Raw genomic sequence first — 67,215 nt, forward strand, 5'->3', positions numbered from 1 at the left:
AAGCCATACTAAGCAGTTCGAACTCTCAGGAGACGATGACCAACCGGTCGAGTTAGATCAATGCGCGACGGCTCTTAACAAGTATTTTTCATCAGTGTTTTCTTCCACTAACGCTATTGTTCCTTCCATGCATGACTTTCCAGTGACTTCAATGCCAGAAATAGAAATTAATGCCGATGGAATAGCCAACTTAATTAACTCCCTCAAACTATCGTCGTCAGCTGGATGTGACCAAATTAGCACCAAAATGTTAAAGAATACTACCGCAATATCAAGTAAAATACTATACCTGTTGTTCTCACAGTCCCTAAGTACCGGCGAAGTTCCTCACGATTGGAAAAAAGCAAAAATAATTCCTATTTACAAATCAGGAGATCGGTCAAAACCAAACAACTATCGACCAATTTCGCTCACCAGCATCCCGTCCAAACTCCTTGAGCACGTAATAGCATCAAATTTAATCGCTCATCTTGAATCACTAAAATACTTTTACCCGCACCAACATGGCTTTCGAAAACTACTATCATGCGAAACACAGCTCGCCGAATTCACTCACGACATCCTTCAGTACATGGACAATCGCCTACAAATTGATGCCACCTTCCTCGACTTTTCCAAGGCATTCGACCGTGTTTCGCATAATCATCTGCTAGCTAAACTTGCTTTACTTGGAATCCCGCAAACATTACTTATCTGGCTCGAGCACTTTCTTAAAGGGCGCGTGCAATTTACATTCGCCAACTGTTGCAGCTCACCGCATACTGACGTCACATCAGGTGTCCCTCAGGACGCAGGGTTATCACCGTTGTTATTCTTAATCTACATAAATGATCTCCCATCTAACACAATAACCAAACTTCGACTTTTTGCGGATGACTGCGTCGTTTATAACATCATCCATGCCCCTGAAGACACGATTAAGCTACAAAATGATATAGACACAATTGCATCATGGTGTGAAAAATGGCACATGCCACTTAACCTAGACAAATGCCAACTCATGTCCTTTTCTCGTAAAAAAACCTCTATTAACTGCACATACCATATTAATTCAACTCCCATTGCCCGAACTCCCTCTTACAAATACCTTGGCGTTCACCTGACATCATCCTTATCATGGGTCACTCATATTAATTCAATATGCTCCCAGGCCTCACGCACTCTTGGTTATCTGCGACGGAACCTAACATCAGCACCACCTGAAATCAGACAACTAGCTTATCAGACATACATACGCCCAAAGCTTGAATACGCCTCATCCATCTGGAACCCTTCACAAGCATACCTTACAAATGAATTAGAAGCCGTTCAAAATCGAGCTGCACGGTTCATCATGTCACAGTACTCGCGTGATAGTAGTGTCACTGCACTAAAACGAGCCCTTTCCCTCCCAAGGCTCCAATCACGTCGCATCGTATCACGCCTATGCCTCCTTCATTCCTTTTTCTACCGCCCTATTAACAGGCATCCTTTGCTGCAGCCGCCATCAAGAATATCCCCTCGCCTAAACCACACTCATCCCATAGCTCCCATTAAAGGCCGCACATCAGCTATGAATGTTTCATTCTTCCCAGATGCAATAGCCCGATGGAATGCCCTGCCTGATAATATTGCTTCTTGCACAGATCGAGCAATTTTCCGCACTGAATTAGCGAATCACCTGTGTCTTACGTGATGTATTCGGCTTCATCAAATAATCTGATCCTGTGTTACTATCTCCTTTAATGTTTTTAATTTTAATGTTTTAATTTTAATGTTTTGCTTTGTTTCGTTTCATTGCTTTTTGTTTTTGTTTTTGTTGAGCTGGTACCATATGTTGTACACACTGTTCTTGCCCCCGCCTTATGTAATGCCCACGGGCCCTTAAGGCTTCAATAAATGAAATGAAATGAAAAAAAAAGCGATAAAGTTAATGGCTCCCTTCCACAGCTTCTCTTCACACACAGTCACTGTTCTTTGTTAACATTGACACATTTGTCGCAATTATCACAACACAGTTTCCATATACACATAAACTAATTGGTACGCCGGGGGTTTTGCGGTGGCCGCTACTTGCCGGCGCCACTGTGCCACGTCAAGCAAATAGGATACGACGTGGGTTTCTCGACACAACGTCGACGCCGCCTCTGCCCCTGAACGGCAGCCTCTTTAATATGTTCTGGGTGAAGGAAGTTATCTATACGTGTCTGAACGGTTCATCTCCATAATATATAATCTGCATGTCAAGGTAAAAAAATACGTACGGTATTGATATTTCTGCGAAGTGTTGCTTCCTTTGTTGTTCTTCGCTTATTTTCTTTATTCATTGTCGAGCACGTGCACGTGCCCTTATCACTTTACTTGCCGCGCTGGACGCGATCACATTCTTTTGGGAAGTAGTGCGCATGCGCAAAAATTTCTACGATGTTCTAGATAGTCATCAGTGTTTGCCTCTCCCTGTCGCGAAAGCTGTACGTCATAATAAAATTCAGCGCGGCTAGAGGCGACGGCGGTTCAGATTTTTGCCGACCGCCGAGCTGTTTCAGTTTGCGGGCAAAAGATCGCCCAGGAAACAGCTTCTGAGTTTGACGCCAGTCTTCCTGTCTTCTTTCTGAACTGCCTTCCGTCCTCACAGGATGGCAATATATTATTTCTTGTAGCTTTTTGAACACAAAAATAAAAAGGAAGACTGATTTATTGTGAAATTCTTTGGGGCGAGAGGCATCGTCGTCCTTAGGCTCCATCCGCGACCGTATGCACGCGCAGGAATTCAACCCCTAAACAGTCCTGCCAGCTGATTTTAGATATACATTTTGTGTTCTGGACATTGGGAAAAAAGTAAAGCAGTATGTGTTCCAGTTAAGGCTCAATGCATGCAAATATTACGAATAAACTGAAACGTACTTGTCGCTATTTCAAATAAATTTGTCGTGTTATCGCGTGCGTGCGTGCGTGTGTGTGTGTGTGTGTGTGTGTGTGTGTGTGTGTGTGTGTGTGTGTGTGTGTGTGTGTGTGTGTGTGTGTGTGTGTGTGTGTGTGTGTGTGCGTGCGCGCGTGCGTGCTTTTAGTGCAAAAGCACTAAATCACGGCATCAAACCCAGCCAAGAATCTTGCGGCGCCCCCTACCTTGAGGGTGCAGAAAAGAAAGGATATCGCCGCGACTGGGTTTCGAACCCGCGGCTGCGCGAACAGATCAGCTTCGCTAGCCACTGCACGAGGGCACTATGCTATCGCCGTAGTTTATTTTCTTTACTGCATGGAAGCAGTTCCGAACAGAAAAATCTAAGCATGCTTACGCTACAAAACATGGTTTATGAAGGTTTAACGTCCCAAAGCAACTCAGGCTATAAGAGACGCCGTAGTGAAGGGCTCCGGAAATTTTGACGACCTGGGGTTCTTTAACGTGCACTGGCATCGCACAGTACACGGGCCTCTAAAATTTCGCCTCCATCGAAATTCGACCGCCACGGCCGGGATCGAACCCGCGTCTTTCGGGACAGCAGCCGAGCGCCATAACCACTCAGCCACCGCGGCGGCTACAAAACATGGAATGGCTAGACCAAGGCATTTCAAATGCGAAAACAAGGCCGGTATACTTGTATTGCAACGGAATGTGGCGGAGGGTAAAATCCAGCAACTGACGTCGAAAGTTGATAGTCTAATAGAATCCTTGACTCCGATATCAGCAGTTGGGGTGAGAGAATTAGAATCGCAGAGTAATCAATTAGCAGTTGCAATGCGTAATGTACTAGTTAATCAAGGTGAACTGGAGAACCGTTCGCGCAGGAGCAATTTACTTTTTTATGGTATCCCTAACACTGCTAAAGAAACGTGGGATGAATCAGAGGTTAACGTTCTCAGTATCTGCGAAAAACACCTGGGCATAACCATCAGCCCGGCTGCAATAGAAAGAGCCCACAGAATTGGCAAAGAATCCAGTGAAAAGAGAAGGCTGATAATTGTAAAATTTAGTCACTTTAAGGACAAGCAGTGCCTTTTGTCTGCGCTTCAAAATTTAAGGACACTGGTTTTTCTTTAAGTGAAGGTTATTCTAAGAATATCCGCCAAGCGAGGAATAAGCTTCTTGCCTATGCAAAGCAGCACAATTTCAAATACACTCTTAAACTCGACCCACTAACAATGCAGGGAAAAACCTATGTGTATGATGAGGCTACAGGTTCAATTCGGGAACTTGTGCAATAGCAACCAAGCCATGCCGCTCCGAGGCATTGCTCAGATACTTATGATCAACTGTCCGTCATTATTGTTAACTGCAGAAGTATAAAGGATAAGACTGTGGAATTTTTTGGCCTAGTTCACATTTCGCAGCCTGATGTTGTCATTGGCACAGAGTCCTGGCTCGACTGCGATATTTCAAGCTCTGAAGTTTTCCCGTCTGGGTACACAGCTTATCGCAAGGACCGTAATGCACATTGCGGGGGCGTCTTTGTTCTCATGCATAACCGAATACAGAGTGTGCCTCTGGACTGTGGTGATGACCTATCAGAATCTGTATGGTGCAAATTAATCCTTTCAGCCGGAAACAGTCTTACCGTGGGCTCATTCTACAGGCCGCCTACTTCCACTAGCAAAGATCATTTACTCAGCCTCTCCCGCTCGCTGTTCATTCTAGCTTATGAACCTATCCTGTTAGGGGGCGACTTTAACTTGCCAGACATCACATGGAACAACAATTATCCTGAAGGGAGTCGATCTGCACATCATTGTGCACTGTATGAAATTGTAAGTGTTTACTGCCTGCGTCAATTTGTGGACTTTCCTACGCGTGTTGGATCGAACGGTGGCAATACCTTAGATTTGCTCTTTTATAATCGAAGTGATCTTGTAAAAAACGTAGTAGCCACACCTGGAATTAGTGATCATGAAGTGGTAGCGGCAACAGTCGTATGCAAACGAATATAAGTGCCGAAGCAATGTCATAGGAAAGTTTACATGTATGAAAAAGGTAACTATGAAGCCATAATTAGGCAACTTGAGCATTTTTTACGGTTTTCAGAGATAGTTCTATTTCCTGTGATGTAGACGAACTGTGGACAACATTCAGGAATAAGCTGTTGTTTCTCGTTGATCAGTGTATTCCCAGATGCCTGATGTCGCTTTATAAACGAGCGGATAAACCATGGGTCAATAACAGAATGCGTGCATCAATTAGAAAGAAAGCTCAGGTTTATAAAAGGTTTTGTAAAACAAAAAACTCATCTGTGTACGTACGACTGACCATCCTGACTGCAAACCTTAAGAGCGAATTAAAGACAGCAAAGCGCTTGTACCTATCCTCATTGGCAGACAAATTAAAAACGAACCCAAAAGAAGTGTGGCGCTTCATCAAATGCAACTAAAAGGATGTTGTTGGCATTCCGGCCATCAAGGATGGCGAAAGTTTATTGAAAGACGACATAGCACGAGCAGAGTGTTTCAATGTATATTTTCATTCCGTCTTCTAAGCTTGGTCCTCAGACACAATTACGGAAAAGCAGGAACAGCTGAATGCAATGCCAGATATGGTTATAACCGAGCAAGGTGTCAAATCACTGCTACAAAACCTAAATGAGTATTCCGCACAAGGTCCTGACGGCATTCCTAACTTTATTCTAAAGCACTGCGCAGAGAGTATTAGTCCGTTTTTGGTTACTTTATTCAACAAGTCACTACAGACCGCGAAATTACCTAATGATTGGAAAATAGCCAATGTCACGCCAGTTCACAAAAAAAGCTGACCGCAGCCAGGTCTTCAATTACCGCCCCATTTCTTTGACGTCTGTTTGCTGCAAAACCCTGCAGCACATAATCTATTCTGGACTTGTAAAACACCTTCAAGATAACAGTTTTTTTACACCAGCGCAGCACGGCTTCCGATCAGGGCTGTCATGTGCAACGCAGCTGAGTTCATTCATGACATTGCAACCGGGATAAACAACTGTTTTCAGATAGACGCCATTTTTCTAGATTTTAAGAAGGCTTTTGATGTTGTGCCGCACCACCTTCTTTTCCAAAAAATATCATGCCTTGGCCTTCCTGACTACCTGTTCGGTTGGCTGAAAGATTACATAAGCGCACGCCAGCAGCAGGTGGTAATAAATGGTGCGTCATCATCGCCTGTGGATGTTTTATCTGGAGTGCCACAGGGTTCTGTGCTCGGACCGTTACTGTTCCTCATATTCATCAATGACATACCTGTCGGCCTCAGATCCACTGTCAGACTGTATGCGGACGATTGCGTTTTGTATTCCCCAGTCCCGTGCCTTGATGACTTGTGCGTCTTACAGGCTGACCTTGACAAAATTTGTGACTGGTGCTTGAAGTGGGGCATGGCACTGAATGTATCTAAGTGTTTCCATGTGCAATTTACAAACAAAAAAAGAAAATTTTAGGATCGTACCTCTTAAACCATGACACTATCCAAACTATAGATAAGGTTAAGTATCATGGTGTTATACTCACAGCATCCCCAGATTGGACAGCCCACGTTGACATGATAACTGCCAAAGCTTCTCGTCTTCTGTATTTTTTCCAACGTAATTTCAAAAGCTCTCCCCAGGTACTAAAAGAAACATTATGTTTAACAAATGTCAGGCCAGTATTAGAATACGCTTGTGTAGCATGGGACCCTTTCACGGGTACACTCATTGACAAGTTAGAAAGGGTACAAAAAAGTGCTGCAAGGTTTGTGACTGGGAATTATAATTTTCATATAAAGAGCTCAGAACTTCGCGACCGTATTGGGTGGAAGACTTTGGCAACCCGAAGAAAAATTTTCAGGCTGAAGTTCTTGCATAGCATTTACAATGATTGTACCGGTATTAATAAAAACACTTATTTAAAGCAGCCATCTTACATTTCGGAGAGACTAGACAACACGAAAAAGATTAAGAGTTATCATTGCCGCATTAATGTATTTAAGTATTCGTTTTTCCCTAACACAATTCTGGACTGGAATAAGCTTCCGAATGATCTGGTTTGTGCACCTTATTTCCAATGTGCTGTTGAAATGGTGATCTGATGTATTTCTTCCAGGTCTCGTACGTTTTAGCAGCGCTGTGCCGATCTATGTTACGCTTTTTTTTGTCTACTTATAGTATTGTTGTTACCTTGCTGACATGTTTCCCAATTTCTTTGCATGTATTATTGTATGTAGTGTAATAAGAACACAGCACACTACTAATACAGCACACACAGCACAGCACAGCACAGCACAGCACAGTAATAAGCACACCGTCACGAACAACCAGCGGAACCGTCCAGGCACAGATCAGAGACCGCGTTCAGTCCAGTGCACGCACGAGCGACCGAGCGTTCGGCGCTCGAGCTTCGGAGTGCTCGGCGCTCGAGCTTCGCAGTGTTCGGCGCTTCTCGTCGTCTTCTTCGTTGAGCGCCAGCCTCTGAAGATTCTAAAGCCCGTGTCCAGTCTTACAGTAGCTATATCCCCCCTACAATAATGCCTCATGGGTGCTGTAGGTACTTGCAATAAATAAATAAAAATAAATTCAGGCACATGCTGCGAGAAATTAAGAACCTTCAAAATAATAATTAAAAGGATGAAGAAACATTAAAACTGGGACCAGCCATTGCAGTACGACCAAATAACCCCTCGAGTCACGAATAATTATGTGGGGGGTGGGGGGATTTTTCACATTTTCAGATTTTTGCAAGGTATATTCGAAGATTGCACAGAAAAAAAAAAAACTTCCACCCATGTACACGTTTGATTATATGCGCTTTCTATCGGGTGTCATGACATGGTCACTCAAGATTAGTGCCAGGGTCTCATTTAAACTTATTTTTAGTCATCCTTGTCTTAAAAAGTTGTTACGTAAACAAATTAGCATATTAATATAGGCCGTTAGAGGGCTCGTGTTTGCAAAACAAGCACCCACCCTCACCCACTCTGCCCACTTCCGGTCTCTCAACGTTACACCTATCATTTTTCTTTCCATGGCTCGCAGCGTTGTTCTTAATTTAAGCTGAAACCTTTTCGTTAGCCTCCACTTTTCTGCCCCGTAGGTGAGTACCGGTAAGATACAGCTGTTGTACACTTTTCTCTTGAGGGATATTGGTAACCTGCTATTCATGATCTGAGAGAAGCTGCCATATGTTCTCCACCCCATTCTTATCCTTCTAGTTATTTCCTTCTTGTTATCCGGATCAGCTGTCACTACCTGCCCTAAGTAGACGTATTCCTTTACCACTTCCAGCACCTCGCTGCCAATTGTGAACTGCTGTTTCCTTGCTAGACTGTTGAACATTACTTTGGTTTTCTGCATGTTAATTTTTAGACCCACTGTTCTGCTCTATCTGTCTAACTCATTGATCATGATTTGCAATTCATCTTCTGAGTGAGTCAGCAAGGCAATGTCATAAGCTAATCGCAGATTATTTAGGTATTCTCCATTACCTCTTATCCACAACTGTTTCCAATTCAATATATGGACGGCTTTTGCGCACCCTCCTCGCGCAGTTTGTCGATTCCGAGTCGTGCACAGTAAATCCAAGATGGTTCTTTGCGTTTCTTCGGAGGGGCACAGGACCTCTCCGACCGTGAATTCGACGGTGTTGAAGGAGCAGACGATAATTGAGGCCAGATGATGGAGACAAAGAGATATTATATTTACAGGATGTACATTGGCAAACTGCGTTACAAGTTGAGTCACACAGGCAGTCAAACTGTAGCTTAAAATAAAAGATCTCACAAAGAGAAACTCGACAAGACCTTACTCACCGACCCAAGGTTAAAGTCTAGGTCTGTAGAATTACGTGCCACTGCACGGAGCCTCTATGGGCTCCGGGCACTGCAGTTTGGCGCGCGCGAGTGGCGCCACCTGGTTAACAGCGGTGGCGAAAGGCGGACGCAGCCAACGCAGCTCTCTGGTTCAGTTTGCAGTGAGCGAGGCGAGCGGTGAGGTGCTTCGTCCGAAGGCGAAAACAAACTTGGATAATTACGGATGCTCTAACTACTGCTGTGTTTACCCAATGTCATAACAGCTATAAAAACACTGCAGTCAAGGTACCGAATATATTTAAACGCTTTTCTTGGACATCGTGCATGCTAGCTCATGCACAGAGGGTATGCTGGAAAGGAGTGCACTGTGGAATTAAATTCATGAGAGTGAACTGGGAAAGGGTTTACATTGACTGGAGTGTTTCGAACGTGACATCATTGGTAGGAGCTGCTTTATGTCTTTATGTAGAGCAAAGGAATGCGTTCAGTCAGTCACAGGAAATGGTCTACGGTGAAGTTCTTGGAGCTAGCATCTGAAGTTTAAGTCTTCGTTTGTTATGCTCATCTGTGGTTCAGCGTGTCAATTTTGTTTCTAATTTTTTTTTTTCGTGCGTGTGTGTATGCAGTGGGAGCGACGTCGTTCTTCTGAGAGTGCTTATGTCGTTTTCACATTGTTTCACGTAAGTTTTTGTGTATTTATTTGCATCATTTTATTTCCTTCAGTGGTTTAATATTTTGTATCTTTATGTGTTGCATTTATGAGATCTCAAATCCGGTTCTAGACGAATAAAAAGATAAAAAGAGAGTGGTTCAAATTTCTTTCTATATATATATTTCTTGGATTTCACAACATCACTAAACCCTTAATTTCGGGAATTAATCTCTTGATTTTAATTAGGTTTATCGTCCCAATGCAACGAAGACTATAAGGGACGCCATAGTAGGAGGTTCCAGATAATTGCAACCACTTGGAGTTCTTTAACGTGCACTGACATCGCGCAGTACGCGGGCCTCTAGAATTTTGCCTTCATCGAAATGCGACCGCCGCAACCAGGATCGAACACGAGTCATTTGGGTCAGCAGCTGAGCACCATAACCACTGAGCCACCGCGGCGGCCTTTCTATAGTTAAGTATTTACGAGAAGAGAAATACGACCAAAATAATTCATGTAATTGGTGTCTTCATGAAATTCCTGAAATGAAAGTCCTGTGGAAGATACTTAGGAAGAAACCCATCGTCTTTTTGTATGCTTAGAGCTATGCTTCTCTGAGAGGAATACACAAAGTAAAGAAGTGTCGATCCTGCAGGATGTAGAGCACTATCATCTGATATATATATATGTGTAGTAAGTTTGCGTTTTTCGCATTTCTAGCCGACCATTGACATAGTCGATGTCACAGTGGATGTAGATTACATAGCTGCTCCCCCCCCCCCCCCCCCCCGCAAGCAGTGGCAAAGGCGGCACTGGCTGCTTGACAGCACTGCTGTGACGGCCGAAGACACGTGGCTTTGTTAAGCGCACCAAGAAAGCATGCCAGGCGCACACAACGAGCACGTGGTGCCCCTTTGTAAGAGGGGAGCTCGGAGCTTCACTGAGAGCTCTCCACGTAGACCGGAGGCCGCAGTGACCGCAAGCTAAGGGAATAAAAAAAAATTACGCGTTGATGAAGCGCGGCCTTACATGCACTAAGAAAATCGGCGGTGGGCCGGAGAGCAGTGCCGGTAGCTATCGCTAGCGTAGCAGACGGCGGGCGCAAAATATGGCCACTTCTTGCACTTTAAATAAGCACTTTGCGTAGGTCATTTTTTTTCGTCTAGTCAACGGTTAATAAAATGAAGCACGCTGACAGCTGCCCGGGTCATCGCTGCTGCCGGAATGTGCCGAAAACGTGAACCGGCACCTAAAATTTCATCTGTACTAGTTAATAAAGGAATTTCTGGCATAATTACAATTTGTTGACACCTAAGTCTGGAAGCTACAGAGACAGCATTTCAAGACTCGAATCGGCAGAATGATTCGTGGATGGCTCGCGCCCCCTGTTTAACACGTCTTCCAATACCGTTTTATTGTAAGCTGCTGATTTCCTGGTTTCAACCACAGCATCGAAAACTAAACATTTTGACACATTTGCCTGTCTTGTTGGGTTTGAGTATGGAAGGGGGGGAGGGGGGGGGGTGAAAAGAACGACAGCTGTGTCGCGAAAGGCGCGGGGGAGGGGGGTTTAGGCTGTTAGTCACGCTGGCGCACTGCAGGGAGGTGCTGAATGGCGACCTTTTTTCGTTGCATTGAAGAGCAAAGTCCCTGGGCATATACTGGGGGCAGGTTTCCTTTTGTGTGGTTGATATCGTTCGGGGTGGTTTGGATATGCCAGGATTCCAGAAGGAGCCTCTTGTGGTAATTTGTTTCGGTTCCGAGGATGCGGGTTCCTTCAAAGTTGATTCTATGGTCGGAGTCCTCGGAATGTTCGGCTACTGGATTGCGCTCTCTTGCGAATTTGCGGACATCGTTCTTATGTTGCCGAATTCTTTCTTTGAAATTTTTGGATTCGCCGATGTAGCTTGCGTCGCAGTCGGCGCATGGTATTTGGTAGACAATGCCTTGAGATCTTTCTCTCGGCGGCCGGTATTGAACAGGTAGGCAAGACGCAACAGTGTTTGTGGGCTTGTGCGCAACCTGGACACCCGATTTTTGCAGGATTCGGGCGATCGTTTCGTTGACATCTTTGACATAAGGTAAAGTGACGTATTTTGGTGGCGGCGTTGGTCTTTGTGCGTTGATTTCTTGACGAATGTTGTGTTTTTGACGTCGAATGGTTTTTTTTAATAAAGTCTTTTGGGTAGCCGTTCATGACGAGTTCTTTGAATATCGTGCGTTGTTCTTTTTTTCTGTCAAGTTCTGTGCTGCAGTGTGTCTCAACTCTTCTGAACAGCGTCTTCACCACTGATCCCAGGGACTTCGCTCTTCAACGGAACGAAAAAAAGTCGCCATTCAGCACCTCCGTGCAGTGCGCCAGCGTGACTAACAGCCTAAACCCCCTCCCCCGCGCCTTTCGCGACACAGCTGTCGTTCTTATCACCTCCCCCCCCTTTCCCTTCCATACTTAAAAGACGCTATCTACTGCCCTCAGCCACCCCTGATGAAGTAGCCGAGTGGGCTTCGAAATGTTGGGTTAAAGTTAAAATTTTGGTTGGAGATGTGCAGTTTATTATAAGCCGTAGCATCCCCACCATTTCCAGTTGACTGAAACAAGAGTAAAAAATTCACAGACACACCTAATTTCATTGTGTTAGCAATGCGATAGCATTAGCAGCTGTCTATGTACTTTGCCGGAAGTGAAGTGACTTCCGGCCTGGTGACGTCCCAGCCACTGGGATGCTGCGGTGCGGCAACGTCAGCTCTTTCGAACCAATAAACGAATTACATGAACGACGACGAATTTCGGCCCCATGGGGCTCCTAGCCAATTAATACGCCAACCACGTACTTCTTAGAATGCTTGATAAAATGTAGGGCAACATTACATTATGCAGGCTTACCAGGCTTTACAAGAAGTGAAAATAGATGGTTTGGTTTATGGGGGTTTAACGTCCCAAAGCGACTCAGGCTATGAGAGACGCCGTAGTGGAGGGCTCCGGAAGTATCGACCACCTGGCGTTATTTAGCGTGCCCTGACATCGCACAGTGCACGAGCCTCTAGAATTTCGCCTCCATCGAAATTCGACCACTGCGGCCGGGATCGAACCGGCGTCTTTCGGGCCAGCAGCCGAGCGCCATAACTTAGCCACCACGACAACTGAAGTGCAAACAGAGAGCAGGATTGCCGACACCTTAGCAGGATTACCTACACCCAATGGCACGTCACCATGTTTATATAACTGCCACTGGCGTCGGCAAATCAGCAGATGAAACCTGAAAGTTGCTCGAGCTTTGAAAAATTACATGATTGGCGGAGGTCCTGCCTATGTACGCTCAGCCATAATTATTGCCAAAGTCACGGGTGCGATGTTCCGCAAACGTTAAGATGCTTTGAGAACAAAATTTAAATTGCGGTGTTTAACATCCTGAAAAGCGACACTTGGGCTATGAGGGACACCGTAAAGGAGGGCTGCAGATTAATTTAGCCAACCTGGGGTTCTTTGACGTGCGCTAACATCATACAGTACATAGGCATTTTTGCATTTAGCCTCCAGGAAAATACGGCCTCCAAGATCAAACCCGCGACCTTGGGATCAGCAGCCGAACTCCGAAGCTACAGAGCCAAAGCGGCGGGCAGGCGCTTTGAGAATTCAAGGCCAATAATTTGCTCACGCTAGCTGTACTTTGTTAATGAATTGTAATTCAGATTGTAGTTGCAATTTAAATTCCTCCTCCACCTGTCGTCAAGGCTACTTGCCCGTGCTGGCAGCTGAAGACTAGAAGCAACTGTTAGCGATTACAAGTGCTACTCTAAAGCCATTTCCAGGGACTTCCACGGCATGTTTTTATTCAGGCGGAAAATTTGCTGCATCAGAGAGACACAGAACTATATGACAATCAATTTACAATTACAAGCTCATCGGCACCCACACGTTTGTACTGTACCCATCTCACACACGATGCACCCTGCCATTTAGTGGCCAGTTCTTTTTATTTTTGCAGAAAGTTGGCCTCTCCGCTGCAACTGGTGCAATGAGATCGTTGCAGCATGACCATCTCCGGGAAGTTAAAAACGAGACAGTGCTCACAAGTCACTACCATAAACATTTTGCACATATCACTCTTGCCATATGTAATGGCTATGTTTGCAGCTTAACAAGCTCAGAGAATATCAGACGCCGTGGTGTCTACAGGGAATGAGCCCGACTCCCGTCATTACTGTGCTGCTCTGTACCGTCAAAAGCAAGAACGTTAGAGATCACTGCGGCGACCCGCATTGGGAGAATGCGAAAGCATTGACGCCTCTTCCGCAGTCGTCGCCTCTCGTCGCCGGATGACGCGAAGCTTTTTTTGCATTCCTTATCATTTTTTTTTAACTTTTGCAATAATGAACCCTTTTTTAACCTGGTTTGCTCTTTTTCACCTCTTTTTTTTGTTTTATAGTATTTTGACGCCCCCCCCCCCTATGTCGACGTCCGTGGCTATTTCGACGGCATGTTGACCTTTTTTACTCTAATTAACTAATTACTCCACATCAACCAAATATGGAGCGCAGTGACCTTACGTCATCCTCTACCCCTAACTTTTTTTACCCCTAACTCTTCCTCGAACGACGCAAGGGCTGCGGACATGTTTTGCGTCCACTTTCAGCTGACACGAAACCGCGAACACAGCGAAGTAATGCGCACGGTGGACGCTGATGTGCAAGGTCAGTGCCAACTAGGACACTTGGAACAGTATTCCGCTTCAGGCGTAGTAGCTCCGCGGTTTCAGGAGAGTGCTCTACGCCAAGACCTGAGAATAGCTGGTGGCGCTGGCGGACTTGTCTTTTGGTATGAAATACTTTCTTGATTAACTTTGATAGTTCTGCAAGTTCTGTCTGTGGGGTTTGATACTTCCATGCTTTGGCGTTTCATAACCAGATATTTCGTCTCCTGAGACAGCTTGCCGGTATTCCGTCAAACCATCCTACCGCCTACCTCTGCTGCACATAACGTACTGTGAGATTATCGTTCATAGCTCGAGCATTAAGGTCGTCGTCCTCAGTTAAAGACGAATATCTGTTCTGCAACGATATCCTGAATTTCTCTATATCGCTAACTCAATGGGCTTCCGCTTCATTAATTTCTCCCGTTCCCTCTTCAAGCCTAAACTAATTCAATGCACCTTTCAGGGGGCCTACAAATCCTGCCCGATGCCATAGTGAGCGCATAGTATGAAGTCTATTTCATTAGTCTCACCATTGGGGTTCTTCCACATCCACTTCCTGCTCTCGTTTGCGGAAGGTGTTCATGATCCGTAAATTATTTCTCTCTGCGAATCTGCGAACTCTGCGAATAACTCCCCCCCTGCTATTCCTAAGCTCATATGCCATATTCGTCTACTGCCTGGTCTCCAGCGTGCTTATTTCATACCTTGGCATTGAAGTCACCCATCGTTTTTTACTTTTCTTACTGCCGATTCCACGTCTTCATAGAAGCTTTCGACGATTTGGTCATCAAGGCTGGATGAAGGCGCATAAGCCTGTACCACCTTGTTTGTACCTCTTATTAAGCCATGTTGCCAACTATTTCCCAATAGATAAGGAATCCCACACCTATTTGGCGTCTGTACGCTAATCCACGATAGCATAGTGCGTGCCCACACATAGCAATGTATACGCTTTATCTGTCCTCCTAACCGCACTAAGCCCTATGACGTTCCATTTAATACCCGCTTATTCCTCTAACAGCACCGCTATGCTGTAGAAGGTAACGGACATAAGGAAGCTTAACATGGATAGAATATGGATAATATGGATAGAATATGGATATCCTAAAAGCGATGAAGAGAAAACTAGGCATAGACAAAAATAAAATGTATGCGTTAAGAGACAAAGAGGTCAATGTCATTACCAATAAGGCTAAGATAGTTAATGTAGCCGAACAGTTATACAAAAACCTATACAGTAGCCAATGTAATCAGGAACTAAATGAGAGAGACAGTAGCGCACAGAAATCGGACATCCCGCCAGTAACGAAAGAGGAAGTAAAGAAAGCCTAGGATCAATGCAAAGGAGGAAAGCAGCTGGTGAGTATCAGGTAACAGCACATCTGTTGAAGGATGGAGGGGAGATTGTGCCAACGTTTTATAGTAACGGACCATCGGCATTTCACATTTCAAACGAGGCGCAGCCATTTTAACCCAACGCTGGGCAGCGGGGCGGGTCTAGTTCTCAGAGCGCCAAGAGATGGCGCTGCGAATTTTCCATATTTCACATGCTTTATATGATAAATATGGAACGAATGCTACAAGGAAGTAATTTAGGTTATAATATGTCGTACAGGTTAGGGGGAAGGGTCGTTGAACGACGACTACCGTGCTTAATGTATGCGGACGATATATTGTACTGTTAGCAGATAGCCAGGAAGGTTTGCAAACCCTGGTTAATTGCTGTGGAGACGAAGGATACACTCTAGGTTTCAGTTTAAAAAAAAGGTAAAAAAGCAAGATGCTGAAACGGTTACCGCACGCATTGTAGTGTCCTCGCAGAGTGAGCAACGTAGCGCAACAGTCCATCGGAAAAAGCACCTTTCTTTTTTACCTTTTTTTAAACTCTGTGCCAACGTTTTAGTAGCACCAAATGCCACAGCAGTGGAATGGAGCGCGCGCTTTTGTGGCCTCCGACCTCTGCTTCGTTAGGGTGATTAGCCACGTTCGCTGCGCCCGCGACGCTTGTCAGCATGGCACCTCGGCGCACTGCTGACATTCTCGTCCCAGCAGGGTGCGCACTGGCGTGGTTGATCGAGAATGCTATTTCATTTTTTATCCACGATTTACAGACTGCTCCTAGGGGTCTCCTCGATTTGGCTGCACTTTCTGCACTAGTTCACAAAAGTGCCGTGTCAGTGTAGTGCCAGTTCTTGCGGCGCGAGTGTAGCCCGACACTACTGCTTTCGGTGCAGCGGCCAAATCGAGTGCAAAAGTGCAGAAACTTTCGTCTGCTGCTGATGTTTGTCGCGTGTTTCCACATATGCGCGAGATTGTGCTAGCTGCACTGAACGCTGTGAATTTGCTCCAAGTGGCACATCTCGTGGAGCGGCTATGAAATTTGTTAGTTCCAAAAGTGGTGAAGCATTTGACACCGTTCTTTCCGTTGCGTTGTGCAAAGTGGCGCAGGCCGGTCGACCGTCACTGATTCAACGGGTACTTGAAAGAGGCAACAATTAATTAGACAGGTTATTCAGACTGCCGCTCGAGACGATCTTTTACAGTCCATACACGCGATTCAGGCTGCTTCCGTTCTATCGAAAAGTGACTGCGGTTGTCCGCCAAGAGTTGCCTAATCTATATTTGAACTCAATCGCGTTCACGTTCGGCGGACGGTGACGGCGACGTGACTGTCAGAGGCTAACTGGCAGGCGAAGGTGTGGGCTGACGGCGACCTCAAGCCCAGTCGCTGTCGTAAGCGGAGGTACTGAGCGAGTCACGAACGTTACGATCGCCCACGTGTTGTCAAACATCTCACAATTTTCCTCTTATGGAAGCGCTCCATCGTGGTGCGTCTATAATAATAATTGCACACAAAATAGAAATTGTGTAAGCAACGTGCGAGGCTGGACAGAAAGACGAGAACCCGTACGCAGTGCGTACTTACGTACGTGCACCATGCCAGCCAGTCGCTTACGCGCGTACACAGACACGCGCACACACTCGCAAACACTCGCGCATACACACACGTAGGGCACGGCGCAGATGCCGCGTCTTTCACGGGTACGCGGCCGTCTCAACGATGCTCTCAACGCCGCTCACAAAACAAGCGGCCGTGGAGCCGTCTGCTACGGAGCGCGCCAAGCACCTTGCACTACTTGCACGAGAAGAGAACTCGCCGGGAGGCTAGTGCAGCAGTACAGAAGAACTCGTGCAGAACGAGGCCAAATCGAGTGCCGAAGTGCAGGTGGCACTAGCTGCACTGTCAAATCGAGTGCGAGAGCGCCGCACTTCCTGAACTGGTGCAGAAAGTGCAGCCAAATCGAAGAGACCTCGCCGGGAGGCTAGTGCAGCAGTGCAGAACTCGTGCAGCACGAGGCCAAATCGACTGCCGAAGTGCAGGTGGCACTAGCGGCACTTTCAAATCGAGTGCGAGAGTGCCGCACTTCCTGAACTGGTGCAGAAAGTGCAGCCAAATCGAGACCTCCTATTACCATATGCAAGCCTTCGGATCACTTCGGAGTCTGTACCTTCCCCGTACCACCTAGCTACAAGTTACGAAGTCCGAAATTGAGCATATATCCGAATACATGGAGGAAGGAAAACTCAGGAGGGGCCCCCGCTGTCCGAGCTGCACGTCAAAAATTGTGCCATAAGTCATGTGTTTTCGCAAAGACTACTGGGGGTTTTTGGCTGACGGCGCAGCCAATAGTAACACTGGGCGCAGTGGCGCCGTCTGCTACACTGTCTGCTGCGCATGCGCAAGCTCGCTGAGACGGCGGCCAAGTAGGGGGTACGGAGGTGGGAGACGGCTTCAAAAAATGCGATGTAACCGCCTCTCCTCTTTTAAGGCGAAAACCGCAGCGGTGGCCAAGTGGTTGAGCATCCGCCTCATATGCGGGAGGTGCGGGGTTCGATCCCCAGTGCCGCCGGGTACCCACCGGTGATACAATGGGTACAAGCTTTCCCCTGGTCTGGCGCTCGGCTTATTTAGGGTGAAATGCTTGGGAAATGGGTCTCTGACCCCACCTTGAGAAAAAGACAAAATACCTTGTGACATGGCGCTCTTTGGCCATAGCTGCCCTTGCGCCATAAAAATCCATAATCATCAATCTTTTAAGGCGAAAACCTTTAATGGCTCATACTCGCGGCCATGGATCTATCCGGCGTCCGTTACATGCAGCAACTAACGAAAGCCTTTCCCCTCCATTACGGCGCGGTTCGGGTGTCCACCAAGATATGTGAGACAGGCGTCATTTCCTTTCCATTAAACTAATTTTCATTTCATTTTCCTTCCCTTAAGGTGCGATTCGGGTGTCCACCGAGATATGTGAGACAGGCGTAATTTTCTTTCTTTAAATTGTCCAACGGGAAAGGCGTCGCGCCGAACAGGCGGTAGCGTTCCGTGGACCCCTTGGCAAAGCTGCAACACGCTGTCGCGCCCCAATCCAGACGCCGCCTGAACGCCGATCTGGAAGGATGCCGCCTAAACGCTTTTTTTGTAGTCAGTCTTTAATCAACATCTTCACCGCACATCTGCGACACAAGCAGCAACACCGCGCTGAAGGCTTTCTCCTTACCGCACTTTCGGTCAACAAAGTGCCCCCCTGAATTTTTCTTTCCTTCCTCCATGTCCGACTACGATGCGAAACAAAACCCGCTTACATGGATAACTCTTCCATCCGTAACCTCCGAAGATGGTTTGTAGGTTAGTAGATAGTGGCACCGCTTATGAGGTGATTTCCCATTTATGGACCTCCGAAGCCGCGTTCGCCGCGGTGGCTCAGTGGTTAGGGCGCTTGCATACTGATCCGAAGTACCCGGATTCGAACCCGACCGCAACGGCCGCGTTTCGATCGAGGCGAATCGCTAATGCACCCGAGTGTTGGGCGATGCAAGTGCACGTTAAAGATCCCCAGGTGGTCGAAATTATTCCGGAGCCCTCCACTACGGCACCTCTTTCTTCCTTTCTTCTCTTAATCAAACCTTTATCCCTTCCCTTGCGGCGCGGTTCAGGTGTCCGCTGATATGTGGGACATATACTGCGCCATTTCCTTTCCACCAAAAAAACAATTTTCAATTTTTTTCTGGAACAACCTCGGGAAGTTCATCTTAAATAGCGCGTCAAAATAGTAATCTTTAGCAATCTCCAAATTTTCATACAATAAATTTTGTTTATATCACTGGGTCAAATTTTAGTTCATGGGCTAAATGAAATTTTGCAACTGGTGCGATCAAAGATCTTTGGTCGGAACTGCTCGTACGGCGGTTCTACGGCCAATGCTACATCTTCAAATGGCTCTATGCAGCCATCTGTAGATTGTTTTCCTCCAGTTTTTTTCTGAGATGCCGTTTCTCATAGCACATGTTAGCCGCAAGACGTTCTGTACGCCCCCATTCGTGGAGTCCGACGGCCAAGCTCACAGGAAACCGTACAATGGGTGCAGTCACCATTATAGAGCACATTGCTTGCATTATTAAATTGTAAAGCATGTAAAGAGTTAGCTTGTGATGAAATTCATACTGATTTATTCACAGACAACAATAATAAAAATGCGTACGCACATACACGAAACAGAAACTGAAACCGAAACTGGTTTAAAAGCCGGAACTGCGTCAAGAACTTGTTTGGTCATGCGCACTGCATTCTCATCAACTTCCTTTTTTTATCCACTAAGACTCGGCGAGGCCGCCAGCGGCAGGCTAAATTTTACGACCCGATTCATTCAAAAACGTTGCTTTTCTTTGGATTTGTGGCACCCAAAGGAGAGCTCGGCGCCTTAAGACTCTCGTAACAATTAGTGAAGTTCAACGAGTGGTACAGAACGCTTGAAATGAAAATCTGGACATCAGAACACACATTCAAGTAAGTGCGCGCTAGCTTCGACCTTGGCGCCTGATGCAACTTGTTTTTCCCGACAAATACTGTGTTCGTTCTTCATCATAACCTGCACTCTTCATGAGTAGTGGCATGGCATCAGCTTAGTGTCCAGCGTTAAAACCATGTGTTCTTTGCCTGTTAGCAATAGTTGCTGCCATCGATTAGCAGCCCATTCAAACTTCCGTGCGGAGACAGTGCCGTTTTCATTAGATTTGGGGTTACTCTTTTACTTTGTAAAGATGAGTTCTGATATACGTGTTCAGAATTATGGCTCCGGAGCTAGTTTTGATAGTATGAAACGCTGAACATGGAAGATGGCAGTTCCGACGGTGGATGCTTGTAAATGCATATATTGCGCGGTGGCTATTCGGTTGCCTGTTGACACGAGTGTTTTTGATAGTCCTGCTGGATAGGTTCGCTCAAGGTGGACTTCAGTGTATGTTTCTTTGCGCTGGGGTTAAGATTTGTTATCACGGTGGCCTGCTTGTGCCTCTCCGAAGGGTAGGGGGCCTTTTCACTGTAGTCAGTACTTTCCGCCATAGCGTGACGTCACGGTCTTGTTGATAACGCTGGAAATGTTCCGCTTGCTCGACTATGCAGCTTTTGGTTTGACGACAGCAGCCTGAGAGCTTGTAATCGCGCGCTTTGGTAACCCCCGCTGCGTGTCTACGCTGTGACTTAGTTTTGTGATGGTGGTTTTTGCCTTATATATTAATTGCAGTAACTTCCTCAGTTGATTAATTTTCGTGCATATTGCAGGGCTTGCTCAAAGTTCAGCCGTGTAACGTGTTCTTTAGCTAAGCGCTAATTGCGGTTGAGATGATGATGGGTAAAAGGCAGAATGCGGTATTTTGAGTGTGGTCATGGAGGATATTTGTTTTTACCTTGAAATTAGCTGTTACCCTAATCACTGAAAAAACTTCCCCACCAGGAATAGTAAAATATGGAAGCAAACTAGCAGTAATATGACTTAGAATTTAGCATTACATTAGATATGTTTTATTATATGACACTAGGTGCAAAAATGTTTTCGGAACTTGTGTGCCTTTCTTTTTTTCCTTTTTCCAAGTGTTCTTACATCCCCAACCTGCACAATGTGCCTTGTGTCAATGGATGTGTGAAAGCAATGTGTCAATGGAAGCCTCTGAGGGAAATTTTACCGCTGGAAATAACTAAGAGCAGATGGGCATTTTCACTTCTTGCCCTAAATTGGATGTGACTTCCATTTCCCATTATCAAACCCTCAGCCTTGTACTCAGCACCAGGAACATCTTAGTTATGGAGCCATTGCAGCATATGACAGTATACGAAGGCCGTGTGAAGGTGAAACACTGCATAGTTGTTACTTCAATCTACTCATATAACTTTATCATCTGTGTGATATTGAAGTGTTCAGTTTTAAAGTGTCCATGTTTGTGTCATGGCTATTTGTTCATTGCATGCCAACACATTGTTGCGTTTTATTTCCGACCCAGGAGAAAGCTGCAAGTAAAAAGATCCTTTTTTATGTCCAAGCGAGTATTATGTGCTATTATTGTTTTAGTTTTGTTGTTAATACTCTTAATTACAACAGATTCTTTAACAGCTGCTTCTGAAGTCATCTGGGAAAGGCGTTATTGTTTTCATGGGGATTTTCTGATGCATTACACAGCCATCCATGGGAGACTGTGGCCCAAGCTGCATGGCGGAAGTACCCCAACCCAATGAACCCTGCTGTTGTCGGCATTGATGTGGTGGACAGAAAGGTGCACAACGGTGTCCTCAAGAGCCATCGTCTGATCAGCACTGCATGGGGACTTCCAACATGGGCGCAGAGAGTAAGCACTCATTAATGTGTGTGCCACTGCTGCAGATATATTTGAATTTGTCAGTTTAGCTGCAACTGCACGAAAGTCGAGCCAGACCCTGTAGCAGTAATGCATGCAGTGGCGTGAGGCTTATTCTGAAAAGTGCCGAAGGTAACCATGGATTTTGTCTGTGTCGCTATTGTGTCGTATCTATTTGCTGTTTTATGTAGGCTAGTATAAACACACTGGCTCAGCAGCATACCTTAATAACGTTTTTTTTTTTTTTGGCCGGGCTCAAAGTTGTCTCGGCTGCGATTAAATTTCTGCACCGAATGCACCAATTTGTTACAAGGGCTAACTTCTGCACTTCCTCATGCCATTTTTGGAGAAAACTTTGTGGGGGCATGAAAAAAAAAATATAGCAAAGTTGGCACTTCCTCTATGTTCCAAGAGATAGTTCACTCACAGCTGACAGGGCATGAATGGAAGGTGGTGCAAGAGTTAACAGCACCAGGCATGACGTGCACACCCACCACTGCTCCTTTGCTGCGAACATGGAACAAGAACATGTATGAGAGGAAACTGCTATAGGCACGCTCAGGCTGCTGGGTAAAGTCTACAAAAATGTAGGTGCCGACATGTGTGGTTGTAATGGCAGTGCCTTGACTTATATTGTGCAGGTGGTAAGCACTAAGCGAACAAGAAAAATTGAGCACAGGATGCTTGCTTCATCAGTAATTTTGTGAGGAGATCACCTACGCGCTCATTTCAGTGGCTGTCCTTCCCCTTGGCAATTTTGAGCAGGTGAAACAAAGTCATGGTGCCCTCCTCGTTGGTACTTTCGAGCCACCACCAAAGTGGTCATCTGTGTACAACACACCGATGAGGATGGTGACATTAGTTCACATGGTTGCCTTGCAAGCCCGTGGCGTAACCACGGGAAGGAAGCATGTGCCCATTTGGAGGAGCAGCCATAGGAATAGCATGTTTTCCTCTCTTGCTGGCGTTTTCTTCTCTGGCTGCCAAATGCTACCAGCATGCTACTAGGCATGTGACACTATCTGGGTGTTGGTAAGAGTGGAATTATCTGTTTTTAATGTTGCTGCTTTGTGGCTGCCGTGTCCTTTTTGTCAGATCCTTTTCCGTTACGTGTCCTTTTAATCAGCATCTGCAATCTGCCGGTGTTTTAAGTCTGTGAGGGTTAGAAGAAGGCAGCTCACCGCTCAAACACAAGTATGAAGTGCTTTGCAGCAGGGAGCACAGTTGATGAACAGAGGCAATCATACAGCCATGAAGTGTTGTGACAGGAGGGGCTCTGTGTATGTGCGAGTGCTTGGAAGTTGGCATGCCCCACTGGTAAATGCACATCGCTTGTAAACAAAGCAATGTGAGCCCCTTCCTTGTGTTACTGAAACAAGGAGAGGAAAATGAGTGAATGTAGTTTGCAGTGAACCATACACAACAGGCAGAGCATATTGTTTTGCGGTAGCAGTGGTAGCAGAGATTATAGCAGCAGTCGTGTGGCATAAGAATAATCATAATAGCTGAGGCGGCACTTTCTATAGAGTAGTCATTGTAGCAGCACTCTAGCACATGTTCATGTCTTGTAGGCTAAAGTGTACAAGAAGTTTTTTGTTTGTGTGTGGTTGGCAGACAGACTATAGCACCCAGCTTTAGCATTTCATGTGCAACTTTAGTTTTCGGGATTACTACGTTGTGCATTATGTTATGGGTGTTGCTTACTCAACAGTCAAAGGCATATTTAGTGCTCGCTGAACATTCCCAAGACAGCTTACAGCCACTGAGCTGCACAGGTCTCAGCTCAACAAATGCTGCTTGTCATCAGATAGACCTGCATTCTGTAACGAGTTGTTTGCAGATGCAGGTTGTTCTGAAACTTGGATGAGTGAAACAGGCACTGCTTTTTGCTGTAGTGCGGTCACATATTATTTTTTCACAATTTGGTACAAGCTTGCATCAGATTGCTCTTGTTCATTCTTCATTATTGTATTTTCTGGTGGGATCAGGAGGTCGAGCCATGAATATGTTTGAGTTCCATGCTGGCAAATGCTAGAGATGCAACAGTGTAGACCGTTTATAAGGAATGTCGCAGGGGCCGCAAAAACCCGCACTATAAGCGATACTGTACTATAACTAAAACATTGTTTTTTTTCATGTCAAAGTGCACGCCACGTGGGTAGCTTCCCTTGCAAACATGCTTTATTTATCACTGAACAAAAACCAACGCACTAACTTCACTGCATGCTTGGATTAGGCATGGTATACTGTGCACAGTGTGACCGCCTTCATAGAACTGGGCCTGTACTCAGAACACCGTTTTTTGAGGCACCATCAACCACCATGTAATTTTTTGTTGTTTGTTTAGCGGAGCAAGTGGCAGCATGCCTCAGAAGCCAGGTGCCGCGCAGGGAACCACACTCGCTGTTCTCCGAGGTCACTGAGTGGATTTCAGAACCCCATTATAACGGGTATTTCACTTTGCGCTACCGCATATTAAGCGCTCTGACTTTACATTGAGTCCTTTGGGAGGCAAACTAGTGGCCGGCAAGAACCGCATTATATCCGGTCCTGCACTATAAGCAGTTGCGTTATAAATGGTCTCCGCTGTATAAAGAAGATATAGGGTGTTTTACTAGTGTCATTCCTTTCAGTTGCTTGACAGATTTCCTTGGGTGGTGCAGCTGTTCAGTAAAAATAGGACAACCAAAAGAAACTTTGTATTCACGCTGTGTTAAATATTAGGAAATTACATATATAAAGGGACAGGTTTTTCCGACATGGATTCTTACATGCAGTCCTTTGCAGTGGTGGCACAGTACGTGTTTTAAGCAATTTGTAACAACGTGTGTGCAGATATTAGGCGCCGACCGAACCTGCTATGCTAGCGAGCACTCCGTGGTGGATCCCGCAAGACGTACCATGACTATGATGTCGAGAAACGTGAGTGCGGTCATTTACTTTTTATCTTGTGCACCTCACTGCAACATTCGAGTTGGTACAGGAGTGCGCCCCAGTGGGCACCGTTTCATGTGAAGTGCTTAAAGGAACACTAAGGGTTATTGCTCATAGATTTTAATTATTGTGTTATGCCAATTTCAGCAATAGCAGCATTCTTATACCCCTCCCACACGGCAAATTTAATGTCATTCCAACCAAATGTCATTTGATGCATCGAATGTCATTCGGTCTCTTTCAGTGCTGCACGGTAAAAAATAATGTCATTCGAAAATGATGGCAGTGACGCTCAGTGAAAAAAAAATAGTACAATTGAAAGACATCAGCGCACATAAAAGATGTTTGAAATTGTTATGTAGTGTTTCTAATGTGGGTGAGAGCATCTCTGTACAATAATATAAGCTTAAAATATTATTTCCGGCAATTCTCCAGCACTTTAGCCATAAAATGCCAAGTAAAAAGTCAACCACAAATCCGATAAATGTAAACAAACAAAATGGCTGATACGGCGGCGCACGGAGCATGGAAATGACTTCGAAAACATGAAGTGCTCAGTTACATCTTTAAGTACTTGCGAGCTAAACGAACATGGAACGCCAACCAGCAAGAAACAGCAACCCAAAATGATCGACGGTCGCGGGAAAGGTCCTGCTTCACGGTTGGCCGCTGCCATTGGCTGCTGCTGGGGCCGAAAGTAACAGCTATCCACGACAGCTTCTAGCGTCAAGAGGTTCGCACCAAAATTGATATTTCGCTAGCAGAACTAAAAAGATACAATTTCTAACTTTAGCAGTGCGCATGCTTTTTTCTGTGTTGCTTGTTTCTGGTGCATATCTGGTGTCCAGAGTACACATTCGGTTCGAGATCGAATGCGAATGAGTTCCCCAAACTCATTCGATGGCGAATGTCATACCAAGCTAATGACATTAAATGTTCCCGTGTAGATTAATGGCATTAGTTGCGAATGTCATTCGATGGGAATGACATTAAATTTGCCGTGTGGCAGGGGTATTAATCTGTGAAATGGCAGTACAGGGGCAAGAAGTGGTTGGTGCACCTTGTCACTTTATACATAAGAACTTGTAATGCAGACATGGGTGGTAATGGGTGACTTCAAAGGCTATACCGAAATTGAAAACCTAAAGTATTGTTTGCTATTAAGTGATCAGGCTAAGTAGGCTGTGGGTAGCTTTTATTAGCACTACACCTTGTATAGTATTTACTCACTTATTGGTCGACACACTGCACAGTAAAGGCTTGGTAATTATACCCCGTTAATTTGAACTTCCGCTGTGGTACCAGCCAATGACTATGGAGGTCTGTGGTGCTGTACACTCACTAATTTGGGCACTTTGGCTCTCACACCATTTAATTTGAACGGGCTCCCAAATGGAGGCCGTGTCCAGGTCTAACTGGCGCATCAAGTGAATGTCCAGGTAGTCCCATTCAAACCTGAATCCCATGCTGCAGAGTCACTGGCACATCTCTGATGTGCATGCAGTGGCAAGTGGGACGACAAATGGACGGCCCAGTTTCCAGGAACAGTTGGACCTCGTAGTTTCAGTTTCACATTTTGGAGCTTCGCGCCACTCCGCATCAGCCAGCCAACTGAGCTAAACTGCGTTTTGTTTTGGGCACTGATTGGCGTTTCGCTGGTCTTTTCTATCTCTGTTGTTCTCGCCACTTGCACCCCCTGAGCGTTTCCATCCGCATGGTTATTCCGTTCTTCCAGTGTGCCGAAACTGCACACACGTTACGTGCCGTTTGCTGTTCGTGCAGTGAAGCCTTCTCATACGTGATGCTGCCGCTTTTGAGCAGTGTGACGCAGTAGCGTAGAGCTCTGCCTCTAGCGTGTTGCACTGCGAAGGATGCCAGGGAGGCCCTTACAAATTTAAGTGCCATAAAACCCGTGTATTGTACAAGGTTTTTTTCCAGATTTTAGCATGTCAAATTTCCACCTCGTATTGTATGTCGCTGCAAGCAATTTTCGGTCAGAATCCACAGTTCCGGTTTTGTTATTGTAAGTGATGGGAGGTGCTATCTAGTGGTGGCGTAGGTCGGTATCGGGTATCGGGACCATGGTATTGGGACATAAAGCCTCCCATGGTATCGGGACCGCGAGAGCAGTACTCTGCTGCTTTTAAAAGGAAAGTACTAATCGCAGCTGCTGAAAACATAGGTACCGCATCAAGTGCTGCTGCACAGTCTGGATGAGGTGTGGAGAGCCTGCAGTTACTGCTGTCGGACACTGGTCTCTCTATCCATGGTGTGCATTTGAATCATGGAGGCTTGGGCCAGCATTCCTGAGGAGAGGAGCTCGCTGCTGGTGATTTTAAGAAATTCGAGATATCGAACGCGCTTGATGGTACCAAAGACTTGTTTCTCTGGAAAGACCTCTGACAAGGGCCTATCGAAAGACAGCGCATCCAACGACGGAAGATCACTAAAGCTCCAACTACAGACACTTGCGAAGCGTGCATGCCCATGCGTTTGCTGGAACCGGTCTGCAAATGCTCGCGGCGCAGGACGCGAGTAGGCGTGAGTGGAGCGTCCAGATCTGTACCTGCCAGATAATTGGCATGTGCGCTACACATGGTGGACCCGGTGTGCATACACAGCCAGTGGGCATGCAGAAATTATCAGAGGACGTTCGGCTTCCGTGACAGGTGCTGACTCGCATAGGCGCAATGATGCCACAGCCTAAGTTTAGTAAGGAAAAGCGCTCATTGCATACTGATTAGAAACTAATCAGGCCATTCTTAACCTGTTCACATCAAAGCCGTCCCATTTTTGTGCTAACATAAGTGGTATTTCGTTTATGCTTTGTTTTCATTGTAACACATGCAGTGGAGCATTTCCTTCTGAGATTGTTTTAGATGCGTGCACCTCAAGTGTACTGTGATGCAGAGGGGTGAGAGGAAATAACATTCCAAGAACCACAGGTGAAAGTAAGTTTAGCTTTGCCTGAACGCCTACATTCACTGGCCTCAAATGTAGGCTCTGGTTTTGGGCTAAGCTTTCCTTACCTGTGCCCTGTGCAGTTTAGAGTAGAGCAGATGGCTTCAAGACTCGTGTGCTTGGTCTGTGTTAGTCATAGTGCCTGTAGCCATATGTACGGGGTCGTCCACTTTTAAGGTGAACATGTGAGCATGTGGCCTCGCTGTTAGAGCGCCAGTGCATCCGACCCAGCCACAGTTCGATGCAAAGTGGCACAAGGGTGGCCACCTTGAGGTGGTGTTTTGTGTCATCTGCCACTTCATTTTGATGCTGGGCCGTGACAGATACACTGGTGCTTCGAAGAGCGTTGCCACGTGCTCGTTTGTTCACACGTTTCAGAATGCCTGTAGCAATATTTTAATTTCTTTTTTAATCAGTTTTACTCAACAGATTATCACCTTTAACATCATTTAAAGAACCATAAACTCAACTCCTGGTCATTTTATTTTTATAGTGCAGTCGAATAATTGATCCCCTCAAAATTTTTGCACTTGTTTGGTGTGGAAAACTACTTACTGTTCTCAGTTCATTTTTCTTTTTCAGTGGAGAAGTTCTATTGAACAAATTATTCTTTTGTGCTGAAGCATTCGAACTTGTGGCATAAAAGCATGAGCATCATGTTTGGGCCAGCTGCACGCAACACCACTGCAACCCTTTTGCTTTTGTGCTGTCTATTCCTTTTTTTTCTTTTTGCTGTTTGTGCTGTCGAGTATTCTTCCACCACACTGGAAAAATCCAAGCCACAAAGTACCATATAAACACACATAAGGGCCGCACCCGTGTATGGGCCGGACCCCATTTTCCCCAAGGAAATATTACCAAAAAATAATATCCGTGTAAGGGCCGCACCCAAACTTTCCACGACCCACGCGGGAATAGCCTTCAAAATGCATGCACCGTGGCCTCCGCGATCCACTCCGGCTGTGAGCAACTGCGCAGTAGATCGCAGAGGCCACACACCCACACAGGAGCTTCCAGGTGCCACCCCCAGATGGTGCCCCAGGATGGCGTCGCATTATCATCATCATCAGCTCCCGCTATCGACATCAGTATCACCAGCTCCAGCTGTCAAAGGCACAGGAGTTGTCGTAGTGTGTTGCTTCACCATAATTGCGGCTTTCGCTTGCTGCCGCCAAGCGTTGCAGTTTTAGCACAATGGACAAGCACCTTAGTAGCTACATGGCTGGGAGTTTGCTGTCGAAAATGGCAAGCATGCGGCGGGTAGGAAATTCGACGTCACCGAGAAGTGCGTCTGACGATGGTCAACCAAAAGGATGCATTGAGGAACACAAGCTGTAAAAAGCGCGCTTTCTGAGGCAAGCCGTGCAAGTTTCTTGAACTGGAAGAAGAGCTAACTCTGCTATGTGATGGAAGCGCGGAACTACGGCGATGTGTTGACAGCGGAAATACTGCGAGACTTCTTTTGGGATGAGCGTGCACCAGAGCACAGCACCAGATCGGAGTCTGAATACACTGCGAGGTCGTAAAACGTAAAATAAATGCTGCTGATTTCCTGATTAGTGTATTTTTACTTAAAAAATTTTTTTTTTTCGCAAATTGCATGTATGGGCCGCATCTCGAATGTTGGCCCTCAAGTCTGGAAAAAAAAGTGCAGCCCTTACATGCGTTCATACGGTATACCTTGTTTTGTCATGTTTTGGTTGTTGTCTTAGAAACAATTTATGAAGGTCAGCCAATGAACTTGTCTTCAAGGAGAATGCATAAACTCGCTTAATCATTACATTGTATTGAGGTCAGCCAATGAATTTGTCTTCAAGGAGAGCGCATAAACTCGTTTAATCATTACATTGTATTGTCATGAACACCTGAGCCAAATAATACACTCCTACACACAGCAGAGTACCCAAAATCACATGCATAAGTTGGCGAGCCCTTTCTGGCCACTATTTCATGCTCACGTCCTCCTTCGTTTCACGCTCCTGCGTATGCCGGTTAAGAGATGACTATTAAATTCTTTCAGACATTGCACAGCTACCATGGCTGCTGCCAGTCAGCCATGTCGCTCCTGTGGGTGAATAACCTCCACCACCCTGCATCCCCTTCCCCGGGGAATTCCCACGCACGTCAGTGGTGGGGTTGGTGGAGGAGTGCCGACCTTTCAGCATGCAAAAAGTGACGAGAGTAGAGGGAAAGGCGTTAAGACACAGAAATTCAAATTTTGACAGACAATTCAGCTCGTACAAAGCGCATTAAAAAATTATTGCTGGAAGACATTCATGGAGCAGCGTCCTTGAACATCCCAGGCATACTGCAATTTTATTGAGAGCCCCTTTCAGAGCCCCCTTTAAAAATACAGTAAAATCCAGTTAATTCGGCCCTTGTTGATTTGGACTGCCACCGGAGGCCCGCCTAACAACCATGCAAGTCTATCTATGGCGTCGGAAGTCGTCCCCGACGTCGCGGGCTCGCCCCTGAAGGGGCACCATGTCATCAAGATATAACATTTTTTGCAGGCAATCGTCCAGATATTCGTCCACAGGCCTGATTGGCATATTGCACTGTCTCCCGCGCCCCTCTGATGTGCACGCAAAGGCAGGCGTGTTGATGGGTGGCTGTTTCCTGTTGATGGGCCGAGAGAGTCCAGCCGCATAGTTTTCGTTTTCGAAACTTTGCCGCTAGCCCGTGGTGATGGCATCTTCCTGCTGCGCATTAGTGAGCCAGCAGAGCCGAGCACTGTTTGGCATTTTGATTGTCTTGTTGCTGATCTTTTTTTGTTTGTTTTTCAAAGCCGTCTTGCCACTCTGGCACCAATGCGCGCTTCCCTCGTTTCCGTCCGCAGCATATTTCCGTTCTTCCAGCACGCCGAAACTCCGCGCTCGTCACGTGCTGTTCGCCGTTTGTGCGGTGAAGCCTCCACACATGCGACGCCACATGCGAAGAAGCTCCAGCGCTTCTGTTTTGGACACTGAAAGTAGCCGCGGAGACCGTTATCATTGTGGAGCAGTTCTGCTTCCGTCACTCCCAGTAGCGTGTGCAAATTAAAATATTTGACATAACTGCAAGAAATCGCTTTTCTCGTGCAGTTTTCATCTTAAAAGGACAACAGTTGCCCAGGTTCCCACCAAATAAATTTTGCTTTGACACGAACGGTTTTTAGCAGTTTTGAGGGGCCATTTGATAGCTCGACATTCGAATTATTCGGACGTTTTTTCTACTTCTTAGAAGTTTGAGCTAACAAGGTTTTACTGTAGTCATCATTTATGGTGCCAAAGCCTAGATGGTGAGTGGCGGGTAGCTACACTATTTTCTTGCTTAACAAAGCTCTGTTTTGGGGTAAATATGCGTATTTGACATCATTGAAAGATAAAAAGATAATCTGAAAGTATAGATTCATTTTATATTGGGTTTTATAACCTCGTGGAGGTTACATTGCACATAAAACATCCGTGGTTGCCCAGCAGACTTCGTTTAGAATCCATCTGCCTTTTCTGGTAATGGCTCTGCAGAGAGCAGTGTTGACTTTCCTCATAGAGCAAGTACAACCAGTGCTCTAAATAGCATTGCAGCAATGCAGTGTATGGTTGGACTGAATTTACACCTTGCACTCAAGAGGTAGATGGAGGGTACAGCATTCAAAAACAACAAATGAGGGTGCCATGACAACCCATATACCTTCTGTAGCTTGCATGCAGAATGTTATCACTAGCAGTGGGTGTTCTCCATTCATTTCAGCTTAGCAGGCCATGTGTAAATTAAGCACTTGCAGCATTGTGCATGACTGGCATACCTTTAGACATGCTTTTTCAAAATTGTCAGTCATTTGTTTAAAAAAAAAAATGTTGTCATGTGCTTAGCTCTGACACTTTCCAGAAACTGCAAAGTATAAAGTCGATCCCGAATATATCAAAACATTACTTATATCTATTGGAACATCCCCTTGAAATCCCAAGCGAAAGTATAGCGGCGTTGTTCATGTTTATGGAACTCCCGTTCAGCGGAACATTCGTTATTTCGAACCACGCACTGCACCCCTGCAAGTGGCGCTTCTCCTAACTGCCCTCCCGGTATCACTTTTCGTGCACGGAGATTGAATGGCCGTGCGGCCGTGGATAACTGCTGGCGGCGCTAATGCTGTAAAACCGCATGACGTGGGGTGTGCTTGAGGGTGGTCTGCAGTCTGGCGTGCTTATTTTCAACGTGACACTGCTGTCAAGCGGAAATGCCAGCGTTTGGTGCTCAAGTTATCATGCGGTGAAGCCAGCCTAGCTGACCAAAGGCTTGCGACAGCTATCGTCTGGCCTGCTTCGCTGCAGAAGGCAGTGCATAAATCAACTGTACCCTAATTTTAATTGAGATATCGAGTCTGTCGTGTACCAGTAACAGAATTAGACTATTTATGATCAGTGGTGTCTTCTTCCAAAACTTGTCCGCTGTAGCATAGATGTAAAGTGAGCTATGCCTAGCAAAACCCAGCGAGCGGCGTGCTGCCATTATGCCAGCGAGCAGCATGTCGCTGCAAGAAACGCGCTGCTAGTGCAGGTGCACTGTATTCACGCCTCTGGGTTACACATAAGCTTATGTGTTTCCATATTTGATATATCGAACTATTTTGCAATCCCCTTTGAGTTCAGTATATCTGGGATTGACTGTATTCTGAATGCCTCCGACCATTTCTACTTGTAGGGGCTGACTTGTGTACAGTCTACGCCGCCCTTGTGTTGAGCGCACTAGTGATGCACTGTCCTGCAAGCAAAGCGGCACTTTGCCGCAGCTACTAGGATCTAGCGGCAATGCTTGCATGGAATTAGAGCCATGTAGACCTGCAGTGTAGCTGAGTATGAACACTTTACCAAAAAACTGTGGGCAGCTGTCTAGTTTGTTTTTATTGTCAAATGCGCACTGCTCAAGCACTCTGCAATAGGGTGATGCAAACTGTGCACCCAGGAAGCATGTTCTATTCATAGTTTGAGCACAAAATTTAGCATCTTTGCATCTTTAAGGTACCTTGCCTGCAGTATCATGCAGTGTGCTTTGATATATGTCTCCCATTATTGGGTGCTGTTTTTGATGGCGTCATGCATCAAAATCTATTTGCAAACACTTCACCACCACTTTCACCGTCAATTAGACAAGAACAGCTTGCTTTGTGCGGGAATTAGTGAGTCATTTAAATGTGCTAACACTGCCCTCAGTGAGACATATGGGCTTTGGGGAAACTTAGTGGCGACTTTGGGTCTTCTAAGCGAAACATGCAGCACACACTGGCGAGGAGTTGCACAAACGTAGAAAGAAGGTGACGCAGGCCATTGAGAAAGAAGAGAACACGTGAAAGAGCTGTGACGGAGTAAGGAGGGCAAAAACAAAAGAACTGAACTGGTGCAGTACTTGGCAGTGCGTAACACGAAGTAGCAAAACGAGAGCACAGTGGCTGCTGCTGCGTGAAAGACTTCCCGTGGAATATTGCAAATTCTTTGTTTTCAGTTTGCGGAGTTTAAAATTTTCTGCCAGAGTATAGAGTAGGCTTTAGCCATGCATAGGAGTTCGTGTATTCATTCCTGAGGTTGTGTGTTGATTATTATTGGCCATAAGCCCCTGAAAATTGTGGCAGGCCAAAGGGTGCAACAACTGTGTTTCTTTATGAAGGATTCAATATTCCACTCCAGACCACTTTCTTTATAAAAGGTTTAATGTCCCTCTTCAGATCAGCCAGTGGAATTCACCGTAGTTATAGACTATACTGTAATTGTGTCACAATCTCCTTGCAAGTCATTGGAAGACAACATCTGGATGATGGTATTGTGATTGTATCTGTCCAGATTTATTTTTTATTTCACGTTGCAAGCATTCTTAAAGGATTATAGGCACCTCATTTTAGTTGCATGTTTTCTTCTTTGACCACCATGTAGTATATTCGCCTACGACTGCTAAATAATTTGTATAATTGAATTTCTTCTCTCATGCTGTTTTGGTTTTGGTTCCATCAGCTGAACGATGGCTTTGAGGTGTAAGGAGCGTTTAGGTCATGTTAGCCATGGAAAAAGCTGCAATATAAACGCTGATATATCATTTTTTTTTAATTATAACTCTTTGAAGAAGGCTAGCTTAAGTACTGTAGTGAATTGAAACTGCGTACTGGCACTTATACTGCAGTTTTTTTATGCTTCATATGACCTAAACACTCCTTACATGTCACACCAATTGTTCGGGTGCTAAAACTAAAACCAAAACAGCATCAAGAAGAAAGTAAATTAGGTATTATTTTGGAGCAGTAGGGGAATGCCACAGGGTGATCCACGTATGCTAATGTCTTAACGCATCATTTAATGAGAGCAAACACGAAAGCAAAAGTTTGGTGTCTATGGTGTATTTAGATGTACTGGCACAGTTTCACTTGGATGTTGTTTTCAATGCTGCTATCTTAAATTTCTTTCAGTTGACCTTCTGTAACGAGATTTCTATAGTGGAGAAACTCACCTACACAGAACATCCGCAGCAAAAGGGCAGGTGAGTGTCAGTACTTTCTGGCCTCTGGAATTTCGATTGAACGAGGTTTAGTGCTATATGCTACTTCTTTGTAACTGATCATGTGAATCTATGCAGTTGAGCTAAATTCAAATAAATCTTGATCTTGTTTTGTTCGAACAGGGGGAGGTTGTGATGAAGGTTTAGTGCACACGTCTGGTGAGATAATAATATGAGACACTTGAGTGTTTCAATATGGTTAGTAACAACTAACCATATTGAAATATTGAAGTGTCTCAAATTATTGCAAGAAGGAGGCTCATTCAGATGTAATATAGTAGTGGCCACTGCTAGGCGGCAGCTGTGATAACAGTAGAAGCGCATGTAGCATGCAGCGCACATCATAAATGCCTTTCATAAAGCTGGAGTAGGATTGCGTGTTGTCATCACTTCCTTGCCTGCAGGCAGCCAAACTATGAAAGGTATTCATATTTAACAAAAACACTGCTAATTTCTAATTTGGTCTCAGCTTACTTAAGTGGGCTAAGTCCTAATGAAATTTAGTAGGGGGCCCTGAGCATTTGCAATTCATTTCAGAATTGAGCAGAGTCTGTTGCTGGGCCAGTTGGTTTCTTTCGGTCATCATGGAATCCACAGCGCTTGCAGACGAAGGCACAAAGACGAGAACGAGATGCACCGCTCTGATCTATCAACTTTATTTTTGAAGCAGTTGATCAGCACCTTTGGTCATAGCAGTAAGGCGGTGACGTGCATGTGTACCAGCAACGTGCTAACAAAGTCCTGTGGGCACTTCCTCGAGACTAGCCTCCAGAATCAAGCTCAGAGAAGGCTGCTTTCTCAGTACCCACCAGTGCTTCTCTCCTTGATAGCCAAGAAGATGTTACAACATGCTAACAAAGTCCGGTGGGCACTTCCTCAAGACTAGCCTCCAGAATCAAGTTCAGAGAAGGTTGCTTTCTCGGTACCCACCAGTGCTTCTCTCCTTGATAGCCAAGAAGATGTTAAATAATTTGCAAGGCAAAAAGCGCGCTTCGTCGAATGCAAATGATTGCAACAAAAAAAGCTGGCCATCATACCCTGTGTCCATAAGGTTTTGCACAATCTAAAAAGAATTTGAAAAAGAGCAGGAGTTGACCTTATATTTTCTGCTCCTCACCGCCTTTCCAGGCTTTGTAGATGCATCAACAAACCAGCTTAACGAATGCAAGAATGCATAATAAGGCATGAGGTCCCGTTGTCTCATACGTAATGGGAGTCGTATATGCTCTATCCCCCTATTTGCCGCCACAGTGGCTGAGTGGTTATGGCACTCTGCTGCTGACCTGAAAGACGAGGGTTCGGTCACAGCTGCTGTGGTCGAATTTCGATGGAGGTGAACTTCTACAGGCTCATGTACTTACTGTGTGATGTCAGTGCACGTTAAAGAACCCTAAGTGGTCCTAATTTCCGGAGCCCCTCACTATAGCTTCCGTCATGGCCTAAGTCGCTTTGGGATGTTAAAGCCCCATAAGCCAAACCTAACCTTTTATTTTTCGGAAAAGAGTATGTGTCGGAAAAAGACTGCAGGAGCATAATCCCAACCCGAGAGATGAAAAACCTGGGCTTTGGCCATCCACCGTCATGACTGCTCATCCTGCAGGTGCCGCCCTCCAAACTTCGCGGACACAAGAATAATGGCAAAAAACAACCAGCTAACTCCTGAATTAATTGAGGCAGCCATTATTGACAACCTAAAAGTAGGTTACGTTAGCACTCCATCATTAGCTCTTTAGAAAGATTTTTTCCTCTCCGGATCAGTATGGTCCTTTGACATGAGACTTGGGCCTGGTTTTCTTAGCCTTTCCGTTTAAATGCATTCCCTAAGTTACTTTCAACCCTTCCTCTAAAATTTTAATCCAGTTTTTTTTTTGCTCTCATTCCATCAAATTTAGGCCTTGTATATTGTTGCCTCACATATACCTTCTTAATTTTTACGTGTTTTTAGCACTTCATGTATTTTTCTTTCAACTTTGAAAAAAAAGAAGTTATCGTCATCGCCGTGTCAGTTGTTTGCGTTTGTTGTCTCGGCTTTGGCCGCGTTTTCTCATGCTTCCTTGTTGCATTTTTTTTTCTTAATGTTTTTTTCCTTAATGTTAATGCGACTTGGCCTTTCGGGCTAGTCATATTTTGACTAGCTGTTATGCTGTTTTCTTCTTGGTATATTTGCCATATGTACACATGTGCATCACCGCCTTTCTGCCACGATAAAAGGTGTGGATTCATCGCTTCAAAAATAAAGGTGATAGCTCAGTGCAGTGTGTTCGCCGTTCTCATCTCTGTGCCTTCACCTACAAGCGCTGTGAATTCCATAATCACTCCTAAGCACAAACAATTCAAGGAATAATTGAACTGTCAAAGGTTGATTCAGATGCCAATTATAAGCTCACAGTTCCATGTTATGTTTAGGTGGGGTTGTCTTCAACGGCATCATGCAGGATAAACCAGTTCGTGCATGTAAATTAATAAAGGACCATAAATGTTGCATAAAATTATCTCCAGAGTTAATAGTTCTACCACTTAAACCCGTGCTCAAGAGGACAATTCATACTTTATGTTGGCAGTGCTGGTTGTTTACATTAATCCTTCATGTGCTAGGCACACTAAATATTTCAGGCCTACAAAATCTTCAGTTAAGCTTACTGAATATTGCAGTGAACACAAGATCCGTGTGCACAGTTTCGTGCAGTGTTACTCATGAGTGCCCAGAAAAGAACAGCATGCCTTAAGTAATTGACATTTCCCAATGTAACCATTACCACAGCAGTATAGCAGTTGGTCACCCCCATTTGTATACAGTGTGTACCACACGCACTTGGCTGCTGGTTACTGATGCAAGTTGTTGTCAAAGCAGGAGCCCTGTCATCACATGCACCAGTTGCTGCACATGCGTATTTTTTCCTTATCTGTACAATTTAATGTTTTGCAAGCATAGCACAAGGACCAGGAACAAATTTGCTTCACGAAGACATAGTACATATTGCTCTGGACAGGAGTACAGATTCAAAATCATGTGAGGTTTTACTGTGAAAAGCGTGCAGTCTGTTGACAGTACATGGCTGCTTATTCTTGTACTTCTGGAGATGAAGAAAGAGGTGCTATTGAGACCTGAACAGAGCTTTTGTGTGACTGCATACTAACTCATGCCTACACCATTCAAGAAGGATGGCTGATACCCGTCATTTCTCTGTCTCGTCACGTCCATGTATCCAGGCACTGTTTGCAAGTTAGCACGAGCACAGTAAATTCTTTTTCTTGTCATTAACTTCCTTCTTATTAAAACCTGTATCCCTCAGGTTTCCTCTTAGCGAATTTGTTTCACTTGCAAAAAAGTACTTTCTGAGTCTTTCAGTTCCCTGTATGAAATGGGCAGTAATAAGAATTGGCTGATGTCATTGTGAAGTAAAGCGAGTAGCATACTGAGTGAATTGAAATTAGTTTTGATTGAGCCCATCTTATGTCTCTTATGTGTCTTGCATGAATTGGGTGTAAAATATATTTGGTAAGCTAGGAAGCTACCTTTATATTTAAAGACTGAAAATAAAGGTGAGACAGATGGGTTGCACCCCAAGAACAAGACAGTCATCTCTGAAAAATGGTGTGCTTGGAGAAATGCAGGAAGAGCAGGTAAAGGCCAGTTTCTGTGTTCAACATGAGTGGGAAACACTCCATGGAGACTTAGTTGCTCTCACCAAGGGTCAGCAACCTCTCCTAGGTGCACTGTGCTCATTGCTTATCAAGTAAAAGATAGGGATGTGTCCTTCAGCTGTGTGATGGTAGCATAGTGAAGCATGTGTGTTTTTAGGTAGTGGTCCAAAACTTGTTTCAAGGCAGATAACCGAGCAAGTTGGTAAAGCGCTGAAAACAGACGCAAAGGGAACACAGTGCTTACTCACAACTGAAGGGTTTATTAAAGTCATAAACATTTAACTAAAAATACCACTCGAGAAGTGTAAGATATCTTAGTTTTAGTGCTGTGCACCTACAAATTGCATTTCTTGTAGGCTCATTTTAGGGAAGAAATTGGGTTTAACTCACAAGAAGTCTGCTTAGTGTTAAACCCCGGATCAAACTGGGTTTTACCCGAAAACAAGAGCCCTACATAATGCAATGAAAAAAAAAAATCAATTTTTAAGACCTTTTTTGTATTTTTTTTTTAGTGCTTAAAGGGTTAGGATGATGGGGCAAGGGTGTGTGTGTCCCACAAACACATCTTGCAAATTACACAAGCACTAAATACACAGACACAAAGGGATGTGTTAGTGACCCATCGATCAGCCTTTCCAGAAGAGAGATTTTTTAGATACACGGATAATGAATGCAAAGTAACAGTTTCCCGCAGATAGATTGACACGCGAGTGCTGTGTATGTATGTGTGCATGTGTGTGCACGAGCGTGTGTGTGTGTACAGCATTGAAGCTTCTTAATAAAGGGGAGATGCTACTCGACGCTTTTTTTTTAATAAGTGTTATAGAGCAATGAAATTTTGTGTGCTTATAGAGTTTTTTCTGCCCTTTCCAAAACACTAATTAGTTTTTCTGTAGCTTCACTAGAGTTTGTTCAGTGTTCACTTGAAGTGGAAAACAAAGGGACTTTTGTGCACACTTTTTTACATATTAATTTTTCACAAGCAACATGGAAAAACAGCTTATTCTACTCCATAATAACTATAGAACACCGAAAACTAGCCACAGTTTTCTTGTGGGAGCAGCAAGTATTAAAAAAAAATTTGCCAATTTGCAATGTTTCTATTCTCTATGCTTCTAATCAGTTAGATCCAATTAGCAAAAGGATATCTTAAGTATATTGTTATTTTAAGTAGATACCGGTGTGCTGTACATATTAAAGAACAAGTGTGCCAAGTTTCGTTAAAATAAGTCCGATAAAAGTATGAAAAAATGTGTGCACGAACTTTGAAAATTGTCAAAAAATGCGAAAGGAGAAAACAGCAACTGAAAGTTTGAAAGATGTGTATTTACACAAAATCAATTGGCTGCGCATGAAACTTTCCCAAGATGAGAAATGGGTTCTCCTGCCAGTGTCCACCATCCCTAGAATTGGCCAGCACTGTATGTGACACCCTCCCGGTCCTTGCGACTCGAGTCTTCAACACGAGCCCTTTTTGCCATACTGCGACGGTGGGCTCGTGCCTCAGCAGTTTGGCAGGCAGACATCCTTTTGATGCGCCTCTCATTTTGAGAGTCAGTAAGCATAAGCAGCTGGTGACTAGGGAGCACACCAAGCTCCTCTAACACCCGTTCAAAGCTTGCATGCCCCTCATTGAACCACAGGACTGCAAGTGCTGTGGCCATCTCGACAACTGTCCGTGATGCAAACTTAGTCTTTGGACAAAGCAGCCAGATTCTGCTGTTGAGAGAGACAGCTGCATTCTGCGTCTTGCCTTGGATGCAGCGGGCCAAGAGGTTCTCATCCGTCAGCCGCTTATATATAGGAAGGACTGCCTTTCCTTGGGCTTTAGTGAGGAGGGGCGTGTGGTTGGGTGCAGGCTGGCAGAGGGCTTCAGCTCGCCTGTGTTTGCACCACGACTCTGGTCCCTCGGGGCAAAACTTGTGGCTGCTAGCCCCATCACTGGAGCAAGAGTGGAAATAACTTGCCCATATTGCAGAATACATCTTCTGAATGCTGTCTCGATTGCTAGTCACAGCTATCTGGTAATAGGTCTGTAACTTTGTCACAGCTGATTCTTTCAGCTTTTGTCCACGTGGTAGCGGTGTTTTGAGCTGGCGGAGGGCACTTCCCAAACGTTTTGCAACATGGTTTGTGCAGTCCTCCTTTTCAATGTTCAAAAGACCATACACCTGTGCATCGCAAACGGCAACGTATGCTTTGCTGTCTCCATCGCTGAGGAATTTCGTGAAGCGGAGGGGCGTCTCATAGGAGAGAGTTCGTTGCCATGTCCTACGTGCCGCTTCTGCTTCCATGGCATGTGAGGAACAGTCAACATTCTTTTCACACACAGGGCCATGGAAAGCCTGCCAGATTTCTTCCTCGCCGGGCAGCTCCTTGTGTCGGCTACATCTATGACAATAATTTGACAATACCTCAAAATCAAGGCAGAGTCCTGTCTCTAGAGAAACTACGGTGCCCACTCCATTGTGGCTTTTATGGCCTCTTTTTTGCCATGTACCGTCAAACATGACTGCTGCATCCAAGCCACCAACTTCGTTTTTCGTTGCTTCTTGGGCCTTCTCCAGATTTTTTACAACAGCACTCACGGCAGCTGCATGGACCTTCTTAGTTATCGCATCAAATGTCTTATGGTGCATCGGTTTCGGGAGGCCCATGGTCACGCAAAAACGTACGAGTTGCTGATACCCAACTTCTATTGCGCGAGCAGCTACCACTGCCTTCACATTTGAGGCAAAACAGTCACGCGACCTCCCGCCGTCAAAGCCTTGCTTCACACTCGCGTCGCCGCTTCTTGTTACTCGCCTCTACGTATACGTTGACGAGAGAACAGTCACAGGGCATGCGACGTTCTCGCAGTGTAGTTCAAGGAATGACGCCAGTCCTTTGCGTTTGTTTACCGGTTCCCGTACAGCGAGTTGGTACTCTCCACATGTTGGGCACGGTGCACCGTTCACTAGTGCTGTCAACGCACCAATGTCGCACATCACAACGTTTGCAGAGCCGTGGTCACTTGTCCTTTTATCATTTTCGAAGAACGCGATCTTCTTTTCCGAAGCGCTGACAAAGCTGAACGCTGCGTCGATCTCGTCAGAGGGGCTGTCGTCGATAGGCCTAGCGGGTCGTGGGTCGGGGACGCTTCCCGCAGAAGTCGTTCTCCGCTTCGCCTTGCGCCTACCTCTGAACTTGTGCTTCGTGCTGTACTTCCGATCGCGGAAATCACGCTTCTTCGGACTAGTCATCTTAAACGAAAACTAGAGCGGCACAGATGCAACGGCGAGTGACGGGTTTGCGGTCTGCGAGATGCTGACTTGTCGGCAGGCTTCACCACAAGTCCCGCGCCGCGGCGACCAATGGCGGCCTCGCGATTGTACCACGTGACAGGGCAGACGCTTGGAAGGGCTCGAAAAACGCACGTTTTTTATTTCTCTCCTAGATACGAAACTGACGGCTGCCGTAGAAGCGAGCTTGGGGCTAGGCGTACCACCACAAGCGATTGCAATGGCGTGCAGTGAAGCATCCCTGAGATTTCGAGGCTCAAAGATGGGCAACTTTCGCGCATTTCTGCGGACTTTCGAGCTACCGCGACTCATTTGGAAGCATTTTTTAATAAGTTCTCGCTCAGATTTCACTTTGATTTTTCTAGACAAGGAAGTAGAATGTTCAAAGATTTCAAAACAATCGAAATCAAAAAATAGAAAATTTTGGAAAAAAACGCGATTTTTCGACCCGCACACACACACACACACACACACACGCGCGCGCACGCGCACACACGCACACACACACACATGCACGCACACACACACTTAAACCTCTTTTGACGTTGGCTATCTGTAGCATGGCTTATCCATATGATAAGTTTGAAAAGTACATTTTAGAAGCAAGAGGTCACGGCACGGATGCTGACTAGACGCTTTATTGGCATTGCTTTATGTAAAGCTGCTCGCACCAACATCTTACAAGGCTATTGGTTACTTACAATAGGTGCTGGGATGTTGAACAAATGTTTCTGCAATGTACAAGCAAAGGAAGAAGGATCTAACACAAACTCGGAAGTGTTGCACATGGGGATGGCAAAATACATAAGAAAAAAAATGCAATGAATGAATATAAAAAGAAACATCTCATCTGGTAAATAGTTCCTCAGTGCAGCCTACCATTTATAGGCTGTTTATGCAAATAATCAGCATAATATAAGGCTTGTTATATTCTCCTAATAGTGCCAATAGTGCATTATTTTTTCTGGAACAAAATAACCCAAAAGAAACCCGCGTTTCAACTCCAAAAATAGAACACAAGTTTTACCCCCGAATTTGAAAAAAAAAAAAAAATAAGCCCAAGAACGAACATACAATCTTCTGTTCTTACATGACGTGAGCATGCTTCTCTCATTGCTGCCATTTATTTGAAACTCTGGGATGACTGAATGAAAGAATTTTTTCGTAGGCAATTTTGGAAAACGTTTTTTAGACGGCATTGTCTTTTTCGGGGGTTCCTAAAGTGTAAACTGTGAATGCGGTTTCATGTGTTTTCTGGTGGTGCCCGCCTCATTCACCGACATATCTCGGTGAGCATTATCTGCAAAGTAATATGCATCACAGCGGTATCGTTTCACCAGCCGGAGCAGAGGTTCACTTCACAATGACAGCACCACGGTCACACATGCTGCAGCTAAGCATTATAGTGTAGTGGGCTTAGTTGTTTACCATGAACCAGTGCAAGTAGCTCAGGTTAATTGAATGTGGTTATATTGTGATTGACACACATGGCAATCAAGGTTGAGGGAGTCTCTTCCACAAAGCAAGTATCTTTGATGAGGTGAATGTTAATTAGTTGTTCTTTAGTGAAATTCATTCAGCCCACACACAAGGCTAAACTTTAGCTGAAATTACATCTTCGGTGATTCAAGTTTTCCTTAGTGTACTAGAAATTCAGCTCATACTAGTATTATGCGGCCGTATAATCATAATTTTTATTTTCCTTTCCAGCACACTTATGACACAAGAAGCAGTTATTACAATCAGAGGGGTACCTTTGAGCAGTTACTTGGAAGACTTCGTCGCCAAAGCCATCTCTTCAAACGCTGGGAAGGTGAGTGACTGTTTTCTCACCAGCTTAGTACCTCCCTGTATTGTACCTCCCTCTATTGATTCATACTGTTGTGGATATTCTTTATTCACTGTTTTTATTTTGTTTATACTCTGAGGATGAGTAGTGATAGCGTGGACATTTAAACTTGATGTTGTTTCAGGTACAGTGCACTCTCATTATTTCGAAGTCGTTTACTTGACTAATTTCACAAAGCCCACTCTGCATGTGCATGCTTACCAGGAGCAGGCAATCCACTGCCTTAGTTGTAGTACAGTTGTTCTTCGTGGTAGGGTGGTTATCCACGACACTATCTACACGACAGCCCAGTTCACTTGTTGTCTTTAATGGCCTTAGATTTGCTTGCAATATTTTTACGTCCTGGCATTCATTGTGTTTGGCTAAAAAACAAGAAGCGTTATATAGTGTACTAGAACTGGGAAGCGTGTCGTCCGCGGGCGGGGAGCGGGTTGTTTCAGCGATGAAAGCTCAGGGGTGGAACGAGAGGGCGCTGCATGTAAAAGGAGTGCTATAAGCACGCAGCAGACCGAGCCGTTTCCGTTGGTGCAATTTGTATGGAATTTGTCATATATGCGCCTGGTTATATTTGTCATATATGCACATGGTTATATTTGTCATATAACCATGCGCAATATTTGGCTTGGTTACAAAGGTGCTGATTTTAAAAATTTGCTGCTCGGGTACAATAAGCTTCACCTAATATATCAGACGGTTGTGGTTTACACCGAATGATCATAGTTCTCTAAGTGTGGCTAAAGAAAGTGTGATTGCTAAAGAAAAGGTATACGTAGGGAGACAGCTACGACCAGCATGGTAAAGTCGAATGCGGTTAAGCTGTTGTGAAATAGCATTCAGTTTTCTGAACTTATAGTGGGAATTTGATTTCTCGCACATTTGTGTATAGCGCTGTTATTATGATCCCCTAGTTACATAATCGAATTGCGCGGTCTTTGCAGGCAGGGTAGCCTATGCGTAAATGTGTCCACGTAATTCATATATTTTGCGTGCTTACAGAGCTATGCGAAGATGTCTTGAAGGTAGGAAGTAAACCAAGGATCATGGACACTTTATTTCACTGTGGGCAGTTATGAACGAAAACAGCAATACTAAATGATGATAGATTGGCGCATGGCAAACTCGGCAAAATAGTTTATTGGAAGCAAATACAAACTTACAAAAAAGCATGCACCAGTCAAGCATAAAAGTAACATTAGCAACAACATAATAAAAAAATGCTGTCCAAGCACCCATGACATATATATTATATTGGGACTAAAAGAAAAGAAAAATGTGTCCCGGACTACTAAGTATAACGGACATAATGTAGATTGAGGCATAAAAAATGAACAAGAAAAACAAGCCTCTCCCGCACCACTAAAGTATCGCAGGTATAATCCCAATGGTAATATAAAAGATATGAACCTTGCGCAAGTGGGATTTTTCCACCTGAAGGTGGAAAGAAATCAATGTGGGAATGGCTACTAAAGTGACCCACAGCAGCCCCAGGGAGGCTCCCCTGATCTCCCCTAGGAAGTAGCAGGTTGGGGTGGGATATGGGAATGGGATATGGGAAATAAGGGTGGTGTTATGGGAATTAGGAGGGATTGGGGACAGCGGAATTTTTCCGTATTTTTGATCCCTTTGAGCTCCTTCCTAGGCTGCCATAGAGGGCGAGCACTCAAATTTCAACTGATAGTGCGGCTCTCGGCTCTGAAAAAGAGCCGTGTGTTAAATGACAAAGTGTTGGACTGGTTTGTATTTTGGTAACACAGGCAACCAGCAGGGAGGAATGAAAACATAGCTAGGCAAGTCCTCCTGCCTTTAAAGGGTTGTTTTTTCTCTGAGCAGAAAAATTTGGATAAGTTGAGAAATTTATCCCTGGCTTTTTTTCTTTGACTTTCAAAACATCAATCACTGGTTCCTTTGCAAAACTCACAAAGTAAGCTTCTCTGCATAGCAGAAACCACTCCACCTTGGCAGTGCAGCCTTTCCTTGGGGTAGAAGTTGGTAGATGTAGCACTGAGGTTTTCAAAGCCAGCATAATGCCACTTGCCCTGCCTGCACATCTACTGTGTGTTGCTGTGTGATAGAGGGATTAAGCGCAGCTCTGCAAAACCACTGCTCAGTAGGTGAATGCAGAGACCCCGTGCAAGTGTGGGCTTTCTGCAGAAGCTTGAAAGTGCCCCACCCAACTGCTGTCTTAAGTATGGGCTGTGCCACTCTAGTAAATGGGTTTTACTGTGCAGGAAACCTGGCCTTGAGAGTTGAGCGAAGGGTTCATATGGCCCTCTTTGCAGGGGCGTAGTCAGGAGGTGGGCTTATGGGGCTTCAGCCCCCCCGAAATTTTTCGAACTGTCACGCAGCGCTGACCAAAACAACCACCAGCACTGGAAGTCCTGGATTTTGTCACCTACAGTGTCTTTTTCAGACTAGAAAAGACATTTTGGCGCGAACATTGCTAACTCGGTTTGGATTTCGTGGCAACGCCCATGCACCTGGAGTCATGTAACGCAAGGGGCCTCATTCTAGCACAAACTTTCAAGGGCCTATCGAAGGCTCACTGTTGCGACTAAAATTTCGGTGCAATTACAGTACATGACCAGTGACAGCTGCTGCTGCTCAGTACACTGGAACGAAGGACAGTGTCATTGAGATTTTTCCCTGCCCGTTGCATATGTACAAAAATGTAAAGGTTCTTGAACGACAAGCATTCATTAAAATATTTTCCTCTATTTGTTAATTTCATGGCCTTTAGGTTTTTCATATCAGTGGCATGCACTGCTTTGCTGGTTCCGGACCGATATAGTTCTAGACTTCGTGTGATATTTTCTTTACTTATTAAATATGCAAAAACATGGAAGCATTGGTATCAGTTATGTCTGGCGCGAGTGAACGATAATTGGATAGTTGGTATGACATGATTACAAGACATAAACCTGAGCAGGAGACAGGGCACAGGAGAGAAGCAAACAGGATGAGCTCGTCCTGTTTGCTTCTCTCCTGTGTCTTGTCTCCTGCTCAGTTTTATGTTTTGTAATCATGTCTGCCACAATTTTTAAGAAATACGAATAGATTCTTTTATTTTAAAAAATATATATTTCACTTGTCTAGACAGTGCATAGCGTTATCTAATACACAATGGCATTGTCAATGGCAATGGCAATGCAGTTATTATTGTTGCGTTTATCCTTCCACAAATTCTATGAGGAGGCCGCGCTGCAACATGAGCCCCCCCCCCCGAACAAAATTTCTGGTTACACCACTGCCTCTTTGCAATAACGTCTCTTGTTTGCATGATGTGTGATAAAGACAGATATTTCTTTATTGTTTCATAAATGGGTGAAGCATTGAACCAAAATTCCGATATCTTTTCGTAAATAAATTGTTTTACGACATTGTCTTCAAACCGTGGAAGAAAACTGCCCGAAAAAAATATGAATGCAGTTTCAACTTTACTTTAGGATGTGTTATGCTGATCATTGAATAGAGTTGCAGTGTATATGACTTTTTGCACAGGGACGCTTGGCAATGGAGTGGGTCATTGGTCGCATGAGTCAAGAGGTGCAAGAGCTGACAAGCCGGACAGTAAAGAGTGTAGATGGAATTATCACATCAGCGGCCAAGAAAAGCATGGATGACTTGAGCCATTTGGCAGCATCAGAGCCACACTACCACTTCAAGAACTGACACTGGCTTTAGCTAACTGTATTTTCAAGAGGAGGATGCAAGACGCACAGTTAGGAACCTTAACCAATTGATGACATATGGCTGCCTCTCTTCAGCCATTTGTCTCTTGTCAGTGTGAGCACAATGAGAGAAAAACGCGTCTTGAAAGATGGAAGCAGTTTGAGTCTAGTTGGTGTCTGAGGATGCCTTTGACTGTCTTGTCTCACTTAGATCCTTTTTGCTTGGCAAATGTCACCGGCCGTATTTCTATCATTGTGCCCGCACAAGGGTTGTGCATTTGTCGTACATGTCTGATGTTCTCGATGTGCATTGCACTCTGTTCAGCTGTTTCTGTACATGAACTGTTGTGACATGTTGATGGGACTGTTTCATCAATATTGGACTGGTGAGGTAAACCAGCTAGTTGGCAGTAATGGATGCAGCTGAGTGCTTTTTGTGGAACTGATCTTGCTGCATGTAGAGATCGTGTATTTATATCGTATTGTAGGTATGAAGCAGTTTCTTTAGTGAAACCAGAAAGTAAGGAGTTGCTGTGTTTGCATTTGCGCATTTTTTTTATTCTAGAAAGTGTTTATTCACATGTGACAGAATTTCTAGCCTTTCAGTAATATGGAGCTGAAGTTTTTCTCTCGATCAAAAAATATTCAGTATCTGACATTGAAATCAATACATGATTAGTATCCTTTAGAATAGTAGTCATGCTCTTAATATTGTACCAAAGTTCTTAGATACGGGGTATACAGTATTGTTGCAACAGGCCAGTGAATGTTGCGCTTGTATCATGCCTCTGCTGTAACCTCTGCTTTCCCGTACTATTCTGTTGTCTTGATGATAGTGCCAGGTGTATGTTATTGATGTTCGGAGTCTTAAGCGTTCACTTTTGTTATAAAATAGGGCGTATTTGCAGCCACTCTTTTGTTCTTTATGGTGCAAGTAGTCACTTATTTTATGTAACATTTAATGACTAGCTTTGCAGTGTTTAGGCATGAGAAAAGCTCATGATTTGGCTTGGCCTTTGTTGCTTCATTGCACATACTTCTGGTTTTAGTTAGCCTTTCAAATTGTGTATCTTCAAACAACAAAGGCTGCAGAAACATGTCTAATATTTTCTCTTAGATGCCAAATGTATTGTTCATTAATTTCAGCAGGCTGGTTAACTTGTTTTTTTTTTTTGTATTTTCCTATTGCACACTACATTGAATTACCATGAAAACCCACATATAATAAGAGGTTTTTTTTCTAAATTTTAGCATATCAAAATTCCACCTCATATTATATGCGGATCCAAACAATTTTCGGTGGAAATCCGCGTGAGACCAGCAGGTTTTGCAAGGCCCGCTAGTAGTGCTGCTCTGCTTGGCTCACCCGGGAGCGACACCGAGAGGCCGTTTCGCGCAGAAGCAGAAGCACTCCCGTTTGCTCGCTCAGCGGAGCAGGTGCACAAACCCGCTCTGCTAAAAGTCTCTTTTATCAAGCGCCATCACCATCACGCTTCCAGTGAGCGGAGGCGTAGGTCGGTAGTTCCGATTTCAATGCCACTCCACTACACTGACCTGATATCGCGACGATCAAGATGCAGCAGTGTCAAGCGCTGCTGCATATATGAGGTAGAGAGAGCCTGCAGTTACTGCCGCCGGACATGGGCCTCTCCAACCACGGAGTGCATTCGGATCACGGACGCTTGGGCCAGCATTCCCGAGGAGCTCGCCGGTTGTTGTTTCAAGAAATGCGGGGATATCTAACACGCTCTACGGTACCGGTACACCAGGCAATGACGATCGCCAAAGCTGCTCCAGCAGACATTTCCAAAGCGTGCGTGCCAGCGTGTATTCCGGAACCGGTCTGCACATACTCGCGGCGCAGGACGCGAGCTTAGTGCCTCTGTACCTGCCGCTCGCGCTGTCCATGTGCAGGCGTACACAAATAATTGGAGGGTGTTCGGTTCCGTGACTTCCAGAACATCTTCGAGCTGATTGCCCTACCTTGCTCGCATTATACCTGGATTAAAACTTCTTGAAGGTCACTAAATTGGACCTTCCCAGAACCAGAGGTCATGCTTTTGCAGGGTTGAGGTGTCCGCCCAGATGTCAAGATCTGAGTGCTACTTTGCGCTTTCCTCAAAAATGTTTCCTTTCCTCAAAACATGCTTTCATGGGGTTGAGGTGTCCACCAAGATATCTATCTGAAAGCTGCTGTGCCCTTTCCTTTTGTCAGAAATGTTTTCCTCAAAACACATGCTTTCACAGGGTTGAGGTGTCCACCAAGATGTGGAGGTCTGAAAGCTACTGCACCCTTTCCTTTCCTCAAAACACATGCTTTTGCATTCCTCCATGTAAGCAGACTTAAGTGCCCTCAGTTGTCGATCCAAACATGGCCCTAGTGGTCGGGTTCGAACCTGGGTGTTCTGGCTCGGCAGACGAGCGCCTTAACCACTGAGCCACTGCGGCGGGTACCTATCCAGTGTGCGGAACGCACTCAACGTTACAGACGCCAAGCCGCTGCCACTTGCCAGTGTGGCAGGGTGAGCGCTGCTTACCCAGTCTGCGGAACACACTCAATGTTACAGATGCCAAGCCGTGTTTACTTGCCTGATACACTACAGCTTTCGCTCTCTAACCAGGTTCAGCAGTAGTTAAACCGCAGCTAATTTTTTTCCATCTTTGCTATCCCCAAATTACACCTAGTATTATATGCGGGTTTTTACGGTTTGTGACAGATAATCATAAATCTAAGTTCTAGTGATGAGATGTTGATGAAGTGTTCAATTTTTGAGGCATATTATGTGGATATGTACAGTATCCAATAATCCAATGCAATACAACACAAAATTTCTGTGAATATTGAACGTTAACAAATTATAAAAGGTGCTAACAAATCTGCTGCTTTGCAGTTCTTACAGAAATATTTATCCAAAAGTCATCGTACTTAGCCTATTGGGTGCATTCTTTTTGAAATCACTGTGTTAAATTTTCTGTGGCCAAAACAAGTTGAAAAAATCAGCTGCAAGATTTTACATAAACATGCAGTTTCAATTGTTTTTTTAGAAATGGGCCACAAAAGTGTCATTTAAATCATGCTCAGCAATTTATAGAAATGCGAGGCTGTATACCTTATTGTGAAACTTCTTGAAACTGTAGTTGTAGTTTTAAGCTTTGGGGCAGTTTTTAAATGAAGTGTGGAAGAGGTAATGGAGGTGATAAGTTAGTATGTTGCAGTGAAGACACAAGTGCGACTGCCACTTTCACTAGGTCTTTCAAGTGTGATTAAGCAGTCCAGCATGCATAACTGCACTCCTATCACCTGAGGTGTTGGATTGCAGTGTAAACTTATTTGTACCTGCCTTCTGTGTTGCTGATGCTTCCACTGCTGCTCCTGCAAAGTTACCAGTCTTGGAGCACATAGTGTTGTAGTGTTGTGGCTGTCACAGTGCTCAGGTGTTGAGAGTATGGGCTCTTTTATTTTGGGGGTATGTCATACAGAGTTGCGTCCAGTGTCTTGTCAGTGCTTGCACTACCTTACTGAAAAAAAAAACACCTAAACTGCTTGGCGCAAGCTATGAGGGATCAGCCAGTACCTTAAGACATTCTTCCACTCTTGCTTTAGCATAGATGTTGGACTGAGTAGACGGAGGGCATGCTTGCATGCATTTGCTCCGGGAACAAAAGAAACAGGCTATTTTTATAATGAGATGAACTTTTAAACTTTTGGTGCAAACTATTCTTTGATGTATGTCTGTGTACATGATAGCAATGAAATGCACAGTATTTAATGCTCTGGTTTAGACTCATCTACAGTGGTCAAGTTATGAAAAATGAGTCTAAGAGCAGTTGACTAAGCTTGGTACGAATAAAAATGGGAACACTTCATAGATGTAAACTTGTGTGCTGCAGGTTTTCTTCTGAGTTGTTGTTTCTGTCATATGGATACTGTTTCACAGTGGGAGCTGTGTCAGCGGAGCCCTTAGAGAAGCCACGCGTGGCTCGTTGCACGACCACGCGACCACTTCGGTCCGTTTCACACCGCATCGGATATATGGCGATGGCGTCGCTTTCGGTGAGAGGGCAGTGCGTTTCGTCGCACGGGTTCCATTACCCCCTTGTTTGCGCACTGCCGCTCGATATGCGAGGACGTGTCGGCAGCGGGTTGTGTTTACAGCTTGTCTGTAAACGCTTTGTCCATTTGTGTGCCTTACGTCCCGTCTTGTTCACGCAGTTTGTACTCGTTCGCTTCATTATGAACCAACTAGCCTGCCAGTACATCCTTACAGCAGAGCACGGGTGAGGGTTCAGAAGCGTTGTGGAAGCTGCAGGCGGAGAACTCGCAGCGTCTGTGCGTCACTCGTTCTTAGTAGCGTATAAGTGTGGAGAGCGCAGTGTAGCCGGTTGTAAGGCAAGTTTACGCAACTTTCGTTGGGATGGCGCTGGTGTTGCGGTCACGTGCACCAGTTAGAGGTGAACGAATGTGTAAGTTTTACGCGCGACGCTCGCGCGGTGTTTTTGCTTCTCCCAACATGCTGATATTCTAGATGCTATTGGTGAGCTGGTGTGGTTCATTGCTTTCCTTGGGTTATAGGGGCAATGAAAAGAAATGCGAACAGAGCGGATCCTACGCGCTCCGCTGCTCGTTTTTATTTTCATCGCGCTCTTACCTCGGTGGTAGAAAAAAGACTAGAGTCGTCCGTCGTACATTCTAGGATGACTCTACCTTCTTTTTTTTTCTCTTACAACCCAGGTAAAAGCGCAATGAAGAATTCGAACAGCGGAGCGCGTAGGCGCTGCGTTGTTCGCATTTCTTTTCATCCTGTGTCATTACTGCACTTTGGAGTTCGGCAAGCTGGCCCTGGAATGCATGCTGCCGGCACCTTTATCGCCCTGTCAACTATAATTAGGGGTTGAACTCTTCGGTTTGAACCGAAAAACAAAACTACGCCTAATTCAGTTTTCAAAATTCGGCTTTAAACGAGAAAGGTCGGTATTGCTGGCATGCAAGGTGTATATATAGTTGTAGGTGGCCGGTGAGCACGGGTTGCACTAAGCGAAAATTGAAAATTCACGAGGTGGGGAAGCTAGGCGAGTGACGCGACGGTGGTATTGCAGGATAAGCTGCACAGTTGTGCGACACGAGGTATTGCTCCGCTAGCTTACATCGCAGATCAGGAAGCGCCACCTCCTCGCCGCCTGCCAGCCACTGTCGTCACTCGCTTAATTAGAGCAGTTGGTTAAGTATGTTCATCAACCGCCTGTAGGACACTGACACGAAACTGCATGGGCCTCACGAAAAAGTATATTCTGGTAACCGCGACGATTGAGCGCCAGTTAAATCGCTGCCGTCAAAACTGATCACGTGATGCCCCTGGCTCCTCGATCAACCCAGCACGACTACCCAACGGTAAAATATCAACCTATAGTTCTTAGAAGTAAACTTCCACTTGCGTTTTTCTCTGCTGGTTACCTTATCAAACTACCGTAACTTTTTTAATGCCGCTAGCCATTCGTTATACTAGCACAGCTCCAAATATACTGTTTCCTTGTTAATTACTGGTACATAAACTGCTAATGGTGTCAAAACGCCGTGATGGACTTTCAGTTACCTTTACCATACTGGATTGACAAGTTGATGGACCAAAAAGTTAATTCGTCGAACATAATATTCGCCGAAGAAAAAATGGGACGCGTTCTGAAATTAACGCCGAAAAAAAGCGCCGAATTTTCCAAAAATGAAACCCTAAATGTCCAACTCTTAAGTCGAGCCCACTTGTAATGAACATGACGGTCACGCGAATGACGTTTGTTGTATCCGAAGTTCGTAGAAAGTGACGTGCCGTATTAGAGCAAAAATACTAAGCAGAATACTGATTCTCAAATACTTTTGTTTTGCGTTATTCGCATCGACTTCTTCAAGCAGACCCTATTGCGGCGCTTTCGAGGGTCTCCAACGCGGTCGTATTCTCCTCGCCGAGACCTTTGCTGCGGACAAGCTACTTTAGGAACGCGACATACTCTAACTTATCGCGATTGAAGCATTTACGGCATCTGGGACCAGGTCGGAGATTCCTGGCGGTCGGGTAGTGCTCGTACTTCGCGTACAATGTCTTGTCACAGCACGGCACCGCAATGTTGGCGTCCGCACCAATAAAGTCGTACCAGGCGCATCCGATCAGCTGTGCGTCAACGACGCGTTGACACAAGTCCGCATGCGTCTGATCACGCCGGTTTCCGACAGAGTCATTCCTGGGCCCACGCAGCGACGAAGCGGAGTGAACGTGCGCACAGAATGTATCAGCTGCACTATCTGCATGCTCGCGGTAGCACACAAAAGGTGGAGAGCCGACTGGAAGGGCGGCGCGTACCACGTGACCAGCAGGGCCAGCAAGGCATTTAAACTTCTCAAATCGCTGCCCTTGGTTGATTGATCCCCGACCATGTTCAGTAGCTTAACTTCCGACGCCGCCCGTAGACCTCGCGCCCACCACGCTTCCCAGCCGGCACGCAATGATTGACGTTGTATAAGCCGTCGGCGTACGCTTGGCTGGCCACTCTAGAGCTTCGATGGCGCCGTTTTTATTGCCTTTTTGGGCCGCCATGTTCTTTCCTGGGTGGTGTCACGGGTGTTTCGAGACGCTGTTTGGTCTCCGCGCTTGCTGCAAGGAAGCGCGTTTTTAGACTGCGAGAGCGGGTTTACGGCGCCCCTCGTTCGCTATACCGAGTGGTGCGGCCACAGTTGTTCGTTGTCTCTGAGATACATCTAATTACCCTAATACATATTTTGATGGTAGCACCGCCCTCGTTCGTAATAACAGCGTTCGTTATATCTGCTGCCGTTATAAGTGGGCTCGACTTATAATGATCCTGCAGTATCCCAGTTTTCTTCCTCGTCTGTTTGCCGATGGCACGACACATCTTTGTTGCGAAGGTTTGGTTTATGAGCCTTGCTGTGTGCTCAGTGGCGCGATAGCAGCTTGCCCCGCTCCTGCGCTGCACCTTTGCACCTCTTGCGGCTCATAAAACTTGACAGACTGTGAAACCAATATTTAGCGGGCGCGTCTCATCAGTACCATGTATTCATGGGCGGAGAACAGAAGCATGCGCTTCGTCTAGATAAACTAGGGTGTTAAAACCCGTTGAGGTGCATCGACGCCCGCGATCGCGCAGCATTCTGGCGGTTTCCGGGCCCAGCTGGTTGAGCACTCGGCAGGAGCATAAGGACTTGGAGAAGGAGGATGTGTTGGTGCATGGCAGTGCTTGGTTAGGGTTAACGACAAAGAGAGCGAATGAATTTTCGTACAAGAGGGAGCCTGCTCATTAAGGAACGTGTCAGTTCCAAAAAAACAGAAAACTCAGACGATCAGAACAGGCACGCAGAACAGTTGTTCTGCGTGTCTTGCGGACGCTGAACTGGTACGCGAACACCCGGTCCCATTAAGAGCTGATGTTCTCCGGGCGGCTGGTGGCACACAGACCCTTACTGGGGGCTCGACCAAAAATCGAGAGGCGTGGATTCTGGTCAAGAAAAAAAAAACTGCTGGCGGTTTAGCATTGCTAAACACGAAATATTGTGCAAAAGCAGTTTTTTGCAGGTGGACAGCAACGCCACGTACCTGAAAGCGCGTTTCCTTTCCTTTCGTGACTTGCGCACAGCTGGAAGGTGATGAAGACGACGACGTTCAATGCATATATCGCGAGAGTATGTTACAGTTTAAGCGCATCCGTGTATAATATGCACCCTTCAGGCAGATACGCTACTGATACCGACGGGGAAACAGTGAGGCGATTGTCAGTGAGCTGGCAATAGGACCACGGTGGAAGTGTCTTTAAACGATGAAGTTTGAGAGACTGTTTTCGAGCTCTATTTGCCACCAGTTGGTCGATGATTTCACTGAGTGTATTAAGTTGGGCGAACTCCTGTAGCACAGGTATGGGTGTTAAACGAGGCAGATATGTTATGACGCGCATAGCCTCATGATTGATAGCTTCAAGGGAATCCCACTGTCTGCGGGTGAGGCGTTGAAACTGCCTGATATACTATCCGTGGCTGAAGGATAGAGCGCACAAGCTGGCGGGCCGTATGAGCACGTGCGCCACCAGAGCGCATAGCTATGCGACGAATCAGACCTAGAGTAGCGTGAGCCGATTTACGGGTGGCTGTCAGCCACGGGGTGCCAGTCCAAGATGTATGGAGAAGACCAAGAATACGAACAGTTTCTACCTGAGGAATCAGAGAATTATTTACCGTAAAATTTAAAGGGGGAGCTTTCCGTAAGCCGGCTTTATTTCCAATTCGAATGAAACATGATTTAGTAGGAGAGAGTGTTAGACCCAGAGGTGGGAGGCGAGATGTCAATACATCCAGCGCGTGTTGAAGGACCGACTGATCCGCCACCTTCCCCTCTTCCCCCAGATCCGTTCCTGTCCCATGTTTCCGATTCCGAAGTTCTGCGCCAGCGAACACGCGCTCTAATTCCTCCGGGTTCGCACCCTCTCCCCCGTAGTCTTACTCGGCAGGAGGAGGTATCCGTGCGCCGGATTCGGGCAGGGGCGGCTCTGACACCATCTGTCCGTCATCGGCGGTGTGCCAAAGATCTGCCAGCACCTTACAGGTGCCCTCACTGTAGCGCTGCACCGGACATTCGTGATGTGCGGCACTTGTTGTGGACGTGCCCAGCGACGGCTGCTACCAGAAAACGGCTCCTCAGGGAGGTGGGCCTGCGGTGGAACCGCGAAAGTGACTACGTGAAGTGGACTATGGACAACCGTTTCATTAGCAACCTGTGCGACTACCTCAGCGCAACGGTTCTTCACTCCTTTTAACTTTCAATCCCGTGCATTCCTTCCCCCCCCCCCCCCCTTCCTTTTTCAACTTATGCCTCATGGCGCACTTCTCGAATAAAAAAAAAAACAAGGCGTGATCGGCTGTGGCTATGGCTATGGCAGAGGGCTCGTGCAGTGGCCAGCGAAGCTGATCTGTTAGAAGCCGCCGCGGGTTCGAAACCCAGTCGCGGCAATATTTATTTTATTTCTGCAGCTTGGCCAAGTTTACCCTCGTGCAAAGTCTCGTTTATTTCTCGCATCGAGTGACTAACTTCAGGGGCTTCACCACGCATCGGCATTTTCCAGGTTAGGAGGCCAATAACGCTTCGCACTAAAATATACCGGACAAGATCTGGCACAGCTGCCAGATCTTGAGAAACAAGCCACGAAATGTTTACAGTCACTCCAAGAATGGTCTCAAAATAATTTATTAAACATAAACACTGCAAAAACGAAGGCCGTGCTTTTCCGGCCTCATAACAACTTGACAAATATGCCACCACTCTGTTTGAGGATCGGTAAGTCGCTCATCGAAACGGTCCCTGCGGTCAAAAGTTTAGGTGTTATTTTTAATGAGCATTTGAGTTGGAATGATCACGTTGACATGGTGATGAACAAGCTGTCAAAAAGGTTGTCGGTATTTTGTGTCGACTGAGATATTTCATGCCGAAGAGTATCAAGAAAATGTTGTATAGTGCACTTTTTTCCTCTGTTATAAAATATTGTTTTTTGGTGTGGGGTACCACGTCTTTTACAAATATTAACCGCTTGTATCTTCTTCAAAAGAAAGCTGTTCGAAATATTATGAATGCTCCTCGACTAGAACACACCGAACCGTTTTTCAATGAACTTCAAATCATCCGTTTGCCACAGCTGTACGATGTTTTACTTCTACAACGGTATAAAACCGGTATTAATCACAATAATTGCAATATGCTAAATCTGTCAAGATTACAATGCAATGAGCCAAAGTACACTACACGTGCGACACCCAAATGGTATGTGCCTAGGATGCGAACAAATTATGGTTATCAAATGTTGAGCTACACTCTCCCACATCAACTAAATAAGGAGTCCGAATTGATGTACAGCTAATGCCAAATATGTTACTTTTGTTCATTTCCTTTTTTTTATCCCTCGAAGTGCTAACATGTGTACCACTGCAATGCCCTTGTGGGGTGCGTCGGCCTCGTTAAGCCTTCCCAATGGCTTTTTGTCGGCGCACCCAACATCTTCATGATGTTAAATAAACATGATTGATTGATTGATTTACCCTTGCAGTATGCGAATTTCAGCGACAGCTTGCATTCGTGCGTTTAGAGCGTTTAGTGATCCTGAGTACATAGGTATGTGGGACACATAGGTCGGTGAACTCACTCATGAGTGGACTCACCCGGGCTCACTCACGCTCATTTCAGATCATGATCTGAGTCGTGAGTGAGTCCAGGTTCACGTTCAGATCATGATCTGAGTCGTGAGTGTGTCTGGACTCACGTTCAGATCATGAGTGAGTCCGGACTCACGTTCAGATCATGATCTGAGTCGTGAGCGAGTCCGGACTCACATTCACATCATGATCTGAGTCGTGAGTGAGCCTGACTCATATTCAGATCGTGACCTTAGTCATGAGTCCGGGCTCACATTCAGATCATGATCTGAATCATTGTGAGCCAGGACTCACATTCAGATCATGATCTGAGTCGTGAGTCCGGGCTCACATTCAGATCGCAATCTGAGTCATGAGTCCGGGCTCACATTGAAATCATGATCTCAGTTTTGGTGAGTCCGGAGTCACATTCAGATCATCATCAGTCGTGGTCAGTCCGGTCGAGTTTCCTGTGCACTCGTAATACTTATTAACCTTCTAATCCAGATGATGATGCAAAGCAATTTCATTGTTTCCTGATATGTAATTTCTGTGGCTGTTGCACTCTAGGTTATTAAAACACGAGAAATGTTTGTTGGCCGCCGCGCTTGGTCTCGGTGGATATTACCTGTGTCTGGCTGTAACGCGCTTGCTGTGGTTCTTCCTTTGCTGTTTCTTAATTATTTGCAAAACGCATGAAGCGGCCCCAGGTCTTTGCGGCCCCTGAGGGGCAGCTACTGGCCTCTAGGCCTCTCAGGGAGGCCTCCCTACAGGCTAGCTGCAGTTAAGAGCTCATGGAATCACAGTGCTAGCATTTTAACTTTAAGCAAGTCATTAGGTCCGAACTTTGCCCAGTCTTGTTACCCATAGCGCCACATTTTTGACCTTTAATTCTTTCTTTTTTATACATACAATGTCACTAAACATACTCCGTCTGGACGCACGGTCGGAAGGCTAGACCTTATCTAGAAAAAAGAAATTCATACATGCGAATGTCGAGACTAAATGCGGATCTCTTTTTTGTTTAATTATTCCGCGCCATGCCGTAGTAATGGAAACGCGAAAATTAGCCTTACGTTTACAGAGCGGCACGGAATCGACCAAACGGAGAGAGACGACAAGGACAAGCACGGGCAAATATTTGTTCCGAACCATTTATTCGCTCACTTCCCCTGTTCCTCAGTGACTGGCATATCTTTAAATTTTCATGGTAGGGCGCAAAGTGGCCGAAAGAAGGAAAGCGATGTTGTGAAAGGTGCGGGTCGATGGCAGTTTTTTTTTTATTCTGTTTAGGGGTCGTTTGAATGTGCCAAGATTCGAGTAAGAGGCTTTTTTGGTAATTTGCTACGGTCCCGAGGATGATGCTTTCCTCAAAGTTGATTCTATGGTCTGAGTCTTCGGAATGTTCGGCTATCCGATTGTGCTCACTTGTGGAGTCGCGAACGTCGTTTTTGTGTTGCCGCATGGACAAGTTGCAGAATATTGAGCGCGCTCCAAATGAAAACCCTCGTTCGCAGACGAAATTTTCACAGTCTTGTTCGAAAAGAAAGTGGGGAGGTGCCTCTTTAGCTCTTCAAAAGGGGAGTTGTTGAAAGTACACAGGAGAAAAACCCGGAAATATTTCCAATGAGCAACTTTACGGGGTCCAGTGATATTCAACACACGTACCGCGCCTTGCGAGAGAGATCACAGCATTGTCGAGTGGAGCTCTCCATCGGCGGCGTCGCTATCCATGTCACCCTGAGCGCGCCGTGGCGCCTTGCTTGCTACGCGTCCCCGGAACAGGGTGATTGCCTGTTTCGCTCGAGGAAGACTGCAATAAACGTGTCTTTTGAAGCTAGAGCATTACTTCGCTTGCGCGAAAACCAGGTCTAGCCAGAAAGCCGTGGCAGGCACACGTGGCAGAAATTCGTGACAGAGACGCCGCACGTGCGCGAGTGACGTCACCACCATTATTTCGACTTTCTCCTTCCGAGAAGAGCAAGATGACTTCCGCGATGAATGGAAACAGGTCTGGAGGCGCCCCTCCTCCTGCCTCCCTCACTCAGATAACAAAACAGACCAAGCTCAAGCAAAGTTCTCCAGAGGGTGTTGGCTCAAGATGGGAGCGGCTGACCCCCTCCGCCTCATGGGTGAGATACCACTGTCGCGCATGACTTAATGTACATGAAAACAGTGGCGCGTCGCCTCCGCGAGATACACTAGGAAATACGATGCGCCCCTGTCATATGCATGTATTCATGTAAACATGGCTAGAGATTACACGAAAGGGAAAGTATACTCGCCGCCGCGGTGATTTGGCCTTCAGCTGAATCGCTCGCGTCTGCACCATCAGGCGGGACAGCAAAGCGTGACCGGAGGCAGCAGTTCATTGCCGATTAAGTACGCGACCAACGCAGCGAAACGTGCGAAGTGAGCTGCTGCAGCTAAACAACGTTCACCTCCCAAGTCCCCGACTGAACCAGGTAGCGCCTCTCAAGCAGAGGCAGGTTAAATGTCTGCGCCCTCTGCACATGCGCTGTAATGCCCTCTACGACCGAAGACCACATACCATCCCATATTCCAGCACAGTCGTAGGTCACGCCTAAAATGCGCATCTGCGCACACCAAAGCTATCGCACATGTTATATACGTCTCTGAGGAGACCCCACAAAAAAGTAACGACTCTTCGAATAATTAAGAGCAGCCCCCGACAAGGAGGCGTACTCACGAAAAACGTTTAAAGCTTCGAGCAGACTGCGTTCATCAGCTAAGTAGAGTGTGATATCATCTGCATAAGCGGTGACGCGTACTGCCTCACTGCCTGGCAAAGCCAGAACTCTAGTATTAAAGAGAGTGGTGATTGATTGTCAAGACGAAAGGCTCTAATGCTAACACAAACAAAAGGGGGGGGGGGAAGCGGACAACCTTGACGGATGCCGCGGCCAACATCAATGCGGTACTTTCCCGGCCATCGAGGAGCAGAGTGCTTGAAATGTCTGTACATCTCTTTAATGAGAAGCACGAAAGAAGGTGGGAAACCGAAAGCATCCAGTGTACCGTAAATATACTCATGCTCTAAAAAGTCGAACGCCTTCTCTTGATCGAGGGAAACAAAAGACCCTGTGCGCGCCGCCGTATAGTATACTCTAGGATATCTTGCGTTACGGACGATAAACCACGTATTTCACGACCCGGGATGGAGCAAACCTGGTGGCAGAAAATGAGGGACGGGAGGAAAGCCCGTAGACGGCGAACGAGTAATTTTGGTAATGCTCTGTAATCGGAATTTGGTAGGGTGATAGGACGCCAATCTGCCGGACGTGTCGAGAAAGGAAACTTTTTAGGAATAAGGACAATGCAGCCTCTTTTAAATGAATCAGGAAAGACATGCCGAGTGAACCAGATTTTTGACACATCTGAGAAAACGTGGCCTACAATATGCCAGAATTCTAAATAGAACACAGGAAGACCATCTGGCCCAAGCACTGAGCCTCGTTTCATGGAATCTAACCCCTCCTTGATTTCACCTGTTGTTGGTGGAGCCCTAAGGCCGTCATTAAGATCAGCGGCAAGCTGCGGCAAGCCTGAAAAAAATGGCTGTGTGGAAACGTCATAGCGATCAACCAGAAGGAGCGACTGAGCAATATCCCAGAAATGGACGAAAAACGCTCTGGAGTTCTTGCCAACTGGCTGGGCCACAGCCCTGGCGGAAGTTGTAAAAGCAGGGGCACCTTGAGGGCACAAGATTGAAGAGAAGTGTATTGACCACGGGCCTGGAAGGGACTGGTATCCCTCGCAAAAACATAGGCACAGAACGGCGAGTAATGTCGCCCAACATAAACTAATGACATGCTTTAGCGGCAACCTACTTATGCAAAAAGGCACGTTGGCATGCAATGCACGAATAAAAAAGCCATAAAAGTCCAAAAGAGTTCAAAAGAGGGTCCATACGTGCGGGGGGGGGGGGGGGGGAAGCACGCGGGGCATGCACGCACAACACACCGCGCACAATCGCCGCACACAAGGAGCGCACAGCACACTCGGTATGGCAGGAGCTGCACGGTGACGCGGCCCCTGCTTGTGTTGATGAACCGGGTGCTCCACCGGCGTAGGAATTCTTCCTCGTCGAGGGTGACCCAGTCTAAGCACGCCTGTTCGAAGAGGCGCGTTCTAACCCTTAGCAACAATGGGAACATGGCCCGCTGAGGTCGACCCTGCAAGGAAGCCACGCCCCTCTGCCGCCACAAAACAAACGCACCCACACAGAGCAGAAGCCGCACAAATGACTCACGTGGCCGGGTGCGGGAGTTCAGGGAAACAAAAAACATACGCGACATGAGCCGCCAAAACGTTCTAGCCACCACGCAGTCATGCATGGCATGCTGCAGGGTTTCAGTGTCGCCACACTGAGGACACCGCGAAGAAGGGGCGATGCCCCACGCTGCAACACGGACTCCCGTGGGCAAGACCCTCCAGCCTCGCAGCCAGCCGAAGTCACGAACGTCTGGTGGAAGAGTGCCAGACGTCAAATCTCGCCACCGCACCCGCCTGCTCCGTGCGAGCTGTTCTGGAGTAGCCTCCTGGATAGCAAGGAGCTCGCAAACACGGGAGGCCTGTGTCTTAGTGACGTCGACCTCGGGCAGAGCGGCTGTGAGAGACTCGGCCGCCCGACAGACATACCTAAAAAACCTCGGCGGCTGTTCGGCTGAAGGACCTGTTACCGGACCAAAAAAGGGGCGCCGCGACGTCCCAAGAAGGTAGGCGAGAAGTCCCCTCCCCGGGTAGTCGGTGACGTTGACCAGGTGGCGGACGCCTCGGACAGCTAGAACACTGCACATGGTGCGTAAATCGGGCAAGCTGAACCCGCCCATGCGCGTGGGAAGGCGGAGGAGCGCGCGAGCGACGGTTCCCGCCCAGAAGAAAGCGCCACAAAGTGTGGCCAAACGACGCATGAATGTGCGCGGCGGACAGGCGACGCGAGCTGCGTAGAAGAGTGGCGCGCACACAGATGATCTGATTACAAAAGCGCGCTCAGATAGCGACAAGCGAAAACGCGCTGCCATTGCGAGACGTCGCTCTGCGGTCGTTCTTAACTGCGACCACGACTCGCGAGCTACCTCTCCTGAGGAGAGGAACACGACGCCAAGGACCTTGACCGCCGAAACCCACTCAACGTCGCCCAGCAGGTCTGACGTAAAAGCGCCAAAGCGCAGAGCTTTGCTCTTGCCCCTGTTAAGCAGGGCGCCGGACAGCTCGCTGTAACACGCAAAAAGCCGTAAGAACGCTGCGTAGCTGTCCTCGTCTCGCAAAAACAGGGACACGTCGTCAGCGTACGCGGACACCTTCACCTGACCTTGGCCAGGCAAAGGGAACCCGCGCACCGATGGACACTCAGTTACGCTCCGCACGAGTGGGTCTAAACACAACACGAATAGCAAAGGCGACATGGGACAACCCTGTCGTATGCCGCGCTCGATATTGAAGTGGTCGCTCAACGAACCGTTAAAAAACAACCGAGCTGTAAGGCCGGAGTACAACTGTGCTAACCGCGCCACGGACTCGGACGGAAAGCCGAAAGCCCCGAGAACTCCAAAAAGGTAGCGGTGCTCAACTCGGTCGAAGGCTTTAGCCTGATCAAGTGAGACGAAACAACCCGGCATTCCCGTTCTCGAGGTGAACGTGAACAAGTCACGCGTTAGTGCGAGAGACGAGAACACCGATCGTCCGGGCACACTCCATGTCTGTGCAGGGCTTATGAGCTCCGCTAAAACCGTACTCAACCTTTTAGCCAGCAGTGACGCCACAATCTTGTAATCTGCATTAAGCAGTGTGATCGGGCGCCACGCCTGCGGGTCAGATGGGCTCCCGCCAGGCTTAAGGATGAGCACAATACGGCTCTCTCTGAAGGACTCCGGCCTCTCGCCGTCCCTGACGAAGGCGTTCACCATCTGGAGAAGGTGTTTCTCCAGAACGGTGTAAAACCGCGCATAAAAGCTAATGGGAATGCCGTCAGGGCCTGGAGCTGAGGCAGCGTTCATGCCTTTAACTGTGGCAAAGAGTTCCTCTGAGCTCACCGGAGCGCCGAGCTGTGTGCAGACATCGCTCGGCACCTGCGGCAGATGGCCGAGAAAACTGCTTAAAGCGACCGTGAAGGAGGCGGCGTCCCACCGTCCGGCCTCAGAAACAAACAGCTGTGAGCAGTGATGCTGAAAAACGGCAGAGATGACAGCCGCGCTGCTACTCCTGGAACCGTCCGGCAAAACGACCTCCTCCACGCGAACCTGTCGTGTCTCATCAAGACTACCTGCGCGCACCTGCCGCAGCACTGTTGGATCAGACACAGGTCTACCCTGCACTAGTGCCTGACTTGCGGCTCGCGAGGACTGGCGTAGAAGCATGTGATAGCGCGCTTTTAAAAGGGCGAGGTAATCGCGCATTGCAAAGGTAAGCGGCGCGCCGCGCTGCACAATGCGAATACGGGCAAGGGTTGTGTTTATCTCCTCCGAGATACGCCTCCTGCGCTGGCGCCCTTCGCTAACTAAAAGCGCCCGCCATGTCGATTTGAGGTCATCCCAGGTGTTGGCACTTGCAATGTCTCCAACCGGGCCTTCCAACGCCTGTTCAATAAAAGTCACGCTCGACCAATCTGTCAGCAGACATGGATCCATACGCCACGCGTCGACACGGGGGGCGCCACCGCCCATGTGCAGTACTGCTGACAGAGGTCGATGGTCGCTAATACGTGGGGTGCCCGGGGGAAACGCGAGCACGTCACACGATACCACACAACAATCCAACTCGCGAGGAAACAGGAATTTGTTGAGACGACTAGCTGACCTGCCCCTCTCCCAGGTAGCACCAAAACTGTCACCATGTAGTTGTACCCACGCGTCGGTCAAAGGAAATTGAATACAAATATCCCGCAGTGACCGTGCCCCGGAGTAGGGTCGCCTCTGGCCTGGACCGCGAACATCACGAACGGGATCTAAAACACAATTGAAATCGCCGACTAGAAAACAAGGATAACAGTCCAACAAAAAAGAATCTAACAAATTAAAGAAACTAGACGAATCAGAACGGCGGGCTTGTGCATAGACCACTACCGCCCTGACACGCCTGCTACCCAAATAAAAATCCACCGCAAGTGTGCGACCGTCAATGCCATAAATGCAGTGCGCGCCAGAGCGAAAAGAGCTGTTAACAAAAACCACACCAACACCGCACGAAACAGAAGTAGTTAACGAAAAAAAAGCATGAACACAAAACCTGGACTTAAAATCGGAGACCTCGCGTGGGTAACGTAGGTTAGTTTCCTGTAAAAACAGGATGTCGACGCCCTGCGCTCGGGCGAAGTGCATCACCTCTCTCGGCTTGTCCGGCGACCTAAATCCCCGAACATTCAGGGAGAGAAGGTGCACAAATGCCATGATGGTGGTATAGAGTGTCGACGGTGACAGTACTCCTTTAGGGAGCCCCGCCAAGAGCGGAGCTTGGGGCAGGCTTTTTTGCCTGGGGCGAGACAGCGCCATCAGAATTATCATCCGCGTCCCTCGCGTGCTTCCCCGCTAGCTTTCCTGTGTCCATTTCGGCCACTGCTCGTAGATCGAGCGGCTGGCTGACCGTCACGTGGTGACTCAGCGTTCCACTCGACGGCGCCGAAGTAACGACCGGTGTTGGCGACGAGCCACCACCGGCTGGTTGCGTCTCCTCTCCCTTGGGCTGGGGGCGAGGCGCATGACAGGGCAGGGCTTGGTGTACCGAGGTGGAGAGGGCTTGGCGTTGCTCGCAGGTCGGGTCCCCCGTCAGGCGCAACACTGCACCGCTCACGGACGGCCCGTCCTGATCCGTCTGGGACGAGGTGGACTCAGAGTCCTGGCTCGAGTCGTCCTCTGAGCCGAAAGATGCGAGCGGCTCCGACGAGAAGGCGCCCGTTGCATCAGAGATGGCGGCCGGGGACGAAGGGGAGTGAAAGGAGAAAAGCTCCGAGAAGCTCTCTGGCGGCGCGTCAACGGTGGGGTCCACGCTGGGGTGGCTCATGGGGGTGGCAGCCGGGGGGTTCGCACTCTGCTCCTCTCGGTGGGAGGCGTCCGGGGGGTTCTCAGTCTGATCCTCTCCGGGGGTGGCGAGCGGAGGGTACGCGGCCTGGTCCTCCCCGGGGGTGTCGACGGGGGAGCCTGCGGCCTGGCCCTCCCGAGGGGTGTCAGCCAGCCGTTGCTCGGCGGGGCGTCGCAAGGTATCATCTCCAGGTCCCTTGGGCGGCCCAGGTCGGGGAGCCCCGGGTCCCCTGGCGGCAGCCGCATCCGCGTACGAACGCGGCCGCAGGCAATCCGCCGCCGCGTGCGGCCCGCCGCACCGCCTGCACATCGCCCGACACCCGACCGTGTCGTGGCCGAAGGCCTCGCAACGCGAGCACCGCGGCGTGCGACATGCTGCGCCGACGTGGCCCTCCTGCGCACAGCGAGAACAAACTTTGCGGACGCCTCTATAATCGCACATGGCGCGGTGCCCTAGGACAGAGATGAAATTGGGTACGGGCTTCTGCATTTCCATCCGGACCAGCCGCTGACCGTTGTCGACATGCCTTCGGCCCTTCAGGGTAGGGTGGGTGATCTCAAGCACTTTCCCGTAAGGGCTGAGTGCCGAGGCGAGCGAGGCGTCACCTACGAAGAGCGGCAGCCTGAACACCGTGACGTTCACGACCGCAGGACCCACGCAAGAGACCGGGACTGAGGTGCCGTTCACAAGGAAGGCACCCGCTGCGAGAAGCTTGTGAGCCGCCGCAGCAGAGACTACGGCGACGCAGAACTTGTAACCGCCCTGGTGCTGGAGCGACTCCAGCCCCTTCGGGCCGACAACAGCTTCGATGCCGTCGACTAGGTCGTCGGCCGAGGCCTCGGTCGTTAACGAGAAGTTGAAGCAGTGCGCCTTCGGGGGAGGCGCGCGGAAAGTTGGTCCGCCAGCGGGACCGGTAGAAACCATGCTTGAGCCGGGCCGGGGACCTGGATCAGCAGATGGGCAGCGCGTAGAGGGTGGGGGGCCACGGTCAGCACCTCCAAGCGCCTCTCCGAAAACCCACAAGAGCTCCTGGCACGCAAACCGAAGCACCACAGGATGAGCAGTTGGACTGCGTCGACAACGCCATGCAGCTGCTGTCAAAGAGGATGATCGTAAAAGATTGAAGTTTATTTACCACGGGCCTGAAAGGGTCTGGTATCCCTCGCAAAAACAAATGCACAGAACGGCGACTAATGTCGCCCAACCAAAACTAATGACATGCTTTGGCGACTAGCGTCAACCTACTTATGCAAAAATGCACGTTGGCATAAAATACACGAATACAAAAGCCATGAAAGTCCAAAAGAGTTCTAGAGAGGGTCCATACGCGCGGGGGGAAGCACGCGGGGCATGCACGCACAACACACCGCTCACAATCGCAGCACACAAAGAGCGCACGGCACACTCAGTATGGCAGGAGCTGCACGGTGACGCGGCCCCTGCTTGTGTTGATGAACCGGGTGCTCCATCGGCGCAGGAATTCTTCCTCATCGAGGGTGACCCAGTCTAAGCACGCCTGTTCGAACAGGCGCGCTCTCACCCTCAGCAACAATGGGAACATGGCCCGCTGGGGCCGACCCTGCAAGGAAGCCACGCCTCTCTGCCGCCACAAAACAAACGCACCCACACAGAGCAGAAGCCGCACAAACGACTCACGTGGCCGGGTGCGGTAGTTCAAGGTGACAAAAAACATACGCGACATGAGCCGTCAAAACGTTCTAGAAACCACGCATTCAAACATGGCATGCTGTAGGGTTTCAGTGTTGCCACACTGAGGACACCGCGAAGAAGGGGCGATGCCCCACGCTGCGACACGGGCTCCCGTGGGCAAGACCCTCCAGCCTCGCAGCCAGCCGAAGTCACGAACGTCTGGTGGAAGAGTGCTAGACGTCAAATCTCGCCACTGCACCCGCCTGCTCCGTTCGAGCTGCTCTGGTGTAGCCTCCTGGATAGCGAGGAGCTCGCAAACACGGGAGGCCTGTGTCTTAGTGACGTCGACCTCGGACAGAGCGGCTGCGAGAGACTCGGCCGCCCGACAGACATACCTAAAAGACGCTGTAGACGCTCCGAAAGCTCCTCTTTCCATGCGCATATAAGCGACAGGGTGCCTTTAGCTATACGCAGCTTCGCCGTCACCACGCGCACCTCATCTGAGACGCGAGCCCTAAGGGCTTGACCAGAAGCGGCGCAATGGTGACGCAACTGCTCCTTCAGACGGTCCCAGTCACCATGCGCGACCCCAACAGCCGATAAACGCAAGGCCCGCGTTAGCCCTTCTCTCCGATATTATTCCGAAGTCCTCCACTATGGTACCTATTTCTTCCTTTCTTCTTTCACTCCCTCCTTTATCCCTTCCCTTACGGCGCGGTTCAGGTGTCCGCCGATATGTGAGACA

The 67,215-nt window shown here is 47.0% G+C and overlaps 2 protein-coding genes across 2 annotated transcripts; one reads left to right on the forward strand and one right to left on the reverse strand.

Moving 5' to 3' along the window:
• The first annotated feature begins 19,696 nt into the window (after positions 1-19,696).
• On the forward strand, positions 19,697-50,486 carry slmo (PRELI domain containing slowmo). Its single transcript, XM_077647849.1, has 6 exons — positions 19,697-19,908; positions 21,575-21,740; positions 24,585-24,671; positions 34,078-34,148; positions 42,803-42,905; positions 46,440-50,486. The coding sequence occupies exons 1-6, from the start codon at positions 19,877-19,879 to the stop codon at positions 46,608-46,610; spliced, it is 630 nt and encodes a 209-aa protein (XP_077503975.1). The 5' UTR covers positions 19,697-19,876; the 3' UTR covers positions 46,611-50,486.
• LOC144114245 (uncharacterized) lies at positions 39,094-40,619 on the reverse strand. Its single transcript, XM_077647848.1, has one exon. The coding sequence runs from the start codon at positions 40,466-40,468 to the stop codon at positions 39,215-39,217; it is 1,254 nt and encodes a 417-aa protein (XP_077503974.1). The 5' UTR covers positions 40,469-40,619; the 3' UTR covers positions 39,094-39,214.
• Positions 50,487-67,215: the final 16,729 nt, after the last annotated feature.

The sequence above is a fragment of the Amblyomma americanum genome, chromosome 1, assembly GCF_052857255.1.
Source record: "Amblyomma americanum isolate KBUSLIRL-KWMA chromosome 1, ASM5285725v1, whole genome shotgun sequence".
Classification (NCBI taxonomy): Eukaryota; Metazoa; Arthropoda; class Arachnida; order Ixodida; family Ixodidae; genus Amblyomma; species Amblyomma americanum.

Coding starts and splice junctions, on each gene's coding strand:
- slmo (XM_077647849.1), top strand. CDS start 19,877: ATGAAAATCTGGACATCAGAACACACATTCAA. Junction 19,909..21,574: donor ACATCAGAACACACATTCAA/GTAAGTGCGCGC, acceptor TGCATTACACAG/CCATCCATGGGAGACTGTGG. Junction 24,672..34,077: donor TGACTATGATGTCGAGAAAC/GTGAGTGCGGTC, acceptor AATTTCTTTCAG/TTGACCTTCTGTAACGAGAT.
- LOC144114245 (XM_077647848.1), bottom strand. CDS start 40,468: ATGGGCCTCCCGAAACCGATGCACCATAAGACATTTGATGCGATAACT.